The 72,089-nt window shown below is 40.1% G+C and overlaps 1 protein-coding gene across 1 annotated transcript; it reads right to left on the bottom strand.

The window, feature by feature from the left end:
* Positions 1-3,705: 3,705 nt before the first annotated feature.
* LOC137281591 (homeobox protein ARX-like) lies at positions 3,706-46,036 on the bottom strand. The gene is made up of 4 exons (XM_067812923.1): positions 45,928-46,036; positions 18,656-19,295; positions 12,626-12,671; positions 3,706-4,251 (listed from the first exon to the last, which is right to left on the bottom strand). Exons 1-4 carry the CDS (start codon positions 46,034-46,036, stop codon positions 3,706-3,708), a joined length of 1,341 nt encoding a protein of 446 aa, XP_067669024.1.
* Between the last annotated feature and the right edge of the window lie 26,053 nt (positions 46,037-72,089).

Consider the following 72,089-nt stretch of genomic DNA (forward strand, 5'->3'; position numbering starts at 1 on the left):
ACTGTGGACCATTCTTGCCCAACGTTCTGATTGTATCAACAACCATCACTGTGGATCATTCTTGCCCAACGTCCTGATTGTATCATTTACCATCACTGTGGATCATTCTTGCCCAACATTCTGATTGTATCAATTACCATCACTGTGGATCATTCTTGCCCAACATCCTGATTGTATCAACAACCATCACTGTGGATCATTCTTGCCCAACGTCCTGATTGTATCAATTACCACCACTGTGGATCATTCTTGCCCAACGTCCTGATTGCATCAATAACCATCACTGTGGATCATTCTTGTCCAACGTCCTGATTGTATCAACTACCATCACTGTGGACCATTCTTGCCCAACGTTTTGATTGTATCAACAACCATCACTGTGGATCATTCTTGCCCAACGTCCTGATTGTATCAATTACCATCACTGTGGATCATTCTTGCCCAACGTCCTGATTGTATCAATAACCATCACTGTGGACCGTTCTTACCCAACGTCCTGATTGTATCAATTACCATCACTGTGGATCATTCTTGCCCAACGTCCTGATTGCATCAATAACCATTACTGTGGATCATTCTTGCCCAACATCCTGATTGCATCAATAACCATTACTGTGGACCGTTCTTACCCAACGTCCTGATTGTATCAATAACCATCAGTGTGGACCGTTCTTACCCAACGTCCTGATTGTATGAATAACCATCACATTGGACCGTTCTTACCCAACGTCCTGATTGTATCAATAACCATCACTGTGGACCGTTCTTACCCAACGTCCTGATTGTATCAATAACCATCACTGTGGACCGTTCTTACCCAACGTCCTGATTGTATCAATTACCATCACTGTGGATCATTCTTGCCCAACATCCTGATTGTATCAATTACCATCACTGTGGACCGTTCTTACTCAACGTCCTGATTGTGTCAATTACCATCACTGTGGATCATTCTTGCCCAACGTCCTATTTGCATCAATAACCATCACTGTGGATCATTCTTGTCCAACGTCCTAATTGCATCAATAACCATCACTGTGGACCGTTCTTACCCAACGTCCTGATTGTATCAATTACCATCACTGTGGATCATTCTTGCCCAACATCCTGATTGTATCAATTACCATCACTGTGGACCGTTCTTACTCAACGTCCTGATTGTGTCAATTACCATCACTGTGGATCATTCTTGCCCAACGTCCTATTTGCATCAATAACCATTACTGTGGATCATTCTTGCCCAACATCCTGATTGCATCAATAACCATTACTGTGGACCGTTCTTACCCAACGTCCTGATTGTATCATTTACCATCACTGTGGATCATTCTTGCCCAACATTCTGATTGTATCAAATAACCATCACTGTGGATCATTCTTGCCCAACGTCCTGATTGTATCAATTACCATCACTGTGGACCATTCTTGCCCAACGTCCTGATTGTATCAATTACCATCACTGTGGATCATTCTTGCCCAACATCCTGATTGTATCAATAACCATCACTGTGGATCATTCTTGCCCAACGTCCTGATTGTATCAATAACCATCACTGTGGATCATTCTTGTCCAACGTCCTAATTGCATCAATAACCATCACTGTGGACCGTTCTTACCCAACGTCCTGATTGTATCAATAACCATTACTGTGGATCATTCTTGCCCAACGTCCTGATTGTATCAAATAACCATCACTGTGGACCGTTCTCACCCAACGTCCTGATTGTATCAATAACCATCACTGTGGACCGTTCTTACCCAACGTCCTGATTGCATCAATAACCATCACTGTGGACCGTTCTTTCCCAACGTCCTGATTGTATCAATTACCATCACTGTGGATCATTCTTGCCCAACATCCTGATTGTATCAATAACCATCACTGTGGATCATTCTTGCCCAACATTCTGATTGTATCAAATAACCATCACTGTGGATCATTCTTGTCCAACGTCCTGATTGTATCAATAACCATCACTGTGGACCGTTCTTACCCAACGTCCTGATTGTATCAATAACCATCACTGTGGACCGTTCTTACCCAACGTCCTGATTGTATCAATAACCATCACTGTGGACCGTTCTTACCCAACGTCCTGATTGTATCAATAACCATCACTGTGGATCATTCTTGGCCAACGTCCTGATTGTATCAATAACCATCACTGTGGATCATTCTTGTCCTACGTCCTGATTGTATCAATAACCATTACTCTGGACCATTTTTTTTCAGCAAAATCGAAACATTGAGATATGTTTCAAAATTACATGGCTACTACCAGTCAATGGGGACTGACCCATGAACAATGAACGTTTCCTTGTCCTCATCATAATTTAACTGTCTCGCCCTCGCAGACCATCGTGAATTTTAAATGCTGCTTCAGGACACAAACAACAGAGCATGATGTACATGTAACAAATATTTATTTCATCTTGGCACAATAACCCACAAACATAACACCAACGGGCACTTCGTTGGTGAGAAATCGTCAGCACTTTAATTGAATTCATAAATAAAGGTCCACATTGACAAAACCAAACAATAACGGGATCCTTAATGTAAAATACAGCGTGATAGAAACCACTTTAAAAGATAATCCAACAATATAAGGTCACCAGTGTACGATAATCAGTGGATATTGCACTCTGCCTTCCTAACCATACAGTCTCTTGGGAAACAATTTGTTTCTCATATTTTTCTTTTTATTTTCAAACCAGATTGCTTTTTTGCAAAATCAAAAAATGAACAATCATAAACAAATAAACAACCATCAGTGTTATTCGGAACTTCCAGTGTAGTCAAAGGTTATACGGTAGACATGCAAACGTTCACAAAGATCGTGGGCCGGTGGGGTAGCTTAGGGGTTAAAGAGTTGGAATGTCACGCCGAAGACCTGGGTTCGATTCCCCAATATTGCTAAAGCGGCGTAAAACCGAATTCACTCACAATGATCGTAACAGGTTGAAGGTTCGTTTGAATTTCTTTGAATAGTTCTTTCTAAAGTTTGGTTTGGTTTAACCACGAGTCTTTTTGACACTATAAATGCTACATAAACCTTTCATAAGACACATTGTAAACAAATTTTTACTTAAAATTTGCATTTTGATTGTGACACGTTAAGAACAATCCATAACAGGAGGTTAAAAAAGTCCTGGCATGTGATGTTGTTTCAAGTTACTTAATTTTAATTACTGTCAGTCTATAGCTTTAAAGGACGTGTTGTTTTAAACACATGTTCTTATTATAGAGGTGAATATTTACATCTGAGGTCAGACATTTTCTACACGTAGTACGCATGCGCAGAGTCAATATACATATTCATTCATTCAAAAAACAGTCACAACTATACATAAACTGTGTAGAGACCAGCTTTTCGCGAATCTTTCATGGCGTCCGATAAATTTGTCATGGCATTTCTCAACATATTTTGTTGTCATGGAGACAAGTTACCGTCATGTTCAAATAAAGTCCCACTTCCAACATGGCGGACTGACTCAGCAGTCTGGTTGTATGTCTAAGTATACACACTGTTTGACCTTGTGACCTGTCCTTGACCTTGATCATACCAACTTAGGTGAAGGACGCAACCCCCATGGCGGTTATTCCTGAGCAACTGTAGATTGTCACTGTTTCAACAGTCAGATACGTCAACACAACGTCGACACTTGGATAGGTCAACACGACGTTGACTACCTCAGCCTAGTCAGTAGACGATGTTACTGCACCCACTGATGCCGAGGCGCATCTCATGCTCACGGGCTTTCATCCTGAGAGCAGCGATACTTGAGGAACGGCGTTCTGAGTCTACAGCTCCGGATGTGGGAGAGGAAAGCCCGGGAGCCGGAGGAGTTACGTCAAAGTTCTCCCGCGCTTTTGCTGCCGATGACGTCATACTAGCAAGCAAATGTTGAAATGTTCCAGGAGGAGGCACCGGGACTGAGAGGGGTGTGAGCGTGCGCAGTCCCAGACCGGAAGTAGCTGAGGCGGAAGAGAGTCCGAACGTAACTGGACTGTACAATGCTGACGTCACCGTCGGAAGTGACGTAGCAAGGCTGTATCTACTGAGCAGCTGGTTCTCGTAGGTTTTGAGCAGGAGGTCGGAATACGTCTGAGGGGGGTGAGCTTGTTGGGGCGGTAGAACTCCCCTGGATGCCATGTTCAGGGTTCCTGTGTACGGGGAGTAGGGGTGTGCTTGTGTTCCAACCTTTTCCTTCTTTCGCCATTTTGCTCGTCGGTTCTGGAACCACACCTAGAACAATAAAATACACCAGCTTAAATTTTGAGTAGAGTTTTCGTGACAGTAGAATAGTCCTTACAACAAAGTGTGAGTGAGGGTTGGTACGTGAGCGAGTGAGTGAGGGAGTGAGGTAGTGCGTGCTTGAATGAGTGACCAAGTGAGCGAATGAGTGGTCCAGTGAGTGGAACATAAAAACCTCTGACATGGTACATGACGACACATCGACTTTTCAAAGAGAAAGATCAAGGACATGCTGAATGTCGATTTAATTTTGACATAAACAAGGACCATCCGCGTCTTCCAGCATCCTGAACATAAGGATAGTCTTAAAAAGCTACTCCCCAGACGGTCAGCTGCAGGAGCCCAAGTCCCCAAATCGTAAGATTTATAACGCTTTTGATACGCTGATACCAAAACATTCTATTAGACAAATGTGGAAACTTAGTGGTCAAAACGTTCACTCATCACGCCTAAGTTCCATGTTCGATTCTCCACGTGTGAAGTCCATTTCTAGTGTCTCCAGAAAAAAAGAGATGTCAAACCATACTCACTCACTGAGCGGTCAGACTGATGACAGCTATCTGTCTGGATATCTGGATATCATGCCTTAACTTATGTCATAAACCTCAAGTGCTCACTCACTCACTCATTCACTGTTAGATCAATCTAATGATGATGATGATGATGATGATGATGATGATGATGATGATGATGATGATGACGATGACGGCACAAGGTAGAGGTAGAGTGGGTGGGGACGGACACGTGTCTATCACTAGGTGACGTGTATAACAAGGGATGGGCGTGTCTGGTGACTTCGCTTCACAGCGGCGTGGAAGGATGAGCATTTAGCCGTGTTTTGAGTCAACGACGCTATTGTGTAGGTGTGTGACGGAGTTAAACACGGCAAATGTCTGAGCTTACCTCGACACGTTCACTGTTTACTTTCCAATTATTTCTGAGAGGTGACACTTGAAAAGGAGGGGGACCTGAGACTGCGTTCACAACACGCACCCTGGACAGGGTTAAGGAGAGAATATAGGGGTCGGATGTAAGGTCGCAGTGTAAGCGGGAGTTACGGGGGGAGTTTGGTGGTGCTGAGACTTTAAAAACCTACATCGTGGAAAAGCGAGTCGTAGATTCAATGTGATGGTGGGGCAAAGTGTGAGTGGTGGGGTATGTGGGTGTTGGATAGATGGGGTATATGGAGTGTGACACATCCGTGGAAAAGAATAGTGAGGTAGCTTGAATAGTGAATAGTGAGGGTCGTCGGGGACAGCTATCTAAAGGGGGAGCTAAAATCATCACACATTTACATATCTTATCTTTATCATATGGCAGCGGAGCCGGAAAAAGGACGTGAAACGGAATCGAACGAGGACACTACGGCGTGAGAAATGAACACACAATCCCCAACTCTACCTCACTGTCAGTGGGTATGTTGATAGACTGAAACATAGTCTCTGAATATATATAATTGCATTTGTAACAAATTAACCCATTTAAATGTGAAAATAGCCCCAGGAAGACCTGAGATTCAGAACCTGAAGAAATCTGGACTTGTTCATTCAAGTCTCTAGCACTGCAGGGATACCTAGGCTGTAGGGGATATGAACATGGTTCAGGGACAGTGAGACAGACTAGTTGGTTGATGGAGGTGGCACTAAGCGGAGGCAAGCAGGTGGGTGGAGATGGAGGATGGGGATAAAGAGGGTGGGTGAGGAGGGTGAGGGTGAGGATGAGGAACAACCATCGCGACAGTCCCCCAACCGGGGCCGACCCAGCAGCGGGTAACCTCTGCGGTCAGTTGTGTTTGTTAGGTCAGCGGGTTAATTGTTGAAGACGCTTCTACTAAATGTCGTAAAGGCCACAGGGTTTACAGTGGCGGCCCACGACAATATGATTAGGCGTACCATGTATCGGCGTTAAAAGGCCATTCCCCCGTTTTCCCTCGATGGCAAATAGAACGGATGACACTGAAACCCGAGCAGTGGCCTTGTGTGTCGTGAACCGTACACTGCTACCAGAGAAGGTGTAAGCCAGGGCGAATGTGTATTTCCAGCCAAATTAACAATGAGGTAACTGACTGCGAGTAATTGAGGGAGTGATCATGGTTTTATGCCGTTTTAGCAATACTCCAGCAATATCACGGTGACGGACACCAGAAATGGGCTTCACACATTGTACTAATGTTGGGAATCGAAACCGGACCTTCGGCGTGACGAGCGAACGCTGTAACCACTAGGCTAACCCACAGCTCCTAACAGACTGTGTGAGTATTCACTTCTAATTAAGGTGGGTAGGGACCGCATGATGACGATCGAGTATATCTCTAGCGTAGCTCACAAGCGGGAGCTGACAAACCAAACATCATAACCAGTGCGAACCGCAGATTCCAACGCGCGGCCACACTATCCGATTCATACAAGGGGCACAACTCTGGACACAGATATTAACGCCTCAGTATTCTCTGTCTGAGTGTATTCATGTAAAATGCAGTATGGCATCTCACTGGGCAGGGCGGCGGGGTAGCCTAGTGGTTACAGCATTCGCTCATCACCCCAAAGACCTGAGTTCAATGCCCCGCATGGGCACAAAGTGTGAAGTCAATTTCTGTTGTAACTCGTTGTGATATTGCTGGAATATTGCTAAATGCAACACAAAAGTAAACTCACTTACTGATTCATTCTCAGTGAGCTAGCACTATAAAACGGGTCTATGCTGGGACAAATACAAATGGCCATACTCACAAAAACATCCCTAAGGAAGTCGTTATGTAAGTGCAACTTTAAAACCCATCTCACCTCGCCTAATCCTTCAGTCTAACATGTCTTTAACTGATAGAGAGGATTTTGCCTGCCGAGTTACCAAGAAATGAAACATGCATGCGTAACATAAGACCAAAAAAAACCCCTGTAAACCGAGACGAAAGTACTCTACAAGCGTTAAATGGCCCCTTTAACATAATCAAATAATGAACGCCACACATTATAGTATCATACAATTTAACTGAAAGGGACAATCTCGAACGCATTTCCCACAAACAAACGTTATTGACAGATATAAAAACGACCTGCGATCACGAGAAGATAACTCCAGTCACTTCGTTCATACATCAGGCAAGAGGGATCGCGACAGTACAGAAAGGTAATTCACAAAGTCACCAAGATCTAGTGATTAGGGGACACAACACGAACGCTGTTTGGACGTCGGAATCCACTCTACGTTACCGTCAACCTCTTGTCGTCATGTGCCAATACTACGACTGCTAATTATTGTAAACCTAGCGTTTTTTCTGTATGGCGAGCCATGCTGTCAAGCTACTCGGATGTCGTTCTGTCCGTGTTGAGAGAAGGGAAGCCAGTGTCAACAACGCTAGTGGGATGTCAAGAGCTTCGCGGAGAAAGAAGAGCCTGTATACGATACCTAGTTAGTAGAACTAACACGGACCTACCTTTCTTTGCTATTTATCAGCTAGACCGTATCATGAATAGGGCAATTTTGACACGTCTATTAGTATAAAGGCCTATAAAACGCATAATTTAAACTTGGATTGGTTTTGTAAAGATTATTATTAAACACTCTACTGTACAGCCAATTTGCAAGGAACTCTCCCTTGACAGCTCGCACTTTTAGCAACCTGAGACGTTTGGAATAATGAGCTCTCCCAAGACAAGCAGCCATGAGCACCATCGTCTTTGCGAACACAGCCGATCGGTTCCATAAGCACGCCTTATTATTTTGTTATGGGTTCGACAAATCGTTCCTAAAAAGCCTTCAATTCCAATTGAAAGTTTGTGTGCAGATGACAGTTTTAAGTCAATATTTGTGATCGATAACGATCATCTGTGTCGCATAACACCAGAGACGATCGCCCATTACAGTTTGAAATGATTAATGAAACAAATCGTAAGAGTAGTTTCGGTAGTATAGGTGATAATGCTGCCCCTTGTCAGGTGTCGCACGCGCAAACTAAAGACTACACCAGTTTGGCAAATTAAGGATATTTTCATCATTATTTCAAAACCTTTCGTTCAAAGCACTAATAAACGTTTTCAATTTAAGATTGTTTCGTCTTACCGAATCGAACATGTTTTATGCCCATTTTGGTGATATTTTTTGTGATTTTGATGAAGATAACAATACGAACAAGGAGAAAGAGCAATTTTCATAAAAAATTGAAATGCCAAACAAAATAATGACATTCGCTTTAGAATAAAAGACAAATTTGTAAAGCATACCCTGCCAAAGATAGAAGCCTGATAAGCACATGCTAAAACGAACGTGAAATTATGAACGATATCTCAGTCAATAATTAAACAGGTAGAGTATTTAATTTCAAATTTAACGTATTTATTAACAAACACTAAAAGCCGAAGATCTAGAATAAAATGTAAGTGGTTAACTTGGGTATACTTTGTTCATTTATTTGAATTAATTATTAATTTGGAAATAAAATTTAAAATGGTATCTGCCAAAACTTGCAGCAGTTATCCCGAAAGGTAACATCAGAACGAAGTCGGGTTTTAAAGTGATGATTTGTTTTAAATGCCGATCGTATCTCCACCAACATCGCCATTTCGTTAAATGAGCCTGAACAAAAAGCTTAAACTTAAACAAGGAATTCGAGATATGATCAAGGCAAAATGTTTGTTAAAAGATTCTCACGGTCAAAAAAGTTTGATTTTTCATATTTTTGAAACGCAAACGTATTTAATGTCTTCTGGTGAAAAATATTGTAATAAAAAGACATCCACGATTTCAAGGAACACGTCAATATATGTATATATCAGCGGAGTGATTTTTCTTTAGATCTGAAGAAGAAAATTCTTCGTGGGAACGCATTGACTCAAAACACTATACACTATATTATTCTTTTGCAAAATAAAATCTATTTATTATACCGCCTGTTCAAAAGCGAAGTCAAAGAGGCTGCAAAAATAAAATTGGGTTAAACAGATGACATTGATGAATGGAGTGCAATAAGTCTATATACGTATATCATATACATTCATAACATGGCAAATACAGGAACTTTGCATAACATCAGTTCATTATTGTAGCATATAATTATAATATCTTCTGTTTTAATTACAATAGAATATTTGTTTACTGGGTGACAGTGACTTAATTCGCAAGAACGCAACTGATTTGTACTGAACGACATTTACCTTTCTACTTTCAATACAGATATGAACATAAGATTTACCAAAAAAAAAGAAAAGAAAAGGAAAAGAAAAGAAGAAAAGGAAAAAAGGAAACAACAAAGCTCGGCGATACTGAAACATGTAAGTCTTTTTCGAAGAACAAACCCGGCGTGCCCCTAAATCTAAATAATTAATGTGGAAAGGTACTTTAAAATCCCATACAAGACAAAAAATCGTATTCGAAAAAAGCCGTGTTGGGTGTCGTATTTACTTACAGTTAACATTGAAATAAAACAAGAAAATTTCTAAACATTTAATTTATCGGACTTAACCTTTGGGCGACTTTGAACTTTTTGACAGTCCATGCGAGGAGTTTGGTTAAGGTTGATGAGCCGAGTGCATGCTTAACTGAGTCTTGTGTACGCGACCAACAACAGAAGATTAGCGGTATTGTAACATGTTGGAAAGTAAATGTAGCGCACGGAAGCAGAAAACCAGCTGGACATTAACCTGTGTAAGACCTGTCTCCGTCCTTCGACCTCCCCCGACCACCATGTTTGTTTGACAGTTTGCTTTACGGATGTCGTTAGAGTGACCGTAGTTTGCTTTCCGACTGTCGTTACACTTCTCTTCCAGATTACAAACAGATTATCTGAGCTGAGGTCAAACTCAACGTGTTGACTATTGGTAGAAGGGAAAACTCTGGGAACAGGTTCCATCAGCGGTAATAAAGGAACAATGACTTAACAGCATCACACGACAACTCGCTCGCTTTTCGTTATTGAAATTTCCCTTGAAACATCCCGCCCAGAGCAAATTCCAAATACCTTGTATGCGAGCCTCGTTATAGGAGTAATGCAATGCGCGTGCGCGGTACAGCTTAGGTAAAGGCCAAAACAAAACACCCTTGATTCCACCCGTAACATCAAATTCAACTTCAAAATTGTCCTCCTCAAATAGCAAACATTTAGGTTGCTTCCTGGTAATTACGCGAGGAAAGGTCGCAGCAATGGCTTCAATTGGCAGGTAGTCTTGTTGGCAGTAATCAAGTAGAGCTCACTAATTAGATGACAAACAGGATGCGGAGATATTTGAAGATGCTGAGCAAGTCCTCCTGAATTCTAAACTGTTCAAGGTGCTCTTTTGCGGAAACTATGCCATCAGTTAAAATAAACGGCCACATCCTGAATGTGCCAGATGTTGAGAGGGATTATTGGGCAAATATGTTAGAATGGCGTATGCTGCAACAGAAGGATTTAGGTATAACCTCTGAACTTTAGGTCTGATTTTACTCGCCGTCTCGTGTGATTATGGGTATCAGTGGCTGTGACTTTCAGGAAATTTGGTAGGGAGATGAAGCCTCGATGTTCCTCATCAACATCTAACATTTAGCTTATTTGTCTATTGAAGGTGTAGGAAATACCTGGTGAAGATGACAAAAGTGGTCCTTAAACGTGATAACGTGTTAAGCAATAAAGAGTATGAGGTAATGTTGAACGTCGTGACAAACATTCTCCGCTGAAGCCGCAGGAAGGTAACATAAACGTCGTGACGAACTAAGATGCAAAAACTTAAATTAAAAACATTGACTAATCAGCTGATCAAGATGCAGCAAGTTAACTTTGACATAGTGGCGAATATTCCTCTGACCAGGATGCAAAGAGTTACGTTATATAAATGACAAATATCTCCCCGATCAAGACGCAAAGAGTTACATTATGTACAGTGGCGAATATTTCTCCAATCGAGATGTAAAGAGTTACGTTACGTGTGGCCTGGGCGTGGCGTACTCTAAATGGATCCCAGTCAATACAGTCAAGACGAACATGTTTCTGCAGGGTCGATATTTTTTTGATATTATATTCTTCACAACCTAAGAAGAAGAAGGATTTCAATGTAACCTTTTGAAGTAACTAGATAAACATGACATACTTGAATGACATATTTTACCCTTTTCGAAGTTACCTTTCTGTTACAAACTCCACACTACACGCAAAGCAACCTAGCAGCGCTAAAGCACGGATTAAATCCTCTCTTCATCTATCAAGGGAAGGTAAGTCAATTAACGCTGCTTGAATACATGTATTTCTACATACCCTATGTAATTTCAATCGCACTAAAAGTCAAATGACGCCAAGGTCGGTTTGATGTTTGTGCTGCGGGCGATTTACCACGCCCTATTTTCCCGCCATTTCTCGCTATGTTTACCCATCACACCTGCTTGCCCCTTGCGCGAAAGATCGAGAGTGTCCATTTTTCTCCGTGCCGTTGTAATTGACTTGTGTTCCGTGTTTGGATTTTAAACCAACCTTTTAAGGTTTTAATTGAAAGATTTTACCCCTGTATGAGACAGTCCGACTCAGAAATCGTGGCACAACAGGTGGAGGGGAGACACCTTTGAATTAGAATTAGAATTCAAGAATGACACTAAATATCTTGAAGCTGACGTTTAGCTTTAAAAAAAAGGGCCCCAGCCCATCAGGCCCCTGATCAACATGGTATTAAGATAATTGTGTTTGTTCGCTTCTCAGCTTCAAACACACAGACACACACACACACACCGATGCACCATTTGTGTTATTTCAGGGTGTGTTGATCCTGCTCTGAAGTCGCGCTGTCTTCAAAATAGGTTTGGAAGTATAAACAACATCAGCTAAAATGTATACGAGGCACATCTCACACTAAAGAGACACTACAGCTACTATGTCATATACATAAGGACAAGTAATCATTACCATTTATTAGTATGCAGTGAAGCTGTGAAGTACGTTGATGTCGTTATGCTATGGAGTAAGATTATATAGCGAAGCTGTGGAGTAAAAAGATGTAGTGACGCTGTGGAGTAAGTATGGGACGCTGTGGAGTAAGTTGATGTATTGAAGCTGCGGTGTAAGTTTATACAGTGAAGCTGTGGAGTAAGTTTATGCAGTGAAGCTGTGGAGCAGGTGTACTAAAGCGGTAACAAGAATATTGTGTTGGACCAGTGCTGTGGGTTGGTGTACCAGCATTTGTGTATGACATTTACTGGTACATGCTTAATACTAAAGGACACATGTTAGGAATACATTAATAGTAACAGACATTTAAGCATTGGAAGTTCCTGTCTGCGATATGACGGGTATCAGTTGGGTATCGGATGGCTGTTGACAGGTCTGTGTCTACTGACGGCTGAAAACCGTGTATTGACGGGCACTGTGTGAGTATCGACATCACATATATATTTAAGATTGTACACTCACCTGGACTCTGGCTTCTGTCAGGTCTATTCTCATCGCCAGTTCCTCTCTGCAATACAGCATAAATCAATTACGAGGGGCAAGGCTGAGGTTTGTTCAAAGTTGACCCTTTGTACCCACGAAAGCTATTGATAAAAGTTTATTTTTTTCTAAACAGTTCCATCTAAACATGACCAAAATACAACATACGGTAATACTGAAATCGAAGGGACCACCGATTCCAGTTCGCAATAACCGTAGTTCGTTATATGAATGTAGAGTAAAATACTGCTATTTTCTCTATAAAAGTAGTTCGTTATACGAATATAGAGTAAAATAAGCAACTAGTGGCAACTGAGTCTGTCTGAGGCGCAGATTCCTATATGTATGTAATCATGATATATCCACTCAGTGAGATGGAGACATATTTGTTCTCTGATTTATTTAAAACAGTCGTAACCATCCGTACATGTCTACTCATGTCAGAGCCTCCATATTAATCAGTAATAGGAGCGGGGGGTTAGGCTATGTGCTCAAGCGTTCGCTCGTCACGCTCAACACCCTGGTTCGGTTCCGTATATGGTTACAATGTCTGAACCCTATTTCTGGTGTTTCCCGCCGCGATAGTGCTGAAATGTTGCAAAAAGCGGCGTAAAACTATATTCCCTCACTCACACAGGTGTTTATATGATTAACGCATGGCTCAGCATCTTAGTTTTAGGTCGCGGTTGATATTTTTCAAAGATTTGATTTGTTTTTAATAATCATCGAGTGAATGTGTCCGAAATATTTCGGTCATACAAGTCCTATCCAAAAGAATAACTTCTTGTGTTCCCAGTTTATACGTGTTACGTGCAGTTGTACAGTTATAACTACTACACCCTAAACTCATTCCCCTTAATTTAATTACATTTTATGATATTAACCTTTCTGCCTAACAAAGAATCATACGAGATCATAAACATGGCCATACTGAAGGTAGGTAGGTGGTGTACCTGTGATCAAGTACAACATGGCATCTCACTGAGCTAGATGTGTGAGTGAGTGAATGATTGATTGAGTGAGTGAGTTTGGTTTGCTTCGCCTTTTGCAAAATTCGAGCAAAATTCGAGCAAAATACACTTCATACATTGTCATCATCAAGTTTATGCCGTATTTCAGGCCACATGGCCCATAGTACACCTGTATTATAAGGCATACAGTCATAGTCACATGACAAGATGTTATGCGTAATGCATTTACATCAGATGTGTTGAATATTTGTTGCAATGTTAATCTAGCTTTGCAATAGTTTTGTATGGACAAGAAGTATTCATTAAGGAGCAGAACATATCTATCACAGATAAGAAAACGCGGCACTTGTTTCCCCCAAGATTCATATGACAGTACAAACAAAGAGATTCTTAGTGGGATTTATCACTCACTTTCTTTTAGCGTTAGTGGGGCGTAAAACTAAATCAGAAGAAAACTCATTTTGCGTTGTTGGTTAACCCTGAAATTGCGAACAGATATACGAAATTTACACATCGACCTAAGTTTCTTCATACATACGGAAACGAACCCGGGTCTTCGGCTTGACGAACGAACGCTTTAACCACTAGGCTACCCTACCGTCCCCGCAAGCAATATGAAACAGGCATACATCCGCAATAGTCGGTGGTGCAGTCTAGTGGTTGAAACGTTCGCTCGTCAGGCCGAAGACAGGGGTTCGAATTCCCATGTTGGAGCAATGTGTGAAACCCATTTCTGGTGTCCCAGTAATATTGGCGGGAATCTTGTTAAAGCGGCGTAAAACTATACTCATTCCTTACTGTCACTAAATCACCAAATATCTCGTTTAGTAGTGAACGAAGATAGCTGAATGTTTGGTTACACACTACTACACAGCGTTATAACCTTAAACCTAAAAGTTATCGTCATCTCGCCTTCATGTCTTGCTCCAGGTTCAAAATTAGGTCTGGTGGGGTTGCCGACTGGTTAAACCGTTCGCTCGTCACTGGAAAGACTCGGGTTCGATTTACCTCGCATGGGTACATTATGTCAAACCCATTTCTGGAGTTCCCCGCGTGATACTGCAGTAATATTGCTAAAAGCGGCGTAAAATAAACTCACTCACTCACTCATTCACTATACATTATAGGATAATAGCGATAATTGTATTAATGGCGATAATTCCAACGACGGAAACAGTGACGTTATAGACATTAAGATTATTGTCATGACGTTTAACCAGCTCATCTCTAATCATCCCCTCCAAGCGTTCTGATCTCTGATCACCAAGTATTACCGATCTGTCTGGCCGAGTTCGATCACAGCCCTTGGCATTGTTCAAATTAGCTTTTACCCGTCCCGTCCATAGATCGCTCATTAACCCGTGTGTAGCCCTTCAGTCCTAATACAACATCGGAAACCCATAGACATATAAACATACACAACGGTCGATATATGAAGACTCGCGCAGAAAATGGTGAAACTTAGTTCACGTGGACGCCGCTGTCGCGCGCCCCCCTTCCGGGAATTGAGTTTGCCTCATTTACTTCAACCATCAAAACGGCCGAGAGTCGAACGCTTGACGTGACAAAATAAAACTAAAATCGGGTCTTATTTCCAAAGGAACAGATGTTAATTTTCTCTACTTTTTTTCAGCGAATACAATTATCAGCGGACAATGGTCGCTGTCTCTCTCCCAGTCATTATCTGAAGAGGATGTGTGGAGCTAACAATGGCCGAAGCCTTTCCTAGGGTGATTATGTGAAGGAGCTGTGTGGAGCTTCTGTGACTCGCCTCAATGGAGGCACAGCTTGCTTGGTGACATTAGATCGTTAGCCCATTGCTCATGCTCCTCTAATTGTCCTTCACAATGATATTTGGATTTAATACAGGAAAAAAACGGCTGTCTTTGAATAGAAAACACATCTCCTAATTGCGGTTGCCGTATTGTTACGTGTTCGCCTCAAATCCCGAGGTTCCGGAGTCCGGATACGGAATAGAAACTCTTGTACTTCAACAGGATGCGCAGTCATTCCTAGGGGGCAATTTGGAAATAGACACATTTAGATGAAAAAGACGTTCAATGTGAATTGCAAAGGATATTGAATTCTACCAGAGATCGCCTTCCACGCTTAATAGTTCTTTTCCAATGTTTTGATCACGGTTTATTAAATCGAATTTTTTGGGGTCTGTTAAACCGACAAAAGCCGCGAGTAAATAAGCTTTGTGATGCATTTAGACTTTGTATGCTGCTGTGTTGTAGTGTTTGTGTTGAATTATGACAGTCAATCTTATAATTCTTTTTGAAATTATATTTACGTGTGCTATAAATTAATTATGTTTTATATGATGTATTTGAATTGCAACCTGAAAACAATTTACACGCTAATGCGTTTTAGGCAATATCAGTCGATAACATAAGAAAAATGTAACATATGATAAAATAACCATTTAAATGATATTCATGGAGATGAATTATGACAATGAAGATAATAGTTTAGAGATCGAAGTCCGATTAGTGATTGGTAATCATGATCACAGAAAACGCCCGAACACCATTATTATTATTATCATTACTTTTGATATATTTTTTTCATTAGTATTTTGAAAAAGATGTGGTAGAACGGGAATACTTTCTGTACACGCAGTATAGGATTACATATAACAGATGATGGTCTCTGTGAAATATTTCACTCGGGCTCTGTGAATTGTTGCGTTGGGTCTCTGTGAAATATTGCACTGGTTATCCAGACAGCCGTGTCCTTTAACTTTGGCCAGTGAGTCATTTCAGTGGTCAACAACGAAATAATAGGAAGCGGTCAGATGACGCGTTTCATATTAACGCTAACCCCAAAATTTGATTTTCCCCCGTTCGGATATAACCTAGTGTTGTTGTCTGAACTCTCAGGTGTGAAATTCAGCGGCGAGGATGAAAGCTCTCTGATCAAGTAAGAACAGGTGAAAAACTCACCTTGCTATCTTCAGTCATAATCCACAAATAATATTTAAAGTCGCTAGACGTAGTTCGGCATCTCACGGGCGTCCAAAGGAAGCAAATTTGAATTTCTCGTCTATTTGTCGAATAACTACAACTTGCATCTCTCGCCATCAAATACGAATTTCTTTTATCCGCGCATGTATAATTTGATTTGAGTGACACGGTCAGATTTTTCACACAAGTTAGCAAGTATTGTTTACTGGCTAAGTTTGAGAAGATTCGGCGTAGGGCTATATCCTGTTGATTGAGGGCAATGAAGTATTTGAAGATAAACGCTTCTAGCAAGATCACCCTCGGCTTAAAACCAGGAGCAAACATCTCGCGAGAGTGAAAATTTGTTAGAGTCGGCAAAAGGTCGCGTTGAGGCATCCAACAAGCAAGAGAGCCATGTTGAAACCGAGCTGATACAATATTTGGTGCTTTCTTGCCGATTTGACGAAGGGTTCGAAGACGCTAGGGCGAAGGTCTTCCATTACAGAAGGTTTACATTACTGACTCATGCAGTATGCCGTAGTCTTAACCTTTGTGTTCCAATTTTGTCAATTAAGAACATTTTGAAAAAAGACGAGACAAAAAGCACAGGTGTGTTAAACAAGGGCGAATAACGCGATTTACATTCATTAAAACTATTGGTGGAATTTTTGGTTCGATGCCATATATTTTCACCAATGATTTTTGTGCAAGCAAAGTCAACCTTGGCCATTTGGGCGAAGCACATACGCATTCTTCGGAACGTTTCATTCTGAAACTCGTGAAAACATGGACATTGGAGAACATTTTGAATACGGGTCATACAAAGTGTCCGTTTCCAACTTTAAGAACGAAGTTTTAATTATGGTTTTAAAAATAAATTTTAATGTAGAAATTTGCAAATTTTTATCTTTAGTTTCCTTTTTCTAAACTTACAGATTTTTAGCATTTAACTTAGGTTTTGTGTATTGCGGAATAACGATGCTGAAATAAAAGCGTGACGGATTTTTGCATACAAGAAAAATATTTAAAACATAATCTGGACATATATTTTATCAACTTATTATTATTATTATTATTATTATTATTATTATTATTATGTTTTACAGATTGAGATAGAAATACAACAGAGAAAGGTTCGGGTTCGGGTGGCAGTCAGGCTGGTAAAGCTCATCATCAGCTCAGGGCCCGCGCCCCCTCTACACGCAGCCGAGACAGCGAATGGGACTTCTCCAAGGAAACATTGCCTAGTTGAACCCACCAAGAACTTTCCGGAGAATATGAAGGCTCCCCAACACTGCAACATTCTGCATTACCCAGATTGTCAGTAGGGTTGTGGTCCCGGTGGAGAACCCGGGCACTCTCCTGATATTATTATTATTTTTATTATTACGTTTTGTATGTAACTCTACATCCACAACATACATAACTCAACACATTAAAAAATTAGTTTCGTTTAGTTTGACAAAATTAGCTCTGCGTGTTTGGAGAGTCAGATGTAATAGATCTTCACAGCAATAAGTGTTGGACAAAATCCAAATATACATCAATGTTTCATAGTGACTAAACACAAAACTGAAAGAAATGGCGATTCTGTTGATAGAAGTATGTTCGCTGCATTTCAGAGTGCGTGATGTTTCTACCACTGTTTGTCCGTTTTGTCAGTTGTGGCTTATAAACGGTTTCTTCTTTTGTCCAGTTTATGTACTTTCATAGTTTTTACTTTGTATCAATATCTTGACTAAAAATTTGAAGAAGAAAACGTAAATGAATTTTCTTTGATATATATTCCGTTTTCATTATGATACCCGAGTGATGATGACACACAAATATTTATAAAAACCTAATAGGAATATCAATTCAGATTTAATAATAAAGGGCGATGTATCACAAATGTTTCTCAAAGAAAATGTCATTGCACTATTGGATAATGATGTCTGTTAATTTTCCTTCGTCAAATTTAAAACATAACACAATTATTAACGTTATGTAGTGTTATACATGTTGCTCTGAAGCCGCAGCGTTGGAACAACTTGCAGTGTAGAATCGCTGACAGGCCAGGAAGTGACGTAAAGCGCATAAAGTGCGAGACTAACCTTGTGAATACATCCGGGTAGTGGGTTTTCTGAAAGGCTCGTTCCAGTTCTTCCAGCTGGTAACTTGTGAAAGTTGTGCGGTATCGGCGCTGTTTCCTCTTCCCAAATTCCTCTAACTCCTTCTCTCTATCACCCTCAGGGTCCCCACAGTCACTGCCGAGCTTGTCACACCCGTCCTTACTGTCGTCATCAGTCACGTGACCTTTGACGTCATCTTTGAGTGTGTCGTCATCATCTGCGTCATCCACTGACGTCACAGAGCAGTTGAGAGATTGTTCATCCTCTTTTTCCGTCGCTCGATCACAAATCTCTTTTTTACTTTCTTCTTCCGTTCCGTCTTTTTCATCGACCGTAGTTATCCCGGGCGTCTGTGCCCCCGGGTTTTTTTCAGGCGAATTGATCTCATTTATTTGCTCGGCTTCGTCCCCAACAACAGAGCCACTCCCACGTGCAAGCCTCATGTCAACTGTACCTACCCCTGGACGCACGAACCATGGGACGTCCATGTGTCGAGTTTGGCATAGGCTGTCGTTGTACCAAGGGGCTGGGGAGGCGGGACCTGATGGGGGTAATTTCTGTGCTTCTTCCACTCCTTGGGGTGTACCTGCCTCTGACCCAGGCCAGCTCAGTGGGCGGGCACCTGCAATATATAATAGATACATGCTTATCGTCATTCAACATCACATGACCGAAAACATAATCTGGAATATACAAAAGAAAATATCGCAAAAACAATTTGAATACAGACAAATTCTTGATGTTGTTAGTTTAACGTTAACTTTAATGTTTTATGGTGTCATGTGTTGTTGAGTGTTTGTGCTTGTTTAAAGGGATTTTACTACACGTGAGGATGTGAACTAACATATCGATAACAGATCCCCTGCCTATTTACTGTACTTCTCAGGTGGAACATACATGAACTTTAAATCCTAATTTGTCCTGAGCAAAGGTCGCCGTGGATTCGATTCGTAAACACTCAATACATTTAATTGAAAAGTTGTGTTGTAACACTGGGCACTGCTGTCTTTGTCAGCTGACGATATAAAAACGAAATGTATGATAGATTTGTACTAAGCACAGCGGATCGTCGGTCAATCAAGTATGTGTTGATCACAGCTAATCTTTTGAATTTGAGTTCATTATACGAGGAAATCAGTTCCGTTATGACTTTTTAATGACGCAAGATAACGGGACTTATTATGCCATAACGACCAGAGATACGACACGTTAATGACAACACGACCCAGTACGAGTCTTTGAAGAGCTGGCGGTCACGCCTAATTGCCACATCTCAAAGTCAGGCAACAAGCTCCGTTGTGTGTTGTTGATATCGCTGTTGACTTGCTGGTTCGGGTTCAGAAACAAAGATAACCTGCCCTACGGATACCAGCCAGGTTGTAATCTCGTCAAATCTCGTCACCGCGAGATCTCGATGATGAGATTACGCACCTCGCGCGTGCCGCTTGGCCGTTTTACGCGCAGAGGAATTATTGGATTGGGTTTAGGGTAACTTTAACGGGGAGATAGGGTCAGGGAATTCAACATATGTTGGGGTTCGGACCTACCAGATCACACACTAAACTCGACGCCGAGCGCATCAGCAATAACTTGAAAGAATTGATTGTCGCGCGCTTGATCCGTTTAAGGTCTTTGGTATCTGATGGATTTAATGTTTATAACACTCTGCAAAAACTATTCTGGCTAAGGCGATGTTTGAACGTAAACTGGTATTGGGCGAATTCAATTAGGCATTACACTAAATCTTGGATGCGCCTAATCCAGAATTGTTTTGTCTTTAATTTCAAATAAGGCGTGGAAGTGGTTTAGTTTCATGAGTCCAAACTAATTCAGACGACGGCGTGCCATGAAGAACGGCTTTTGTAAACAATGTCGTATTTTTAAAAGTACCCTTAAACGTTAAGGAGACGTGTTTTAAGAACTTACCAGTGATAGGAACAATTATTGAAATTAAGTACATAGTGCACTTTTTGTAACATGGGCTCTCTGTATTCAATCAATATTACGTCCACAGAAAGCGACTTCAGCTGAAATACAATCTATACGAATATCTATGGTAAGATGTTTACTCTCAGACAACGATAGGATTTATATTAAGCATGGGATAAAATCGTTACTGTTCATTTAATTTCCCTTGGTGATTTTTTGTGTGTGTTAACGCAATAATCCTTTTCTCGGCGAATCAATTAGGCTTGTCGGTATGTAGTACAGTATGTACTTGAGCGTGCTTTTGACGTCACTTCCTGTCTGCGGGACTACATTAGAAGCACTTCCGTGGGAACGTGTTCCTGCTATACGTATCTGCTTTAAACCCACTCTTGTGTTATAAAAGATTATCATCCGAACAATATTCCTTTGTTTAGACCAAAAAGTCTTAAAATCTATTATCAGTAGAAGACAAAACCACACGATTGCTTTCTCATGAACTTGTGAATTGAAAATCAAACCGTCCATTGAGTTGCACGTCGAGCAAACAAGCACTTGCCGCAAATTAAGTTTTAATTACCACTTAGGGTAGAAAGAGCTCTCTTCTAAACGCTAGTGGTCCCTTTCACTGAATACAGGCTACTCGTGTGTTGAAACTGCACAATTATACGCCAACAATACTTCATAGTTGTCTTACATTCAAGTATCGATTATCAAGAGTCGATACATTCTAATTTTTGCTTCGTTGCGCGGGGCTATTTAATCCGGTCTTCCTCGCTCGAGGCGGACTTCATTGTACGCTTCCGTCCTTGCGCACGCCGATCAATGCACGTGCATCTCGTGTTGTTATTTGCTTGTGGCTTGTGGACAACGTGTTTGCAAAGGTCTTGTAGGAATGGTGCAGGATATGGAGAGTGGTTCCTTGTTTTTGTCATTATTTTGTTAACATTCAGAATCATTTCCTCAAGCCGTGCGTTGTTTCAACACAGTAATGGGACAAATTGAAATATATTCACATGACACCGATCGAGTTTTTATACCAATCGTGTGTCGCAAAATCGAACGGTTTTTCGTGTTATTCATAACTTTAAACACTGTGGATCAAAAAGAGCAAAATCTCTTTTCAACGCCACATAATGGAGGCCTAAATAAAAACATTCCGAAAATGTTAATCATGCGAGAACATATTTTTAACATAAATATGTCACTTGTGATATCTCATTTAAAAGAAAGCTATTTATTGTGCTCCACCTGTAAACTTATCAAAACTTTTTTTATTATTGGTTTTTGGTATATTGGTTTTTGAAAATGTCGAAAGAAGATATCCAATCAAACAGCCATATTTCCGTAACTGCGTTCCTTTTATCTCGCAGAGGCTAAACCGCTTGGAATGTGCGTCTCGTTATCAATTTATAAACCACTCAATCAGCAGAATATTCGGGTCCATTTTAACACATTCATATCTGAAGCAAACTCTACAACATTATCTGAACACTTTACACAACGGCAGGCTCTTTTGCGAGAACCAAAGATGACGATCACGCTAAAACGGGCGTAACGCTAGTGGCTACAGAATTAATCATGTTATAGGCCTTTAGAGTCAATATATTGCTTGTAACAATATTGTAAGCGCTTAATTTAAGAGCTTATCGTGTGTATGACGATTAGTATTGAGCCGAATCTCACTGTAATCGGAGCTAAGTTGAGTCGCAAACGCCCGCATTGATCCGGGTAAGGGTTGACACTGCACGTTCGCGACGTGGTCCTTCGCGCCGACACCGCGGCACAAGCCCGACGCCATTTATGACCAGATTAATTGCACTTGGTCTTTTATCGATATGTTTTATCAAACACAGCGCGATGTTCTTTAAGTATAGTGGCACTTCACCAGATTATGCTGCGACAAGCTTTAGTAATCGCTTAATTTTCCCCCTGTCTTTTGCTATTGGGTTTATTTCGCACAGCTTGAGCCGTTCAGGGGACTTAGCAATAAACAGAATCCACTTCACACAAAATATCATTTTCGATTTTTTTTTTCTAGATCCCTTTGGAGTTGGGCGGCCGAGGCCCCTCGCCAAGGGCTAAGTATTGGGGGACGGATGAGGGGAGGGATTGACTAGCTTCAGTCGGAGCCCCCATATCGACGGACTCTGCATCTCGGGTGTAAAACCTTTCCCATTGAAGCGTTTATCTTGTTTCAATGCAACGCTGCAGCTCCATTAGCAGGCTTTTAAACCCTTATTCTCGTCCAAACCGATCATTTGAATTTCATTAGGCATTGATTAAGGAGCTTTGGTAACGCAAACGGCAGTTATAAACTCGATATTTCCTGAGAACATCCTTAATTGAGTAAACCTTTATCCTGGTGTAATGCTTAACGGTCGTCTTTTTCTTAAAGTTGTGTTATATTTAATCGACGAATAACAGACTGATAATTGGGGCATGGGAAATGTGCTTCTGGGAATAATTTAAGATGTTTTACTTATAATTAATTATGTTTTGATATTTGTGTATCTTCGCTGCCCGTAGTTGGAATTGTTTGGCAATTAATCTGACGCCTTTGTTGCAGGGCCCGTGCCGTTTGGTGATTGCCATTCCCTGATGTGTTTGTTGTATAGATGATGGATTTCTAGGGAGATCTGATACATGTTTAACAACGGCTGCTACTTCCACACTATTTCTCTGGTCTATCGATGACTGACACTAAAAAAACGTCAAAATACATTTGGTTGAGTTTAAAAAAAATAGTTTAGAAAATAAATCATGTGAGGGTTATTGTGTGTATTTTTTGAGAATTTTTCAGATAATTGTTTCAAAACGTTTAAGGTAAAAACCATTCCCTTACTGTTTCTGTTCTAACTGTGACAATAAAATTTAATGAGTTGCAGTCTGAATTTTGAAAGTGTAAATAAAATAAAATAAAATAAAATAAAATAAAATAAAATAAAATAAAATAAAATAAAATAAATAAAGATGTATGTTTCGGTGGCAGGTATCGTCTATTTTATCAAACTTTCAACCTCAAACACAACGATATCTCCAAGCACTATCTTTATACAGGGCAGTGTTCATATTTCGATGAAGCGCCAGTCTCCTCCAGCCGTAGAATTCTAATTTATTGGCTCTTTATTCCCGCCCCTTCTCATACTGTCCAGTGACAGACCTATACGTATTTTTACTGATATCCAACACCAGATATGTATTCAATAGTATCCACGAGTGCCATATTGCTAACGTGCTTGAAAAGCCTCAATATTTAATTATCTACAACTAAAGCTTTTAGTATCGTCTTGCACTTCGTTTTAAGCAAATTAAGGGAAAAAACTCATTTATGCTATCTCTCGAAATGCGAATGCTTTCATTTTATTTATGCTTGACTCAAAGATTCTTAGTAGTTCTCATGGAATCCTAGCAAGATCCATATCAAGCTAAACGAAAATAAACGGATTTATCTTCTGAAACCAATTAACAAACCGGATAGTTGTCTTATCTGCACATGTTCAACTTTTAGGTATAGATTTCAGAATATGAATCCTGCAGTAACGGTTTGTAGTTTATGAACTCCCCAAGCTTTCTATAAGCTGGCGTAATGAAGATTTGTATATATTACATTTTCTTTACTTTAATCTACCATTTAAGCGAGATAGATAATGAAACTCAGTATATATTACCAAATTGTATTATTATATACCACTTATTTTATAAATATATATATTAAATAATTAAATATTAATAAACTATAGGACTATTTTAATTCAACCTGAAATAAAATGCTTGAACAATACAGTGAAATGATAGTAATACTGCTAATATATTGTTAACTAATAGGTTGCACTGTTTGTTATCATGTGAGAGTGAGTACAGTTTTCACAAATTTTAGAAATAATCCATCAAATATTATGCCAGACACGAGAAACGGGCTTCACACATAGCACCCATATGGGGAATCGAACCCGGGTCTTAGGCGTGACGAACGAACGCTTTAACCACTAGGCTACCTCACCGCCCTTTGTTATGTAGACACACACTCGACATGTAAGAGAAAGAAAACAATAAGAGAGATATACATAGGTTAAAAGACTCGGGCACGCACTGGACATCTTAAAGGAGGTCTGTGAGCATACTATTTGGCAGTCCTGATAAATATTATTACATGTATTTAAAGTCCATTGTGTTTTTTAGCTTGTGTTGACTTCCTCCCACCTCAAATGCACATTTGAAGACGATATGGAATGATACATCAAAATTTGATTGGAAATGGGTCCTATGGGAACATACGCACCCATCCCCAAATTAAGCTCACCCACCTCCCAGCTAACCTACCCCAAACAATCACAACCCGCACCACTCACTCGTCACACACACGCGCTCTCACATAGACGTCAAGAAATGTAATGTAATCAGCCATACAATATATATAGCTGGACAAGTGAGGTGACTTACTAAAGTAATTCAAACATTGTTTCTAATGTCAAATCTCCGATGACAAACACACGGCGCAAGTTAAACCGCGTTCCATTGAACCAGGCCCAGTCGAGGGTCAGCATGTTTTGATTGACAGCTACTAATCACTGTTATAAGCTACCCGCAGTCAGTCATCGTGTTGACAGGGTCATGTGACATTAACGGCATACTTGAACTAATTGGGTTATCTCTCGTGTATGTCCTAACACCGAGTTGTTTGTGGTCGCACCGTGTACCTGTTTGCTCGGCCGGCCCGTTTCAGAGGGTACCAAGTGTGGGGGTAAATTAAATGCCTTGATCCAAATTAGTAAATCCAGTTTAGGTATGTTGAATGTACTCGCAGCGTTTGACGCGAAAGGAGCGGAGGGAGATAGGGTAGCGAAAATATCAGTAGACCGCACTCGGTGCCCATTTGCCTCCGTAAGAGGTTAATGGTACTTTCCGTCGAGGCTTCGAACTAGTTGCTGTTCTCTGATCAGTTGGTTGAAACATGCTTAACTCGAGGTCATCTAAAATGCATATTTTTGTTACTTGTTTAACGCCTCACAATATTCCAGGTATATATATATATATATATATATCATGAACATCTATGGGGATACGATATTTAGCCTCAGAAAATATTCAGTGGGCACCCCATATATCAAAGTGATCTGAATAGACTCGAATGTGGACCAACGGAACAGGGAGGTTTATATAATGAGCAATTAACCAAAACATTGAATCTCTCAAACCAAACTGTTTAATCAACCCTTGTGATAAAGACAGCTTTGAGGTCTTTTCATACGCGGCTGTACAAGGTGTAAATCCCATCACAGACGTTTAGCACATTGCTAAACGGATATCAATGAGTGAATTCGGTTTGAGGAATATTCCGGCAATATCACGGCTGTTGGACACAATAAATTGGCGTCACACATTGTACTCAAGTTTAAAATCGAACCCGGGTCTTTGGCGTGACGAGCGAACGCTTTAACCACTAGGCTACCCCACATACCTTTCAAATCAAGGACCATGATTGGGTTCAACTGGAGTAATATAATTGTTAGGCAAGTCCATTGATAGAATCGCTATCCGAAAATGTGATTTGAAAATTGTCATGTCTTTTGTACAGAAATATATCACTCCCAAGAGTACTAAACACTGGGTTCCTTCTGTGACATGCAGTATACATACAGGCAAACTGCGTGCAAGTTACAGTGCACACCAATAACCCCACGTGTTGATTCGCACTGCAGTGAACGTTTATATCGTTTTGATGCATCTGACGATGAAAATCTACAACACGATGTAATATGCTTATATCTCGAATACTCATATACCGTACACCAAAAATACAATATTCTCAAACAAAATCATCAGTTTTAGTTTTCAGTATTTCCGCTGTCCAGTTCTTCTGAAGATGAACCAATTTTCTTATAACACGATGTCATATACTTATGTCTCGAATACTCATATACCGTACACCAAAAATACAATATTCTCAAAATCATCAGTTTTAATTTTCAGTATTTCCCCTGTCCAGTTCTTCTGAAGATGAACCAATTTTCTTATAACACGATGTCATATACTTATGTCTCGAATACTCATATACCGTACACCAAAAATACAATATTCTCAAACAAAATCAGTTTTAATTTTCAGGATTTCCCATGTCCAGTTCTTCTGAAGATGAACCAATTTTCTTAAATAGTTTTATAAATATATTTTCTAAGAGCATAAAGACCTTGCAAGTCTAACTTGTGCCTAAACCATATTATTTCCAAATCCGATCTGCCCTGCCTTTAATGCAAAATACTTAAATTAACCAAATCAACATTTTCCTCAGATTCAGATCTTGAATCTCCAATTTCATTGGGCGCCTATTTAAATTAAATGGAGTAATTTGTGTGTGTTTTTTTCAAAACGATATATTTTGTTTGGTTAAGCGTTAGTCAAGTGACCGTGCACTAAGTCACCTCCACGTCCCCACCTCTCACTGTGACAACCTTGACGACACAAGACATGCATATGTTCACCGGTTCCCGCAGGTACTTAGTCACCCCTCCACGGTGCTGTAGGAGACAGATTCAGACTACATCTCAGCGGCAATAGAGAAGCTTCACACAGGGGTGATGTGTTGCAGAGGGAATGCTCACTAGAGGGCGTGCAAGTCTCGCGGTGTGCGCGTGCTGGTGTGTCCCATGATGCACCGGGCTGACCCGGGGGTCTACCTGGTACCATGGCGGCAGCTGGAGCGAGTCCCGCGCGGTGTGTACGCGCGGATTGCGCCCGAGATCTCGCGACAAATAGCACGGGTCTGTAAGTTTACGGGCCACCTGTGAAGGACGGCTTGCACTGTGCTCCTTTGGCTTCAGTTGTCTATCGCGCTGTTTGCGCAGGCCGACCCAAAGTTTAGAGAAATCATTAGGTAATGTAATTACCCTTGCACACGCCGTATCGCGGTAGCAACACCACACGGAGAGCAGCTCCGCTAACCCCAGGCTCATACCCCTAAAGCCTGGCAGAGATTCGCTGGGATTAGTAGCCAATTAGTTGAAAATTTACCTAATTCGATTTTATTTGTCCTTATTAATTAGTGTGCGTGTCTGTAGCACCAGGGCCTGCGCGAGTCATCTCCCAGTGTTTGAGGAGGGCGGTGAACGTCGCCGGCAGAGGGGTCCCCTGTACGTCCGCTGTGGTTTCGTCAATGATAAGGAATCTACATACACCCGTGGACCAGAGCCGATACACAACACTAACGCACAAATAGCATCCTTAATTCAGCCTCATCACACCCCACTCAGGGGCACCCAAGGAACCTGCTTAACCCATCCTCGACTAATTAGCAATGCAATTCGACATTCTCAACTTGATTCACGTCGATCATAGTAGCGACACGACATCCTCGACGTCATCGTCGGCTGTTGTTGCGGGTCCAACTACCCGGAGTTCACACGTACACTTGTGTATTAATTATGGTTATTAAATCAAAGACACCATTCCGAGTTTCGTGAAATATGACAGCCAGATTAGATCCATATTTTATATTAAACCGTATCCACATGGCTTATATAATGACATCCCTTTCAGAAAAAAATGTTGTTTGAGGGTTATAATGTATTCAATTTGGCCAAGATTGGCTCCATTTGGAATCAGGGAAATCTACAACTAATATAACTTTAACAAATGTTTTGGACTCGCCAGCACACAGTCAGCCGTCTAACCCGCTCAGCCACTGCGGCTTTCACAATTCTGGGTGCGAGTAATCCCAACAGAAATACTAGAATCTGTACTTATTTGTTAAATTTGACCACTCTTTAAATAGCGTTGTGTTTTCATGTTATAACAGTGGTGGAATTAAGAAGCAAGGTATTGTGCTATAAACGTGGAAACATTTTGTGAACAAATATGTGTCACGATCACAGATTTCGGACATTATAAGAGACAAAACTCAGGTCGTTTTCTTCTCCTATGACGACCGGTCCACACCTGACCTCAAAGTCAATTTATAGCAATTGTGATAAGAAAAACGGTTTACTCTCATTCTGCCTACATCTTATCATGCCTACAGACATAATAAAAGTGTAGGCAGGATGAAAAAAGACAAGGCCACCCCTAATTTAGAAATGGACTTGCCCATGATAACAACATAACACAATCTTGATTGTTTTTGGATGACGCCGTTGTGCCAAACCGTATCGTAAGCATTACGAGAGTCAATCAATATGACCATGGTGATTTGTCTCCCTGCTTGCCCCACTGTAAAACGTCTTGTTCAAATGTAAAATGGTCTAAAGTTTGTCGAGTTGGCGTAAAGCCACCCTGGTCCTCCTTAGCCTTTTAGTGAGGATTTGGTGTTTAAGCTGACTGTATATTATTATTTCCAGGGTTTTACATAGGTGGGATGTGAGTGATGTTGGTCGAAAAGTGTTGGGCTGTTGGGCTTCCCTGGTGTGAGGACTGGCACCGCCCTAGCTGTTTTCCAGATTGCGGGTATGTTACCTGAGGTCCAGATTTGCTTGAAGACATAAGTGCAGGTATGCATGTCAGATGGGAGCTTGTTTACTTCTGTGTATGTGATGTTGTCTGGACCAGGGGCTGAGGCTGTGTTTTCCGTTATTATTTTATTTATTTATCATACTTTTTATATCTACACTCGCTTTATGTATCATTTCAACGCTGTAGGCAATTTTGATGCACAAAAGGATTTAGAAAGAAACCAGTCTGTTCACCGTTTTAATTGATAGGTAAGAATTACGAACCAACAAGTAACGACAACGTAACAATGTTCATATAGCTAGGATGAATCAAGCAGTCTACTTATCAGAATAGACGCGGTCATAAAGCATCACCTGTTCACAACCCTATGATACGTACCATTATCGGTACCCCACCCGTATCCTAATGATTAAAGCGTTCGCTCGTCACGCCGAAACCTCGGATTCGATTCCCAATATGGGTACAATGTGTGGAGCCCATTTCTGGTATCCCCCGCCTTGATGTTGCTGGAACACTGCTGGAATATTGCTGAAATATTGCTGGAAGCTGCGGAAACCTACACTTAGTCACCTATCTCTGAATTGTATACCGTCTTGCGTTTCGTCCAGGTAATTGCGTGTTAATCTTTGATATTACGAGTTACCTTTTCGGAAATTGGAAGAATGACAAGAGAAAACTTTTCTTTGAAAATATTTACATCCCAGTTGCTTCCCGGGAATCAGCGTGTATTTAGCTTTGCATTATTGATTGTGTGCACTTCGAGACAGAACAGCAGTGCACTACGTTGCTGACAAAAGCAGATTGTGATGTCACGGGTTCTCCACCTGTTCACACATTTATACTCTCTTATGGTGATGATGATGATGGTGATGATGATGATGATGATGATGATGATGAGTCATCTTTGATAACTATGGTAATTACACTGATATGTGTTAGTGACGCATCGGTTTGTGAACCAGCTAACTAACGCCAACAAACTTTGAATTTCAAGTTTCTTTTCAACTCGGATCAAGGAATGGTTAATTTCCATGTAATTCAGTTACTTAATATTAATCGAATGAAAACACTCCAAGGAAATGTGAAAGTCATGACTAAATATGACGAACGCTGCCACAAACAACCAGAAATAGACAAGCACTGTATGCAAATGCAGAGGTCACAGAGGTCAAGTTGAACGATGTGCCGAACAAGGCGACAGACAGCGATCTCCTTAAACGGTGTTTATCTTCTTAATTGGTCGACTTTCTGGAAATGAGTGCAATATTGGGGCGTTAATTGAGTGAAGTAGAGGTCGCAAGGACTCTGTTGTTGGTGTTGAGGCCGTCACGGTTGGCCACACATTCCAAGGAGACACAGATGAAGAAGGCGGGAAACCACGCGAACTCATGACGTCATACGCGTGCGTATTGAACACTGGCGCGTGCAGACGTGACGCGATGAATGGCTGCGAACGGTGGCAAATTAAATTTCGAAAACACAACTGTGTTAATTGGATGATGAGCGGGAAATGTGCCAGTGTCGGAAACTGTGCCTGTGTCATTCTGTGTTTGTCCTGGTGTGAATGGCGCGTGTTCTATTCCTCATCTCTTGTCAACGAAATAAACTAATAATTGGCGACATCTTCTCCGTCAAGATCGGGGGCGCTCGCAAGACTTCGGCTCTACTCGGAAAACACGCTCTTGTAACCGAGTCACGTTCGACAGCTTGTAATTTATCTCAGGAAGTTTGGAGTCGAAAATAGAAAGCCCGGCTGCTCGTATCTTCCGTCCTCTCGTTTGGCCAAAGATTAGAACTTATGTGTGGAAAAAGCTAATATACAAATTGAATTATCGCAAAGTAAAAGTTTCAAGGGTAGTGAGTTGAATGATCACTTGTTCCAGGACTAATCGCGGCTTAATTAAGCCTTACCCGATTGTTTTTGTGAAGAAACAGAAACAGATTAAAAGCCAATTATTTTACTAGTACCAGTGACTGTCACAAGAGATAATAAATGACTGTAATTGCATGTAAAATATGCTTTCGTTCAACCACGGTTCGCCATAACAGTGTCCACGGCCAACGACATGGGCGAGTAGTGAATAAGTTCGTATGGTTTAGGCACCTTTTAGCAATATTCTTACAACATCATGGCGAGGGACACCAGAAATGAGCTTCACACATTGTGCCCATATGGGGAATCGACCACAAACCTTCGGCCTTATGAGCAACTCAATGGGGAAGTTTGGGCTACAAACTAAAGACCATCAAATCTTGATACCCAGCACCTAACACAGTCTATCCTGAAGATAGTAGTGTGTTACCATAGGCTCTTCAAAACTGAACAAAACATCAACATAATTCTGCCGTAAATGTAATTTATTTTAATGTTTTGAAGTAATTTATGTATATTCATACAGGATACATGGCATGCTGAAAGCAGCTAAATAGTTGTTCTTGATAAAGAGTATGGTCTTAATCTGTGTTCAGCAATATTCCAGCCAAATTACCTGACCTCACCAGACCTGTCATTCTTTTTCATTGCAGTTTATTTATGCGACATATCCATTCTCAGGGGTTAATATTCCGCTTTGTGAAATTAATAGACACGAACATCTGATAAAGCAATTAGTCATCAAATCGCTAATGGACTATATGAAATTCTGTTGTTACGATTATTGTTCGAGGTAGACGATCAACATAAAAACAAGCACTTGCTCCGCTTCGCTCGATGTCCACAGCGATCGCTTCCGGTGTCAGTGGTTAAAGCATAGCTCATTGACTCTCCCAACACCTCTTGGCGTACTGATTTTAATTATCAATATATGAATATTTTATTAATCTGATAATATCAATCGGAAATGATCCCACTCCAGTTTGGAGCCCCGCTAAGACTTCACATAAATTGCAATTAGTTTTCGTTTCAGTTGAGCGATCCGGGATTTGAAAACACCACATCATGTATATTTCACCGCTAAGGTTATAATCTAATCGACGTAATCTCGAAGCAATCAGGGGCCTACAGGGGACCCACAACCAAAATGCCTCGGGTTCAGTGAAAACTCGGAACTTAAAAAGAATCGGGATGGGTTGGGGGTCCCACGGGGACACTTAATAATCACAAGATTAAACGAAGTACTGGCGCGAATATAAGCACGGCCCGGGTAGAATGTCACCGCTAAGGAGCATCGAGGTTAATTCAATTAAATGCTTTTGTAGTATTACTGGAACCTTTCAGATGTCTATCGCACGGGAAGGTCACGAACTGTATTTATTACAAGATGTAATTTACGATAAATGAAAAAATATAAGCTTTTCTCTTGAGACGGCGGAGGGATAGCATCTTAACTCTGACATTTTGAATGCTGGGTGATGATAAACCTGGAAAGGATTGACAGGATCATCTCAAATCCGATTAGCATTAATGAATTAGTTTTAAACACTCGTTTTGTTAAAAGGGATTAGTTTTGTGGGCTAAACCGAATTAATCTCAAACATGGAGTGACATCATTTTGTGAAATGTACAATCTTGAAACTGTTATCTGGTTTCAGTGAAATGAGGTTTATTTTCTGGCTAAGACATTGCATGTCTGTTGTATTCATCCAAGAGTCTAAAATGTATTTTTTTCAATGGTGTTCTTTCAGATAAATACTCGTAGATCAATAATGAATATCATTACATATATATGCAAGAAGTGTTTTTGTTAAAAAGGAACATGCAGAATTGTGTGGGCGTATCCTTTGTGTATGCAGTTATATGGGAGTATTGTGTGGGCGTATTGGTTGTGTATGCAGTTATAGGAATGTTGTGCGGGCGTATTGGTTGTGTATGCAGTTATAGGAGTGTTGTGGGTGTATTGGTTGTGTATGCAGTTATAGGAGTATTGTGTGGGCGTATCCTTTGTGTATGAAGTTATAGGAGTACTGTGTGGGCGTATTGGTTGTGTATGCAGTTATATGGGAGTATTGTGTGGGCGTATCGGTTGTGTATGCAGTTATAGGAGTACGCAGCTTTATCTACATGATTGTACATGCAACATATGTCATATTTGGGATTTCACTTTCTTGGTAAAGTACAAATTCTAGTACTTTTTTTCGGTTGAGTCCCATCCGGGATTCGAACCCGCACCCTCAGAGGCAGGCACCTAATCGCCAGCACACAAAGTCAGCCGCCTAGCCCGCTCAGCCACCGCGACTTCCACAAAAATGAAAGTCGGACAACTGGTAGTCCAGACTGCGTACTTTGTGTACCCCTCTGATGAGTGTAAATTGGCACGGCTCCCACGGCCGAAAGCTATGATTACACGATGCCATTTAGAAAGAGGTCAAATGCAACATGTCATATTTGGGATTTCACTTTCTTGGTAAAGTACAAATTCTAGTACTTTTTTTCGGTTGAGTCCCATCCGGGATTCGAACCCGCACCCTCAGAGTCAGGCACCTAATCGCCAGCACACAAAGTCAGCCGCCTAGCCCGCTCAGCCACCGCGACTTCCACAAAAATGAAAGTCGGACAACTGGTAGTCTAGACTGCGTACTTTGTGTACCCCTCTGATGAGTGTAAATTGGCACGGCTCCCACGGCTCCCACGGCCGAAAGCTATGATTACACGATGCCATTTAGAAAGTGGTCAAATGCAACATATGTCATATTTGGGATTTCACTTTCTTGGTAAAGTACAAATTCTAGTACTTTTTTTCGGTTGAGTCCCATCCGGGATTCGAACCCGCACCCTCAGAGTCAGGCACCTAATCGCCAGCACACAAAGTCAGCCGCCTAGCCCGCTCAGTCACCGCGACTTCCACAAAAATGAAAGTCGGACAACTGGTAGTCTAGACTGCGTACTTTTACCAAGAAAGTACCTTTTACCACGGCCGTGGGAGCCGTGCCAATTTACACTCATCAGAGGGGTACACAAAGTACGCAGTCTAGACTACCAGTTGTCCGACTTTCATTTTTGTGGAAGTCGCGGTGGCTGAGCGGGCTAGGCGGCTGACTTTGTGTGCTGGCGATTAGGTGCCTGACTCTGAGGGTGCGGGTTCGAATCCCGGATGGGACTCAACCGAAAAAAAAGTACTAGAATTTGTACTTTACCAAGAAAGTGAAATCCCAAATATGACATATGTTGCATTTGACCACTTTCTAAATGGCATCGTGTAATCATAGCTTTCGGCCGTGGGAGCCGTGCCAATTTACACTCATCAGAGGGGTACACAAAGTACGCAGTCTAGACTACCATTTGTCCGACTTTCATTTTTGTGGAAGTCGCGGTGGCTGAGCGGGCTAGGCGGCTGACTTTGTGTGCTGGCGATTAGGTGCCTGACTCTGAGGGTGCGGGTTCGAATCCCGGATGGGACTCAACCGAAAAAAAGTACTAGAATTTGTACTTTACCAAGAAAGTGAAATCCCAAATATGACATATGTTGCATTTGACCACTTTCTAAATGGCATCGTGTAATCATAGCTTTCGGCCGTGGGAGCCGTGCCAATTTACACTCATCAGAGGGGTACACAAAGTACGCAGTCTAGACTACCAGTTGTCCGACTTTCATTTTTGTGGAAGTCGCGGTGGCTGAGCGGGCTAGGCGGCTGACTTTGTGTGCTGGCGATTAGGTGCCTGACTCTGAGGGTGCGGGTTCGAATCCCGGATGGGACTCAACCGAAAAAAAGTACTAGAATTTGTACTTTACCAAGAAAGTGAAATCCCAAATATGACATATGTTGCATTTGACCACTTTCTAAATGGCATCGTGTAATCATGATTGTACATGGTTCAACGCCACAGAAACAGCCTTCCTCTTCTTCTTCATCCTCCTCCTCTTCCTCTGCTTCTTCATGTTTTCCTTGACCCCTGAAGACCCGGGTTAGAATTGGTCTTCAGTAGCCATGCTTGTCGTAAGACGGGATCACAAGATCAGGCTCGCTGACGCATGTTTTCGTATCCATTTGTGTAGATCGATGCTCATGCTGTTAATCATTAGGTTATGTGGTCCAGACTCGGTTTTGTACAGATAGAGCTGAAATATTGCTGCGTCAAACAGCCTTGTAATCAAACCAAACCAATCGTTTTGACTCAAATGTTTTAATTTTGGCGCAACTTCTCCATCCTTGTGAAGGTGAATGAGTATGGTTTTATGCCGCTTTTAGCAATGTTCCCGCAATATCACGACAGGGGACACCAGAAATGGACTCCACATATTGTACCCATGTGGGGAATCGAACCCAGATCTTCGACGGGACGGGCGAACGTTTTAACCACTAGACTACCCCGACGTCCCCCGGGGGAGGTAACTCTGACACGTGCATTAACACTAGTGGTTTTACTGTTCTTCGTCAACAGGGTTTTAGTTTCGAAATCTATTTATCTACAATATAATTATTAAATTGTTCGCTTCACGATATGCCTGAAATGTTGCCAGTGTGACGATAAATATTAACTCGCTCACTTGAGCTCACCCACTATACTAATCTGTCATACAAATATACCAAATACAGCCCATGTTTGTCTAAATGGCAAGTCTAGATTATCCCAGTTTCAGTTCTGAAGCAGGTCTTAACAAGTGCCCCTTCATCTATATTAATTATATTTCATGAAAATAATTTAGGAACTTTTAACATATATATATGTATATTTAGTTCTGTAACATAATGATATACATGTATATGCACATATATAACTAACCTTACCCCTTAAGCCTTGGAAGCCCTGGTCAGTCGTATCCTTGAATCCACTTCCCATTATTATTTAATTAAATGTTTTCACAAGTGCAAACGTATTTAAGAAGTTTGGTTATAGTTACATCTTTAGACATGGATATGACTTCAAGTTTGACAAAACAGCATAAATATGTAAGAATGAAAGTCGATTTTGTTCTTTGATCTTCGGATAGATTCCATGACGTCATGATGAAAAGGAACGACATGTATACGATTACACGCTGTAAATACAAGGTTGTGGTCATCTCGTGCCAAGTCTCGTGTGTTCGGGATTAACGTTCCAGCTGATGACCACTGCTGATGCTAAGGATTAGCGTGGATTAACTATACATGACCGTCGATCAGAGATCAACGGTATAAAGCGGTGTTTCTCATCCGGGGAGTAACCCGTTGGTATATATCAATATGGCCGCGATGCGGATCTACATTTCTAACTTTGACGGTCAAACAATGACGAAATGCTGCGTCACATTTTTAAAGCGCGCGATGGCGTCTTCAGTTTGGTCAAAGGTTTCAGCTAATCGATGGAAACGAAACATAGGAAATTTCGTTAAGAAGATGCACACATTTCGTTGAGAATGTATTGAATTTGGGATCCTTAGCGGGTTGAACTTGTTGAATCGGGGATCTACGATCCCAAACACACTTTCCAAAAACGCACACTTTAACATCGCGTAGTGATTTGTACCAGTGCGTTATTTGTCCCTGTCCGTGCCACGAGACACACTGGTTGATACAGACACCGACTTGGCACGGGAAACGAACTCGGAACGGAGGATCTGGGATTAATCGAGCCGTACTTCTAAGTGTTTCTGGTGCAACAACACGGCTTGCTGTTTAGACAGATTGGCCTCCATTGATTTGTCCATGATGTAATAACGCCGATACAACATGGACGGCCTTTGAGACAGCCGCCCCCACGCCCAGCTTCGTCCACTACGATGACAACATCGCGTTCGTTTCCTTGTACTACCGAAAAAAAACCCCAACATTGCTTTATTTTAGTCTTGTAGATTGAATATAATTGCCACATCTTTGTATATTGATATCGATAATATTTGAATATATTTGCATATCTTTTTAACTGGTACATCCAGTGATTACACATTGCCATTTGGAAAGTGGTCAAATGCAACATATGTCATATTTGGGATTTCACCTTCTCAGTAAAGTACAAATTCTAGTACTTTTTTGGTTGAGTCCCATACGGGATTCGAACCCGCACCCTCAGAGTCAGGCACCTAATCGCCTGGAAGTCGTGGAAGTCGCGGTGGCTAAGCGGGCTAGGCGGCTGACTTTGTGTCCTGGCGATTAGGTGCCTGACCCTGAGGGTGCCGGTTCGAGTCCCGTATGGGACTCAACCAAAAAGGTACTAGAATTTGTACTTTACTGATAAAGTGAAATCCCAAATATGACATATGTTGGTACATACAGTGATACATTTAAACAAGGTCTCTTCATAAAAAATCATATATCTGCTAAAACAAATAAGCACATTGCAGAATTCTACGAACATGGGAGGGAGAACATTAAATTTTAATTAATTCAAAGACTAATGTTGACAGAAGCAGCACTGGACATTAGAGTTCGCCATACACCAACAACAACTACCATACACCAACAACAACTACCATACACCAACAACAACTACCATACACCAACAACAACTACCATCTACAATCACGTATAAGCATAATATAACGCATCAAAGAATGCGGGTCAAAATATATTACATCTGTTATAATAAATGTATCAGTTTCACCTAATCAATTTGCCTTCCAAAATGAAAAAAGCACGTTGAGCTTTATTTGACGACTTTTGATAATATCTGTCTCAGACTTGAAGCGGAATACATATTTCACAAAATCGTTTGATCAGTCTTTTATAGGAAAATAGAGCTTGTATGATGTAGAATATCATGTCAAGGAAATCAATTTCTTGACGGGAGTGACTTGTGATACAATGTGTCGTAATACTTCAATCATCTTTACAAATTTATTTCACTAAATAAAAATAAATTCCTCCTCAAAGCGACATCATGTTTATCGTAAAATATTAAATAATCTTTTCCGTATATACACTTCAGTCAATGATGAGGTTCACCAAATGAGATAACTTTTCAACTTTTAAAGTTTTAAATATTCAGACAATACCTTTATTGTTTATAACTCTTGTCCATTAAGACAGTACGTTAAACTTAATCTCCTGTTGTAAACTGATTTATATATCGTTTGACTTCACGCGTTGATGTTTTTGATTATCAAATACCACGGTACGATTCACAGACTTATCGTACGTATGTGTGATATCAATTATCAGGAACCACTCCGGCACTTAGTATACTCATTTCCATAAATAACGCGGTGGGAGGAATATCAAGGAGATTACTACCCACGGTAATCCAATATTTAAAGCGTTGTCTTTACCGTCAGCTGTATCCACTTATCTCAGACGATAGTGTTATCACTTACGGGACTACTTCATACATAATTCAGGCTATACCCTGACCAAATATTGACACAAACTGAAAATTAAAAATAGAATTACATGAAATCACTATGACATGCCCTTGTTTTGTACTATAATAAAAATATCTATGTTGTTATGATTTAACATGAATGTATTACGCTCTCCTTACTAGTTATTTTATTAAACTAGAAATTAAGGAAAATATTACTGTTGTGGCTTCAGTCGTGGTGATATTCAAATGTGTTAGTATTTTCTTATGAATATTTACATTTTAACTAGTACAATATAATGGTATTGATAACAGTTTGATACGAAGTGGTTGGAATTAAAGTTTGAGTTAAAGTGTTTATCTATTTCAGAACCTGAAACAATGAATTAACATATTTACAGAGCTGAAATCATTAGGTCCACAAACACAGTTGTTTAATAAAAAAAACCCCAGACTTATTTACCCCATCTAGCGTTGTAAAGAAAACAATATTTCGTTAGAAATCAGTTTGTTACTGCTGATATTTAAAAGAACAGAAGTAAATGGAATGAAACACGTACTTCAATTTACATATGTTTTGGGTTTTTTTTTATTTTTGAATATTTTCTGTATTTTTTAATCAGAACAGAAATAATTGTCTTGTCACGTTTCTCGTTAGAACCTTTTAAGGCCTCTGAATTTCAGTTTAATTTTTCAACCAACCTTGAAAAGTAATAATGGAAAATTGGCAACAACTCATTCAGAAATAGATGTGATTATCATTTGACAGGATGTTTATAAAATTGATCAAAATACGACCGCAAACAAACAAAAAACCCCCACTTCTTTGAATGATTTATGTCAGTTTGAACACACTTCTACGATAACCTCAACATGAAATACTGCTAAACCAACATCAGTTTCAAATATGTTCTTGAATAATTCATTAAGAATAAAATGTAATTTGCGTTTTATGAAAAATGGATCGGCTTCAAAAGAATCATTTAAGTGGATTTCAACATCAGCGAGAACCCATGACAGTGATGTATACGCCAACTGCTGACGCCTATTAAAGACCTCGGCGTTATCTACCAAGGAAATACAATACAACAATATGAAACGACTTTAGAGTCGCTGGATAACTGTTATCATAGGTAGTTATCACGCTCTTCCAGCTAATGCGGCAAATGTATTGCTTTTAGGAAGGCAATATGTTCCTGGCTTCCTGATGTCAATTTCACATCTACCCTGTCAGCGGTTCAGCCTGTGTGGCGTGTTACAGAGCGATTAATATATACTTAGGTCTAATAGAAACTCATCATATCTAATGTTCATGAAATACATGATTATATGTTTCAGGTAAAGACAGTAATCGCAAGCTTCACATCGACTAATTCTTCCCCTGTTTGAATTATTTACAACAAACCTGTATTTATCTGCCCCCTAGCTTGATAAAAGAGGTTGATTGTTCAATGCATATTCACCAATAGTTTCACACAGCCATCGATCAGAAAAGCGTTTGTTCGACTGAAGCTCGCACCCGGTAAATTACCTCTGGAGACAAATATCTTAATTGGCCGCTGATAATTGTTGGAAGGATGGTTTGTCAATATATTGAAGAGATGCGAGGACAAAACATGCTTTTCTATCTCTCTCCCGGCTCGCGTTGTTAAAGCTGCTAATATCAAGGATAGAACTTTATTAATTTTCTATAATTCAATTATTTCGAGTACGTTGTTTGTATTTAACCTTGCACAAAGTATTCCCACTAACGTCCATAGAACTAAGCTTTGCATAAGATCAGTATAGTCGCACTCTCGATATGATAATGAACAGTGAAGACGATTACGGAATTTCGCTGTCGCGGAGGCAGTAATTAAATATAACATCAGTAATGATTTTCGTTTATTCTCCTAATCAGGTATAAAAGAAAAAGATTTGACGAACACAAATGGACTGACAAGAAAATTGATTTTTTCACCAAGCTCACAATTAGCAATACATCATTGAGCACAGATCGAGAGATGTGAGAGAGGACGACCTGTTTTATTGATAAAACAGGTTTATGTCTTACGGCTCTGACTCATTGCAAAACAGTTATATGGATGAATAATTTCGATTTATAAGCTTAATCGTATACATATTTCATTAACATTACAAACGAAATTATTAACAATGCGAAATTAGAGGTACACGTATTCTACGAAATGTACTTTCGAACTGTTTTAAGACCATTTGTGTACAGAAAGTTTTACTATCTTGTAAATAAAACGCCCCCTTATGTTTTGCCGTAACGCGAGGTGCTTACTGAAATTCTGAATCTATTGTGTTTAAACATTCCATTCTGTCTTAAGTATTTTAGTACATGGTATGCAAGGATTCAATTTATTTATCGATTACATGGGCTATTTTAAGACTCTTCATTCACAAGATGAATACCAGGTATACGCGATGATGGCTCTTGACAGTTATCTTGTATATTTTAATAAATATTTGTGAAAATCTCATTTCGTTAAAGAGCTGGACAAAGAGACCGGGCGAGAAACGGTTATGTGAAAATATGATATTAGCATATCGAGTCGTGTCTCTATGCCTGGAACAGTGTATTACGTATATGCAATTCCGCCAAGCCGGATTATCGTTTCCTCTCGATGGGACTCAACTCAATAGTTCCATGTCTCCCAGTCAGCGTCGCTATCGTCTCCCTGCAGTACATATGTCGCATATATAAAAGTTAAACTGGCGTCAAGATGCGAAACGAAGTGTCTGTCACCCCCTCCCCCAACCTTCACCGGTTCCGGCGTCTCGGCTAGGGGAGAGGAAGATATTAGGCAACTCGACCGCGTAACCGCTTGTGTTGTTATGACTCTATTGAGAGCGCATGGTGTACACACAGAAACTAGCGAGACCTAGAAATGTTCACGTTGGGGACAACCTAACACAAACAGGACATTTGTCAGCCTGTCGCGAGATCGTCGCGCGCAGTCTCGGGTGCTGGGCTTACGTCGCGAGGCACGAACAGCTCCGAGAAAACGGTTCTGCGCAACTTCCGCTTCTTGTAAATTGCGTAACGGAACGTGACGGAACGGAGCAAGCCAATTAAGGGTTAATTTGGTGTTTGAATTTGTTTGAAAACGCGCAAGGGGTTAAGTTGTGCTACTTCTCACGAGGGGGCGGAGGAAGGGGTTTTAATATATGAATGCAGGTATGGTATGATGACACAGAGAACGGATACTTGTCAATATTAGTCCTTGTAAGTAACCAGGGCTTGAAAAGACAGTCAACATCGCCTTCACATATTACCTTACCTTTTCAGGTGTCAGCGAACTTGATTAAATGCGCGAGTTCACAAGTATTCCTTCCACTTGAAAACACTCTAGCTTTCTCCACGGGTACATTCAACGTTAATTACGAGCCCTCTCTACACAAATGCTGTGTTTAACAAATAAACTCCAGCTTTTTGATATACCCAGAACCATAGCATTGCGGTATTGATGGAGCGCTGGTGGCCGTCGTCGACGACTCAGAAACAGGCATTTAGTTCTGTGTAATCTTGTTAATGGCAGGTATATATGGCGTCTGTCGTGTGTGCTCGCTCTTCACGTGCACAAATAACCCACAAATAATGAATAAGCTGGGCCTGTCAAAATTCATATCTGTGACAAGGGACAATTTGGCGTGAATCTCACCCTTAACCCTACCACCCAACGACCGAAATGCGGGCGACTGTGAAAAGTGAATGAGAACATGGCGCATAAAGCTTTACAGTGATATAACTAGCGGTGGCAGCAACTTCAGACACAAGTATATGTGTTATGCATGTCTTTTCCTTGATGTTTTACACGTTGTACTGCTGGCCTTATGGTCATCTATGCAAGGATGAGGCATATACGCTGTAATTCAATACTACATACGCTATATATTATAAATACGTCTTCATGATTAAGCTACCTATAAACATTCGTGAAGGTGAAACCAAATAATTAATTCGCGAGGAGACGTGATATGTTATTGTGTACTGTTTAATAACAAGCGGTATATATTCTTGAAGATGCCAGTATGACTAAGCTATCTGTAAACATTCATGGAGGGGAAAAAACATGTAATCAAAGTTTACATGTTTTTATGTACTATTCGATATGACAAACGTTATAAATTGTCATAGATGTCGTTATGATTAGGTTGACTACAAACATTCACGAATGTGAAAACCGTACAATGAAAGCAAGAGGAGAGTTTATATGTTATAATGCACAATTCAATTCCATATAAGTTCCATATTCCATATTCACGATTAATAAAAATGCGTGAATCTGAAAAACACGAGAGGAAAGTTTATGTGTAATACCGCACTCTACAACACCAAATAAGATTTATATTCTAAAAGATGCAATCACAATGAAACTGTCTATAACATTTAATGAAGATGAACATTACAAAGTTAAATCGAGAGGAGTTTTTGTATGTTTCCATGTACTGTTCAATATCACACAGGTTACACAACCTAAATGAAGCGTCCATTAGCAAGCTAACTACAAACATCCATAAAGGTGAGCACCCCATCATCAAATCGAGTGGAGGGTTATATATGTTCTAATGTACTATTCAATAGCACATAAGTTATATGAAAGATTATTCATGGCTAAACTAACTACAACATTCAGATATCAACTACGACACTACCCAATCAATAGTTGATATGTCATGACGTGCTATTCAATACAGAATAAGTTATATACTGTATTCTTAAAGATGTCCTCATAATGAAACTCTTAATGAAAATTTACTAAGATGAACACCATCATTAAATTGAGAGAAGAGTTCACATGCGATAATGTACTATTCAGCACTACATAACTTATATATTCTAAAGAATCCTGTATGCAGTAATTATACACTAACTGTTAAATATTATGAAGCTGAAAGCCACATCATTAAACCGAGAGGAGCGTTTATATGTTACAGTGTACTATTCAATACCACATCAGTTATATATTCTAAAAGATGCATTCATGATGTCTACAACAACGGACGTCCCAGGCAACGACGACATCAGACACAACATCCCATGAGTAGTCCATCGAAAGATAACAATGTAACCATAGTACCATCTTCGTAGCGGTGTAAGTACCGCTAATCGATCAACTAGCAATCATTCAATACACGACACAGGGATTATGGTTATGATTATGTTGACAGCCGTTTTAAAGATTTTACTTAAAAACATTATGAACTTTTCCGTAAATAATGATTCATTCTATCTTGATTCATTTCAGTACAGGTGAATGCACTACTATCTCAAAACCGCATACGTATATGACTGAGAATTGTTTTCTTTTAAAACATGTGGTACTCTTACTAACAATCTGGCGTCTAATGTGGCATCTAGGGACAGAACACAGATCCTATTCAACCTATCCTGTTGTTTGTATGTGCAATGGCCGGTAATGAACACATGTCAAAATCATATACATACTAGCTGCGATATTTTTCCATTTTTAATCCTTTCTTCTAAAACGCTATATGACTACCATCCACAATCTGTACCTAAAATATGATTTAATATACCCCGCATTCTATTATCTTAGGTATTAATAGCATATTACTACAAGTTATTTGTACAAGTGAGTACAACGTTGTTCAGCTACAACCGGGAAGTTAGACACGACGCATTGTGGTCATATGAAGATGCTGATTTCTTGAGTGATGAGAAACTCATATCGATGGATTGTCATGCGAAAGCACTTCAATCTATACACACAGTATGACAACGGGTGTGTGCGTGGATAATATTCTTACCAGTGCATGTACACAATATGTAGAAAATAAAGTACACGAACGTCATATATATATATATATATATGTGTGTGTAAATAGTTTTCATTTCTTAATCCGACATGGATTATTTCAATGCAAAATTCAAAACCCTGTATCAGACTGCATATCAACCTAACCTTGTTAAAAAGATAACGATATTAAATACGTTTCATCATCTATCCCAGTCGTTTGAAAAAAGTTAATCAATTTCTTACACAAATCGTCGACGCAATGTACAAGTACTGAGGTTGAGTTTTCATATACAGAAAATGTAAAACAAACTATGAGTCTAAAATAAATGCATTCTTCATCATCATGTGTGTATAGACTGTCAGTGTTATCTTGACTTGCATACTAAAAGACGTTGCTGTATTTCAAAGTAATAATATGAAAGAGCATAATGAAAAATAGAAATGGTGATCATGTTAATCGTATTGCGTCGTTCGAGCTCACAACATATGGCCAATGAAGCACATAAGGTTAACAGGAGCTATCCTCTCCCACAGGTTAATACTGTGTATGGTGTACAAGTGCACACTGTTTTCGTTTCTCTTGGTAACGTACCCTATTTAATTTGATGCATGCATTGCCTTAAAGTAAAACCGAACATTAGTCCTTGACATATATAAACGAGACAAATCATTTTTTAACAGATCGAACTCAAGTAGATTATGCATTTTCATAACTTTATATCGTGATTATGTTTATTTGATAAGAAAACTAAATTTCATAAGATGAGAACGTTTGCCTGTGCGTATTTTCTGATATACAGAATAAAATGATTGTACTCTCGCCGCTAATGACACATTGCAGTATAGAACGCATCTCATGTAGTGTCCTTAACTGATGCTATACAGAATTCTTCCAGACTTTCCTTGTTGTAAACGTGCAAACATCGCTACGTCCTTTAACACAATATAAAGTGTATATGTTTGAAACAAGCACACTTTCATAAAGTATCGATATCAAGTATATCTTTCCATTTCTGTAGATAAGCATTGTACAGTTCAGGAAAACGTGAGGAAAATCATAGGTTATCAGAAAATACGATCTGCCAATGTTGTTGTTGAATAATAACACACAACATACCCAGGCAGGGTGCGAGATGTGTTTTAAGCTATAAACATGCGAATATTCACTGTAATAGGTTATAAATATTTGTGAAGTATATTTTACACAAATGACGAAAATGTGTTTTTTAAAATTGTTGCTGTTCATATTTGCGATTGTTTAGTTTTAGGACATGTTCTGTTTATGAACAAACACATTCATTAAAGAATTATGTCATTAAGTCCTCTCTTATCAGTTTCTGTAAATGAACAACAATTGTAGAATACATCTTTTTAAAAGGAGACCGTACTTTCCGTGTCATAAGCTTAAATGCTCCATAACTGCGCTTAAAATCCATTGTAGAAAAATGGAAAAATACACAAGTGCTTCAATCACGATTTCAAGAAATTTTAGCGTGTTAGCAATGATTCACATCGTTCAAATTGCACGTATTCAGTGCTTTGTGTGTGCATTTATTGAAACGTAATGAATATTGAATTTAAAAATCTGCTGAATTTGAAATCAGCTTGTCATCTAATAAATATATGATTTCATGTTGCGTATGGTACATATAAAAACAAATATACACATTTTACATTTAGTTTCTATTTTGTATAAATTTTTTTATCATTACTTTGAGAATATTGAAAACATACTAAAATATTCCCGAATGAAATATTGTCATTTTTAATCTTCACTGCATCTCCAAGTAAGACAGTGTGCCACTCGTTACTCGACAGTATTTAGAAACTGTTGTATTTCTCGGAATATACACCAACAATCTCAACTGAAATCGCCATATCAATATGGTATAACCATTCTATAATACGTCAGCTTATAATATCATTATGATAACAATCATGGATTAATAACAATCACATACCTGTGTCGATTGTTGGAGATTGTCTTTGATCTGATTGTTTCGCAGCTTCCCCTCCACCAAGCAAACTGTCAATATCATACGCTGATTTCTTCTTGAGTGACAGATCCATTGCAGAATATCTGCTGTTTTCACATAAAATTCCCTTGAGAATTGTACGCCAGAAGCCCCTGCTAACGCAAGGTCCGTTCGCAATGGGCCTCGTACCGTGTATCTGTAGGCCGAATCTCACCGTCTCTCCACACACAGTCGTACAGCGCTGGCTACATTCAGCTGAGATTTCCTACAGCCGAGTCACAACACACTAACACTCAAACTTAGTACAATACGCCTGCTAAAAGATTCTATTTATTCGAAACTTCTGTCACCGACCCGTCAAAGTATCAGACTGCGGGTTCAGCGGCAGCGCCGACCAATCAAATACCGATACACCGCCGCTGGTTGGAAGCCACGCCCCCTCAATTACAAGAGTCGATCTGGGATTGCTTGTGGTGTTGGGAGCCAAACGGTATCTTGTCGGGAGTACTCTGTCCAAGCTGTGATTTTCCTTTTAATTTGATGTTATAGATTTCAGCCGAAAATGCGGACAAATTTAAAATAATTAGTTTATTTGCAATGTCGTAATGCATTCCATTTTATGAGGTTAAAATTTCTAAAGAATGATTTAATCTGAAAACAAAGAACAAACAAATCTTATTTCATATCTAGTTCTTTATTGTAATTCTTGACCAGTGCATGTGCTATATGAAAGTGTTATCATCAAATAGTTTCTATAAAGGAAAATCGAGAATATTATGTCTCTGTTTTTAACATGAAGAAAAACGTTTCTATCAATCGATCTTCGCAAGTCCGTCAGCCGAGATCATCGTTTATCTAAAACTGCATAATACATGAGAAAAAATAATATTCAATAGCTTTCACGTAAGCATAGAGTACTTTTTGTGATAATCCATGAATTATTGATAATAATACATACGTAAATCAGGTTTATTGCATTCCACCTGTACTGTCATAAATGACAAAACGAAAATATACGACTGATCACTTATAAACTCAATTGTCCTTGTATATTCCACTCTTGACGATTTTTGTTTAGTCTCACACATGCTCTTATTTAAATCAATGTTTTGATAACGATAACTTATCAATATCTTACAGCAGTTCATTCAATTCGTCACTGGTTTATACATCTCCATACGGAACATCGCCGATATTAAATGGATACATCACGATACAATTGAAATGACAAAGCGAATGTAAACTTCTCAAACAGGCACGGTATTATCTGCTAATATTTATCTCCTATACTTTATGAATACACAAGTGCATTATATTAAGAACAGTTTCGAATAAATACAACTGCTCAGTCCTTTTATGACAAATCGTTTCAATGAACGCACATCTTCATGCATTAAATGCATAAGATAAAATGACTACACGCAAAATGAGTACAACTCTCTGTGTTGACTATTGTTTCTAAGACTGCATGGTATTTATATGTCACCCAACACTAAGCTTCGCAGGCGCCCTTGCCTGAGCAGAGATGTAACTTTCTTTAGTTATTTCTTAAATTGATAATTTCAAAATGTTTGAGTATATTTTAGAAATGTACACGTGAGTGTGATTTTTACTTCTGTTGCCTTAAAAGAGGAGATACCATTTTATTTCTTTGTATTTGAACGTCGTATTCTGTAATGATGCAAATGTAGGAGGGAGCTCTCTAAACAATCAAGTCTGGACCAGACAATCCAGTGATTGACACGAACGTCAGTCTACGCTCATAGGACACGTCTTGGTTCCCAGAATTCCGACCTCTGGATGGGTGTTAAAAACAAACTGGTCAGGTATATCCCAGCTATGTGACAACAACCTGTAAATGATTGAGTCTGGACCAGATAATTGAGATAATTCAGTAATCAACCGCAATAGGATCACTGTACACAATCGGGATACGATGACAGGTATCAACCAAGTCAACCAGCGAGCGTGACCACCCGATCCCGTTAGTTGATCGGTTCTTACGATAAAGTTGGTTTTTGACAACACGTCCTGAATCGGATTTTCCGTGGTCTGATGTTTGACTGTTTGAGAAATAAAAGGTTTGGTTTAAGTTCTTTCAGATATTAATACATTTAAAATCACCCACTTTTCATGTTAAAAATTCTAAATTCAGACCCTATGTTTCAAATGTTACACTGAAACATTTTCTCAGTTCAATCACAATGGATAATTATTGATACAACTTATTTTAGATCACAGACATGATCCGTGATCTTTTGACGAAACTGTTTACATCTATTGTGCCACATTTCCGTTCACTGACGAGATAGTGTAAAGGCCAGTAGTTAGAGCGTTCTCTCTCTCCTGCAGGTCTGGGTTCCAGTAATATCACCATTGGTAAACATCATCTACACTCTCGCAATGCTGATCGGAGCGTCTCTTTATGAAACTACTTATTTTTGTATTGATATCGTAAAGGCACAGTGTCACACATTTTACACAATACTTTGACCTATATCATATATATTGGGGCATATGCACTCGCATTATTTTCCTATTGATGCAATAGAAGACCTGTTATCCGTTACAACTTGCCTGAAATCGATAACTGAAACTTCCAGGAGAACAGCTTCGGAGAACAGTGAGAGAGTGAGTTTAGTTTTACGCAATATTTCAGTAATATCACAACGGAGGACACCAAACATTGGCATCGTATGTACCAATGTGGGGAATCGAACCCGGATCTTCGGCGTGACGAGAGAGCGCTTTAAACACTAGGCTACCCCACTGTCCGATTCCTAATACTTGCTATATATGGAAAGTAAACAACTACCCCATACTTCGAAAACTGTCGCACGCTGTGTTGTCAGTAGTTTTAATCACAAGTTGTGCGTAGACTTATCGTCAAGGGCGCTCCAAGGGACATAATTTTAAAATAATGTTCAGCCGATAGAGGGCGCGAGAGTCAATTTAATGCAACGTTACATTAATATATTCGAACTTTTACATTTAATTTTGTAATCTAAATGCGTGGTTTAACACATAATTTATATGGTAGATTTTCTTCGGGATGACAGTGTTATTGAGAGAAATACATTAGATATTGTTTTAGAAGAGTGGTGTGGTATAGTGTCTTTAAGAACATGACGCTTCTCCAGTGGTTAAAACCCTTGGGTGAGTGAGTGAGTTTAGTTTTACGCCGCAGTCAGCTGCGTTCCAGCTATATAGCCGCAGTTTGTAAATAATCGGCCCTGGACCAGACAATCCAGTGACCAACAGCATGAGCATCGATCTGCGCAAATGGGAACCGATGACATGTGTCAGCCAAGTCAGTGGACCACCCGATCCCGTTAGTCGCCTCTAACGACAAGCATAGTCGCCTTTTATAGCAAGTATGCGTTGCTGAAGGTTTACTCCACCCCGGATCTTCACGGGTATAAATATTTTGGCATGCTGTCTATGAGACGGTAAAATCTTTAAATGGTTGGTTTCATAGTGTGACACTTCACTCGATATACAAAACTATTCCAATGTTAAGAGTACCATGCCATCTGTAGTGTATAAGTGTTCGGTTATTACCTGTCGAAGTAGTTTGCTTCTTCATGTCAGTGTGTGGTGCCTGAAGCGGCTGTAAAGCTTGTCCTGCCACATGTAAGGAACACAACTCTGTCATCCCGTAACACCTCGTGCGTGTATTGTATGGTTTCTTAGTATTTCCATTATTTCCTCCAAAACTAACTTTCACGAGTTTAAATGTTTGATCTGTATTTTGGTAGCTGGTGAGTCCATGATGAGGCATTTGACTTTGATCATGATAATATATGATGGTAATAAGAGGCCTTTTATCATGCGCATTTCTGCATGCGCACTGCATGCTCGAAGCTCATGGACAATCTGATCATTCTTACCCTGGATAACCTCGGCTTCCCGTTTTTGCTGTTAGACGCAAGAATGTTACAGATACATGACTTTATACCACCGGGTACCCGTTTTCTGCTGGTAAATTTGAATTAGCAGGCAAATTTGAACAAACTCGCTTGCCTAAAGTGAGATGACCAATGCGTCGTTGTAGGGCAGGACTATACAAAGTCCCCAAAACGCTCAAAAGTCAAGCTGCTAATCACAGTCACCCATCCAAGGACTCTCCGCGTCTTTGCTTAGCTTCACCTAAGCTCTTTCAACACTACCACCTTCTCTTTTACTGGCCAGAGCGACGTTTCGGGGTAGAACTTTACACCGTTATCAAGCTGAAGGTAATACCAGGGTTTTCCACGGCATTACACAACACCAACAGACCAAGATCCATCGACCTGGTATTCACTACACCACAATCTTCGTTTGCTTGACCCGGGACTTGCTCCGTGAGAACAATACCGCCTTAACCGTCATATCATCCCCTGTAGTCCGCCGTCTGCTAATAAACAACCATATGTCATGGGAGACAGTTAATTAATAACTCTCTTCTGTGAAACGCGGTCAATAACAATCTCGGATGAGAAAAAAGTAATGCGAAAAACAATAAAACAATTAGTGAAAATAAAGGAAAAACAAGGCGGATGATATAGCGATAAAACTATCTTTGATATTAGACCATTAATGGGCGATCTTCTCCTTCAGCAGCCGACGCTGCGAGCTTTAATTGAGCAATTGATAATGTATTGAACATCTCTTATTATCTCGTCCAAGTCTCGTTCAAGTGGGGGCTTCAACGACCCAAACAAATAGCAGGGAATTATTGCCGAGTAAATAATTAATTGCAATAGGATTGAGTTTTAATAGGCCCAGTTTGTTCCCTCGGCAAACTGCGCGCGCATCAATACCGTCGAGATCTCGAGGGGCGAGAACGTCACAGCGCGTGCGTGTGTGCACCAGTACCAGACCACGGATTCACACGCTCGTTGCTCGTTTAGCCGAAGTTTGTTCGGTCGATCGCTGGCTAATTACAACAATCAACTCTCTCATTTACTCGCTCATATCTGGGCCCAATGTTCTCATTTCAAAATTGCTGTGTTTGGACGCTGGAAGATTAAGGAGGGGGCCCCTGTAACGCTGGGAGGATGGGGGTTATAGATAAGGCGTATGCTCTTCACGTGAACTTTCCCCATTAATTCCGGGAGCGTGCAGCGCTCCGAGCAAATCAAAGTCGTCAATTTAGAGAATACGAATAATCTCGAAAACTTGGAGGAGATACCCCGTCAAGAATTTCTTTCGGAAAGAACATGAAATGTATTAATTGTTTTATCAAAGCCCATTACGGTAAGAGGGCACAGTGTGACCCAATGGCGGTGAATGGGACGTTATTGACAGACGTCCTACTTGCCCGAATTGGTCTCCATTCAAGAGGACGGACACATATTTCTCGTTAATGGGCCAAATCATTTTTTGGTGAGAAATCCAAATTGGGCCGTAATTTAATATTTTTTAGATATTACAGCAATAAAAAATATGTTTGTACAGTAATTTTTTTATCGACCTCTCCGGTGCCATTGATGTACATGTTGTTTACGTCGGCGAGAAGCCATTTGACGCTGGTTCTGCAACATAGCGTCATTGATGGATGTGGGGCGATATAAGAGCACAGATTGCCTTCTGAAAAGTGGACGATTCTTTTGGCATGCTAATATATCATTCATCGAAATGCACAAAGAAATTTGTCCATATCATTTCATTTAGTAATGAGTATTTAGAAATGATTTCAAACCTAAAGGTGTTTGGGGTATTATGCTGAGTAATGTTTGACATTTTTGGTGAAAGGGTAATTTGTTTTTGGTTTGTAGAAAATATTTAAAAAACACTGCAAATAAGTTGCCGTGATTAGTTTCATCAGCTCACGGGGATTCATATGGTCCAACGCCTCTTCTTCTTCTTCTTCTTCTTCTTCTTCTTCTTCTAACACGTCTTCTTCCTCTACTACTACTACAACTACTACGTCTTCTACTACTACGTCTTCTACTACTACGTCTTCTTCTACTACTACTACGACTACCACTACTACCACGTCTACTACTACTACGAATACTACTACTACGAATACTACTACTACTACTACTACTGCTGCTGCTTATTTCTTCATAAGAGTAAAACTACTGGATGCTTTTTTCTAGCATATATTTTGTAAGTCTTCATTAATTTGGCAATTAAAGAATTCATTTTCAATTTCCGGAAATGAGGAGAATCTAAGCGCGTTCTGGTTTAAAAGATAAACGCTGAAATCCGGAAAGATCGAAAGGTTTCCATTCCAAACACTAAATGGAAGATTAGTGGCTGATATCCTGATTCCTATATATGAAACGTTAGAAACAAGCGGTCTAACTTCATTCATTTGAACAATGAGGACGGTTGGGTAGCCTAGTGGCTAAAGGGTTCGATCATCACGTCGAAGACTCGGGTTCGAATCCCCACATGGGTACAATGTGTGAAACCCACCTCTGGTGTCCCTCCTCGGAAATTGAATGAATTTTGCTAAAACGGAGTAACACCATTCTCACTTACTCGATGGAGTGTCAAGCTTCACCGGTCTTTCACGTGATGTAGAACCAATTCTAGAATAACGCTACCACTATTGCCTATCTCCCTGCACTGCCTGAAACCCCTACACTCACATGTGATGGGTTTTCTTGCTCAACCAACACACTGAAAACTAGTCTGTATAACAGTCCCTGAACAGTATTATTTATCGTTCCATCCGCCCAGCAAACGCCTTCAGTGAAGCTAGTCTAGATTCTGAATCTCCTCCCTCCATGTGGCTCATTATCAATATGAATGGGTACGTTTTTGTTCCTCTCCAAACTGCACATTTTCTGGAATTATGCGTTAGTTCATCTGAAACCGAATTCGGAAGCGATGTGTTTTTGGTTTCAGGTTTGTAGCTTTCTGGTGATTTTCCGCCAACCATCGTTTGTAAACATTTTGAATTTTGGGTCAAATCAAGTTTTCAAGTGTTTACTCTATTTTCCCTGTAGGAATACCTATCATGTACTTTTAGTGTGCATTCATGATAACAGGTATATTAAATATTATATTAAATCCTAAATACAAGTTTTCGTTTCGTAAGACGGAACGTTAGTGTACATGTACGCCACGTCTCTTTAGTGTGTCTCCGAAAGAACAATCAAGTACACATCACAGTGTATTAACGGTAATAATGTGAAAAGGACCTAAATGACACATGTAAAGGTATAGGTCAATTGATATCATTTAGTTTTACAGATATCTTTTAGTTTTACATATATCATATAGTTTTACAAATGCGGGTTGGGATAAGTGGTATTGTTTTACAGATATCACTTAGTTTTACATATATGTTATTGATCAACTGATATCATTTAGGTTTATAGATATCATTTAGTTTACAGATGTCATTTAGGAGATAAACATCATGTGTTGGCCAATTTCTGGGTGTTATTGAGTATTTGAAGCACGGGAATGCATTTGGAACCGACGGCGTCAGACGGAGGTTTCACACGAAATATTCCCGTGCTTCAAATACTCAATAACACACGGAAATTGGCCAACACATGATGTTTATCGACATTGTAAACACAAAAGTAAACCAAAGGGGTTTTAGTGTCTGCACTCGTTTACATCGAATACGGACACAGCAGTGAAGTGTCATCAGCTGGCCGTCTCAGCTGGTTCTCATGGTAGCATCTGGAGTTGCTCATTTGTGACGTCATTCTAACTTTACGTCACAATATGATTTGAATGATGTCACCAATGTTGATGTCACAACAAAACAATTGTTTACGTGTCAATACGCGGTGAATAGTTTTTCAGTTTCCGGGAATCTAATACCGTTTTTCAACCAATCAGATTACAGAACACAGTAACTTTTGGTTTACAATTAGTTTTACATATACGGTATAGGTCTACTGATATCATTTGATATGCCTGTAATGGTTGAACAATGTTAAATAGCTCTGATAGTTGGAAGTTTAAGATGTATGCACGTGTAGTGAAACTGATAAAGGTGCAAAATGTATGAATGTCAACTTTTGTAATATAAGGAACATGACATTTCAGAAATGAAAGCTGGGAGGTAGACTGACGCCTATTCGCTGAACGAATAACGGAACACGGAAAGTACTGCGCCTAGATTTTCGAAACTCTCTTAGTGCTAAGGCAGTCGTAAGTAAATGTTAATGTATGGCACTTAGCGCTAAGAGAGCTTGGAAAATCTAGGCCCTGGTACCTGTGGGGAAAATCTGGGAATAAACATAGGGACATGAAAGTACAAATGTCCCCATATTTCTTTCACTGGTGCCATATATAGAGGAACATGAAAAAACACGTGTTCCTGTGCTCATTTCACAGTGGATGGGAATCTGGGAATACATAGAGGAACATGAAAATACAAGTGTTCCTACTTACCCTTCAAGGTGGATGGTAATCTGGGAATATATAGACGAACATGAAAGTACAAGTGTTCAAAAATTCATTTCAAAGTGGATGGAAATCTAAGAAAATATAGAGCAACACGAAAGTACAAGTGTTTCTATGTTCCTTACACTGTGGTAAAAATCTGCGAATTTATAGAGGACATAAAAGTACAAGAATTCTAGGAATATACAGAGAAGCATGAAAGTACATGTGTTCTGTATTGCTTTCACTGTGGTGCAAATGTGAGAATATATAGAGTAACATGGTAGGGCAAGTGTTCCTATATTCCTTTCAAAGTGGATGGAAATCTGGGAATATATAGACGAACATGAAAGTACAAGTGTTCCTATATTCCTTTCAAAGTGGGTGGAAATCTGGGAATATATAGACGAACATGAAAGTACAAGTGTTCCTATATTCCTTTCAAAGTGGATGGAAATCTGGGAATATATAGACGAACATGAAAGTACAAGTGTTCCTATATTCCTTTCAAAGTGGGTGGAAATCTGGGAATATATAGACGAACATGAAAGTACAAGTGTTCCTATATTCCTTTCAAAGTGGATTGAAATCTGGGAAGATATAGACGAACATGAAAGTACAAGTGTTCCTATATTCCTTTCAAAGTGGATGGAAATCTGGGAATATATAGACGAACATGAAAGTACAAGTGTTCCTATATTCCTTTCAAAGTGGATGGAAATCTGGGAATATATAGACGAACATGAAAGTACAAGTGTTCCTATATTGCTTTCAAAGTGGGTGGAAATCTGGGAATATATAGACGAACATGAAAGTGCAAGTGTTCCTATATTCCTTTCAAAGTGGATGGGAATATATAGACGAACATGAAAGTGCAAGTGTTCCTATATTCCTTTCAAAGTGGATGGAAATCTGGGAATATATAGACGAACATGAAAGTGCAAGTGTTCCTATATTCCTTTCAAAGTGGATGGAAATCTGGGAATATATAGACGAACATGAAAGTACAAGTGTTCCTATATTCCTTTCAAAGTGGGTGGAAATCTGGGAATATATAGACGAACATGAAAGTACAAGTGTTCCTATATTCCTTTCAAAGTGGATGGAAATCTGGGAATATATAGACGAACATGAAAGTACAAGTGTTCCTATATTCCTTTCAAAGTGGATGGAAATCTGGGAATATATAGACGAACATGAAAGTACAAGTGTTCCTATATTCCTTTCAAAGTGGGTGGAAATCTGGGAATATATAGACGAACATGAAAGTGCAAGTGTTCCTATATTCCTTTCAAAGTGGATTGAAATCTGGGAATATATAGACGAATATGAAAGTACAAGTGTTCCTATATTCCTTTCAAAGTGGGTGGAAATCTGGGAATATATAGACGCACATGAAAGTACAAGTGTTCCTATATTCCTTTCAAAGTGGATGGAAATCTGGGAATATATAGAGGAACATGAAAGTACAAGTGTTCCTATATTCCTTTCAAAGTGGATTGAAATCTGGGAATATATAGGGAACATGAAAGTACAAGTGTTCCTATGCTCCTTCACTGTGGTGACAATCGGAGAATATATAAATATATACTACTTTCACCTGTCCCTACATTCGCTTCCATAAGTACATTTTCAGAGTTTGGGCATTTGTCTCTGAACCTATAAGTGTAAATCTGGGAATGTTTAGACAACATGTAAATGTTCCTCTATTCCTTACACAGTGGTGAAGATAGAGAATCACGTGTTCCTATGTTCACTGCCAGTACAGTGTATTTTCAGAGAATAGGCGTTAGCACTGTTCCATTCTTTTCTGCCGATGGCAAGAACACAGAAACAGATGCCAATGGTTCCAAGTAATCGGAAGCGCCTAGAATCTAAAATGATACGACAATTGTATACTGAGCGTTAAACATTTCACATAGGAATTATCAGGTTTTGTGTGAACCCTGTCCTACAGATTGCTCGAGTTGTGTTACGCAATAGTGTCATGCAAGTGCTTTAGGTGTTTTGTTACAGCTGTGTACTGTCTTACACATGTTTCGTAAACATCTTAGCAGAATGCCACATTATCGTCAAGATGCTGTTAGATTGATCTCACAACTTGACTCATTATTAGATTAAAATCAGGTTTCTGACTAATACAACCAAGAACATGATCACGTGACCCCCGGGCTGTAAACCGACACCATCTATTGTCCTTCTCATTGAGATGTTTGCCTCCAGGAACATTCTGTTCCATGTCTTTGGCCCTAATTTCAATCCGATCGTTCTAATTTCTCAAGATGGCGGCCGTGCTTGGCCACAAAGGCCAGTCTTCCCTCGATGAGGATCTATTGTTCCTTGCAGCTTGTATCAACATGCAGACCAAGTAGATCACCACCAGATTAATTTTGTAGGGTTAATCGAATTATTTCCTAATTGCTGGTATCGGCTTTCACGATGTGGCGTCGGCTGGGAATAGTGTTTCATCATCAAGCCACCTGGATAAACGGCATCGACCGCGCTCCCGTCCGCCGCCAGGTAGCGCTATCGATCGCTGGACACTGAGCGCGAGGTCAGGGGGTGCCGGACACGGACCCCGTGCACAAAAGTAGCATGGTGTTGTTGATCTGTGGCCTCTGCTGGCGTATGACCTCACTTCCGGTCTGTACAGTAGAAGGTCATTTCGATCTTGTGGACAGCAGTTGGATTCTGGCTCTTAGGTCGATCCAAACACCGTTTACACTGATTTGTTTGCATGTTGTATTTACGTGAATGAAATGGCATCTGAACTTCGAAATCATCTGCTTTATGGCGGAATCATACTGAACCCTAATCTCACCACCATGCCATCTGAATAGTGGTCTCTATCATGGCAGCTGCAAGTTGATCTCTCTATCCTGGCACCTGAATGTTGATTTCTCTACCAGAGCATCTTAATGTTGATCTCTCTACCATGACAGCCGACTGTTGATCTCTTTTCTTTGACAGCTGAATGTTGATCTCTTTACCATAGTATCTGAATGGTAATCTCTGTACCATGGCAACTGAATTTTGATCTCTCTACCATGCCAGCTGAATGTTGATCTCTCTACCATGGCATTTCAGCGTTGATCTCTCTACTATGATAGCTGAATGTTGATCTCTTTACCACGGCAGCAGAATGTTGGTGTCTCTACCACTGCACCTGAATGTTGACCTCTCTACCAGAGCATCTCAGTGTTGACCTCTTTTCCATGACAAAAAGCTTAATGTTGATCTCTTTACCATGACAGCCGAATGTTGATCTCTGTACAATGGCATCTGAATTTCGATCTCTCAACCAAGGCAGCTGCAAGTTGATCTCTCTACTATAGCAGGTGCAAGTTGATCTCTCTTCCATGACAGCTGAATATATTTTGCTCTGCCATGGGATCTGAATGTATCTAGCCAGCATATGTTTATGGGGTATTTACAGAGACACATAGAGCGGAGTGGTCAAGTATCTAGCGAGCATGTGTTTGTGTGGTTTCTACAGACGCAGAAAGCAGGGAGCTCACGTATCGTTTTATTATTTGTTAGTGTTTACAGCATAAAGTTCGCCTCAAAATGGCTGAATGAGCCAGCCATTGAGTAGTAATTCTTACACTGCAAAATGTGTCATCCTAATGCGGGAGAACACTCCAAAACGATAAAAGTCATAGAAATTTGTTCGATGTCAAACACTCTGGGCGAATCGCTCGTCCCTTATACTACATTAAAAGTTATGAACTTTTAAAACGCCTTTTGGGCTCTCTTGAGCGCCCTCTAGTGCTAGTTTCCGCGTTGCTGAGAGCGCCCCCTACCGGCTACAGATTGATCGTTGCTGTGTAACTTTCCGTGGAAGAAGGGTGTGGGAACAGAAATCCTTTATACAATGGACTCTCGTCAGATCGTAAGATGGCCGGCTTCAAAACAAACATGGATGGAGCACTGCAAGATCTGTCGATATCTTCTTTTCAACAGAGCCGAGGAGAAAATTGCTCTAATACCAATTCATCAATTGATTGGGGTGTTTCTTTCTTGTAACCTGAGATGATGGTGTCTGGACCAATAATCTCTAATCTGCGAGGATCTTTGCTACAAGGGAATAGCGGAGGGATTATTAATTATTAACAACGTCAGCAAACTGATGACACCAGTCCCGGCTACGCCATACTCAGCAGCACGAGCAGCACAAGGCACGTGCATCCCGTGAGAGACACTTTTCAACCAATCACGTTCACAGCTTCCCTACCGGATGTTGCTTTTGATTCTGCGAAGCTACAAGGAATTGCATGATGGGAACGGAAGTGAGCACTTAGCAAAAGAAACACGGCACAATGGATGACGTTAGGGTAACACGTACGATTCAATAGTTCATCGATAGAAGCCGTTACTTTTGCCCCTGAGACGATAGGAATCTGGCCTTCTATATATGATGGCGACCTAATTCTGTTTGATCCGCTGTTTATGAAATATTTGATCAGAGATTCTTTCGTTTGCCGAAAGTTTTAAAGGTTGAGGAGACTACGTGGATGGCGGAGTTGAGAGTAATTTAATATTGCCACAGTTTGTCTGGCAAATTGTCTTTATATCTTGCATATTTTGCTAAAGGAGATAACGGTTGTCCACTGGCACGTAGAAATATCCGCGTTTGTGGATCAAGCTCAGAACTCGATGATGTATCCTATCTTTTCTTATAAGTAATGTACGCTCACCAATGTTGGATAAAGAATAACGAAGAACCGTTAGAACAGATGTTGTTCTTTGACGTTACAGGTGGGGCGATGATAACATGGGGTTGGTGGTCCTGCAGAATCATGCACTTTCAGTACGGTCCGTTTGTGAGCGAGTGAGTTTAGCTCTACACCGCGACGTCAGTGTTTCAGCCATACTGTGACTTGACCAACTCATAAATTTACAAGATAATCTAAAAAAATAAATCTGTCATCGATGACGATAATAGTGAGTGTGTTTTACGCCGCTTTTAACAATGTTAAAGCACTATCACGGCCGGGAAAACCAGAAGTGGGTTACATACATTGTACCCATATGTGGGATCGAACCCAGGTCTTCGGCGTGACAAGCTAACGCATTAACCATGAGGCCACCTAACCGCACCTCGCCAAATGAGAACCGCGAATAATGGATAATCGGGAATGGTATATTCTATGTCAATGTGATACTTTGCAGTACATTCCCAAACCAATAATGTCACTTGTTATAATTAGTAATTTATATACTGGACAAAATATATTAGGGATATTGGTATTTATAGATTGATATTTTATCAATATGTCAGTGAAATGATAGATTATTATTCATAATTGAAAACATTTCATACATCTCTAACTATTTTTGTCCAGTATATGTACACCACTGTGTCCAAATTGACGTCTTTAACGGAGGGGCACCAAGGTAGAGGGAACAGCCCAAACGCGCGCGTGATACACAACGGTACATGGGGTGATGTCAAACATAATAGGGGTCGTCTCATGATAATTTTAGCAGTGTGACTCGTGTCGTCAGAATCTCAACTCTATCTCTTTGAAGACTTTGGTAACGCAATACATGTCATCGTATCCCAGTTACGTAGATCGATGCTCATGCTGTTGGTCACTGGTTTGTCTGGTCCAGACTCGATTATTTACAGACCCCCTTGCCTCGTAGGACCAGGTCATAAGTGCGGGGGAAAACCTTGACTATGAGCATACAGAAAAATAAGTGCAACTTCCTCCCAGATATGATTACACAATGCCATTTAGAAAGTGGTCAAATGTAACTGTTTATGTCATATCTGGGGTTACACCTTCTTAGTGAAGTACAGATTCCAGTACCTTTTAGGTTGAGTCCCCTCAGTTATTCGAACCCGTACCCCCAGAGTCAGGCATCTGTGCGACAGCAAACAAAGCCTAGCCCACCGCGACTTCCACAAAAAATGAAAGTCGGACAACTGGTACTCTAGACTGCGTACTTTGTGTACCCCTCTGATACGTGTGAATTGGCACGGCTCCCACGGCAGAAGGCTGTGATTACACAATGCCATTTAGAGAGTTGTCAAATGTAACATATGCCATATTTGGGATTGCACTTCCTTAGTGAAGAACAAATTCTCATACTTTTGGGGTTGAGTCCCTTCCGGGATTCGAACCCGCACCGCCATAGTCATCATACAAAAGCGGCATTGACAATTCCCGCCTGCTCCAGCGTCCGGAAAGGTCTATTTTGATATCGTACGGTCAAAAGCGTCCTGTCCAATGGTTAGGTAGATATTTTTACTTCTAACAGTAAAAACTTCATGGTATCATACAGGTTCTTTTGTCGTCAGTTCGTGATCATTCTGGATATCTCCAAGTTGAACGTTCCGATAAATTTCCACCACACCCTGGATGCATCTACTGCTCGGCCCGATGATTTTATTACCTCCCTTTCCTGGTTCCGCATTCTCACAGTAGCCAATCAGCTAAGCCGCTATTACAACCGAACTTGCCAGTGTGAATAAAGATAGCGGTCGCAGCTGCGAAGGTTTATTCACAGTGCGACTCAGATTTGGGGAAATCATACAGACAAACTGACAGGTCCGAAAGAACTAATTCTACCTCTTTAAAAGTACCTGTGCACCATATGTGCCGCCACGTTTAATCGGTCAGATAATTTAAAACGCGAAAGTGAGTTGTGATTGGTAGGCTCAACTACCCAGACGCCTGATTGGATAAAAAGCCAGCCAAGGGAGGTAATAAATTCATTGGGCCTAGCTAAATTTTAAACGTAGATGCATCCAGGGGGTTGTGGAGATTTATTCGAAGGTATACCCTGTAGATATCGAGGATGGTTTGTGATGTTTAAGGTATTATCATAACTATGTTAAACCAATTACGATTGGACAGTTCACCTTACGATAACCAATCATAACACGTGTACATTCAGTTTACCTAAACTCAGCGCATTGCTACATGTAGTTTATTGCGATGCCTACAGACAGAAAAGCATTCAGAAACCTTATTTGTTTCTGTATGTGTATTATTTTTCTTTTTGTTCTTTTCTTTATTGTTGAAAACTCGACAGGTAATTTTTTGAATGTTGCGGTCCGTTTGTCTGGCTTGGAAGTTTGGGAGTTTTAAACACTGCCGCATGTATGTAGTTGTTTCATCATCCTGGTGAGAAATCATTCACATGAAGCGTGAACAAACTGCTGCTAGAACTGGAAACATGTCATGATTTTTCATCCATTAACATCGTACTAAAGACTCATCTTTTTCGTCTCGCCTGCCCTTCAAGCCAAGAACTTTGCCTTTCTCCTATCTTATAGGACAAGAATAGTTAGGGATATTTGTACATTTTGAAATTATGAATAATGATGTCTTTATTCATTGACATGATTGACATCATATACTGATGAAATATCAGTCACGAAAATAACAATATCCCTAACTTTCTTGTCCAGTATATTTGGAAAATGAGTTGTTATTATTATAATTTTCATTTTCGAACAATGATATCAAGTTCAGTCTCCAGTGTACTTCTTCATGTGTCTTAGTGACATCCATATATATTTTCTGGGCGCGGTTCAACAACTGCATGTCAGGTTCATTTTTTCTGAATATTGTCTAATTTAGCAAACCTAGATGGTTTCTGTATGTTCCACGCCTCGTCTGTCTGTGACAGCCTCGTCGTCGTCTGGCGGAAATAGGGTACAAGCCCATTTCTGGTGGACACCCTATTCAGTGTTCCATATAGCTCAAGAGTTTCGTGATACATATTATCGCTTGTCACACGAAGATCGCTGTATACAAAATGTTAACAGCTTTGCGCAAAAGAGGTAAGGAACCATTGAAATACCAATGTAAAAGCACCGCCATACTAATTTCAATCTGACAGGAATCGAGAAGAATCAGACAGAAAAAAATGTTTCCAGACTTCGAACCGCATTCGGGAGAGAACGTGAAAAGAAACAATATTTTTCAAACTTTGTAAGAATGTGACTCCCAAATGACATCTGATGTTTCAGTGACAGGTGGCCACGTTATTATGCGATTCGGCGGTGTTCTGTTGACGTCATGGCTCATTTGAAGAGCATTTCGCACGTTCTGGCTGTATTCAGGATGTATTTGAGGACCATTCGAGCTGTATTCCAACTTCAATCGAAATATTCTGATATATTTGAAGAATATTACACTTGATGTCCAGCATCAATCGAGATACATTTCGACTCTTTAGAGACACATTCGAGACACATTCGAGACATCCTAACAGGGTTTTAAGTGGCTCTTCTTTTCCACCCTCCCTCGAATCGGTTACTTAGAATGCAATTAGAATGCAGTAAATATATTTAGAATGCGGTAAGAATACTTAAAATGCATTTAAAATGTAACTCAAATACAGTTCGACATTTTCCCTCTTCGTATGTACCTCGAAAGTTTTGAATATGTTCACAACATTAGGCATGTTACAAGAATTAACCCGAATAACTGGCATGCATTCGGAATGCAGTAAGTTTTAACTTCAGTTCGAATTTCCAGGAATCTCCAGAAAATTTCATTCTGACAGTATTCCGGCTCATTCTGCCTCACGTGTGAAGGAGTATAACATTTAACACCTTCAAATACCAAACATCACGCCGATTCCGACCGATTAGAATTTTTATATATAGATATTTTGCAGGGCTAGTAAAGTATTATGTACCGCAAACTTTTAACTTAACTAGCCCTACTCGACAGTGACTTTTCAAAATTTATTCATATACTGGCCACATTGCATAGATATTGCTACAATTGCCCTCAAACCATAAACGCTCAGACTTACTCAGGGGGAATTATGCTAAAAGCGTCCCCATCCTCTCCCCAACACTATCCACTACCCTTTGTCTGTCTCACAGTCCCTGATCCACATTATTTTCCTTTCAGTCCAGGCCTGCATGCAATGCTACAGGCTAGTCTGTCTCACAGTCCCTGAACCACATTATTTTCCCCACGGCCTAGCTCACTCTGCAATGCTAAAGCCCTAAATGAAGCAAGTCTAATTCTTTTTCAGGTGCTGAAACTCTGATCTCCCTGGAGCTCCTTTTTTAATTTAAATGGGTTTGTTTCTAGTCTACCCTCTATTCTACCTCCAAAGTGCCGCTTGAATAAATTAACACATGGCTGTCGAAAACAGAAATTCTATATATTCGGTGTTTCGGATACTACGTAAGGATTTAGTAAGGTGTCAACACCGTGGCGTTCGACACTCCGGGCAAGGAAACCTGAAATACATAGTCATCCAAAGTGAGCAAGGTAGTCTGTCTGATCAGCATAGTTCATTATGGAAATATCCTCAGTCCGAAGCTGGTCCCTGAGAAGCTGAAGTCTTCTGTCAAGTTCGCCAAAGGCGTTTCCCCCGATACTGTTCAAACGACGATACCAAACTTCTAGTTCATTATGGCACATTTGCCATATTGTCATCGTTCATGTTACTTAGCAACTTACACATGTACTCATGTTTTCTCCCGCGTTATTTGGAGTTGAGCTGATTAGTTCAGTCTTTCTTTTATTCGCACGTTCACTTTCTCCAAGGCAGCCAATTCTCTGGGTGTTATTAGAGCAGTGTTGAGCATTGCCACACATTGCTTTTCGACAGATAGTGTGTTTGACCTACAAAGCCAGACATGGTCTTGCTCCCCAGTACTTGTCTAACATGTTATCATCATACTCAAATTCACGCAATCTTCGTTCCAACAGCCAGGACCTGCTCATTGTGCCCAGCTTTAGACTGAAAACTTTTGGACAGCGTTCTTTCACCTATGCAGCCCCTGCTCTCTGGAACTCTCTTCCTTATAACCTCAAAACTGTTGATAATTTTGACGTGTTCAAGTCAAAACTTAAAACACATTTCTTCCAGCAGTATTTCCCGTAATGTGCTCCAGTACCACTTCCATACATATGTACATACTTGACTCTGTAGCACCTTGAGCATGTGTGTCGAGGTGGATTGGGCGCACATATATAAATATGCATTATTATTATTATTCCATAAAATATTGAACAGAGCGGGTGTGAACCAAACGCTTAATATGGCGGTTAGGTTGTCCCGGGCTTAAAGGCAAATTGACACGCCTCTTCGAGAATATTTTGGTCTGTGATGTATTTCGGGACGTATGCACTCACTGTCGCTTCCTACTGATGCAATGAAAGACTTATTATCCCTTATGACTTGAAATCGACAATTGAAACTTCGAGGCGAACAGAGAACACTTGCCACATACGGACTGTAAACGATTGCACGAAACTGGTGCACGCCGTTGCGTCATAGGATATTCGTAAAAAGCGTTCCAAGGGGCATAACTCTATAGGGTTCGGTTGACATAATGTTCGGGCGGTAGAGATCGAGAGAGTCGATAAAATGCAACGTTGCATTAATTAATTCATTTTGTATTCTTAATACGTAATTCTTTTCGGAATGAATTATATAATAGCTTCGCTGCAGTGATAGAAATGAATGCAATGTCGATTTTAAGAAAAGTGTGAGGTGATAGTGTGTCTTTAAATTATTTTTAAGAAACGTTCACGTTCTGTTACCTACTGTGGTGTACATTGTAGTCGAAATGCGGCATAAAACAAACCCACTTAACCGAAATACAACACGTGCGATGTAGGTTTTGTGCTGTTTGAAAGAACAATTACTGGCTTTGAAGAAACCCAATACTGAAACCCGGATCTTCACGGGTGTGGCTTAAAACTGAGTAATTTAGTTTTTACGCCTCATTTAGCGATCGTCATTGGTGACACCAGTTATGGGCTTCACATACCGGCTTCACGATGAAATCTCTTTTTTATGTTACGTCACAACCTCTAGACATTTTGAAAATTTGAAAAAAAAACCCCAAAAAAACAGTTAGAGATTTCATAGTTATTGTCATATTTCATGCCAATATTTCATGCTTGGTTAAAGTGTCAGCAGAAAAGACCATAGAGGTCGACTGTGTAGCATCTTAGTTGCAGCCAACGAATTCACACTTTCAAATCAGCTTGCGAGTCAGTAAGTTGGACTTAACCGCGCTTTTAGCAATATTCTAGGAATGTCACGACGGCAGACTCTAGGGAATACAGTTCACACACTTTCCCCATAAGCGGAATCGAACCCGTGACTGCATCGTTATGAGCGCACCCGTTTAAAACAACCACTGCTCCTCCTCAGCATGAGACAAACATGAGATAGTGATGGCCTTGGGTGCACCCGTACCTAAGATGGAATGCCGCTGAAAGAAGCGTCGGACATGATAAACGTTGGTATTTTGAAACAAAACATAGTGCATGACATATTGCCTTTAGAATACCATTAGCATTGTGTTTATTAAAGATAAGAAAGAATCAGTTTGTTGACGTTGACTTCGCGGCAAACGGCGTGAACCGTAGACATTTTACTCAGCTTCGTTCGCCGTGAAAAGGGTAGATAACTCTAGCTGCCTAACGTGCACTGAATGATGAAATTCACTTAACAGTGGATCCCGCCGTTTTGGGTTTTTTTAAAAAATTATTTATTTATTTATTTTGCATGGCTACCAGAATCATTTACACTATGCATGCTTTTAGTTGTGATTTTAGTAGTGTTGTTAATGAGTATGTTAGGCGCAAATAGACCCTACTTCTGGTCAAGTCGCCATAAAGCTATATCACCACAATTCAGACGAACAACATGGCTGTTCATCACTGAAGATTTCTTTCACGTCACAAGTGCACGAAGTCTGCGTTCATTCCAATTTATTAAAGATTAGCAAACGTTTCAATGTTTTTATGTCGTGACTAACAATGACAAAATCTCTTCATTCAGAAGCATTCTCTGTCGTATGTTGTCGATCACATAAATAGAGGATACTAAACGACCTTCCGTGTATACCATAATACCATTTTTACAAAACGAGTGAATGATTTGGTATCAGACGAGCGAAAGCGAGTTTGATGCTAAATCTTTCACGAGTTTAATAAAAATGGTATTTCACGGGAGCGAGTTTAGTATTCTGTTTATTACTCGCCAACATAAATTGATAGAAACTGCGCCGAAATTGCCTACTGTCTGGTGACTCTCACCTTTCAGCGAGTCAAGCAAGGACTAGTACCATCGCGAGATCGGCATTCCATTCTGACGTCATAGCTGTGAACCATTATGACGTCATACGTCAAGCGATATTATACTAGTGTAATATTACTACCGTAAAAATATTACACTGGCGAGTAATAAGCCGAAGTACGTACTTGTTGACCTGGGCCCACTTACGCAGAACGATCTTAGCGCTACAATGATTGTAACGCCCATTCTCCTATAAAGGCTTAAGATTGTCGTAGCGCTAAGATGGCTTTGTGCAAGTGGGCCCTGTTTTTTTTTCTAAGATTCGTGATTTTAAAAATAGAGTACAAATGTATTTGTCTTTCATTGACCCCACAAGCTACAGAAATATGTTGCATTTGATGCATTTTTACACCATCTATGCTGATATAAGGATGATACCAGAGTCACGTGAATAAATATAGTTGAAGTTCACGTTAAATATATTAGGGAGTTCGTTGGCACGGGAAATCAACATTAAATTTGTTACCCCTGAGGCAGGAACTACGTGGAATGACTGAATGAGTGAGTGAGTGAGTGAGAGACTTAATGCATCCGCTCGTGCATCCATGAGTATGATGTCACAGGACCTATGGTTATAAACCATGTAATCGTTTATGTTTGACCTACAAGCGATAACGGGTTCCCGTGTGTCAGTGCCACCATGATATTGCTACTGCAGCGTAAAACAATACTCATTCGCATTAACCATTCTGAAAACTTACGACCGGTTACTGACCAAAATTATAAAGTGATGCATTTGTTCTTACACTGAGGTGAAAATGAATGACGATAGTTTTAAATATCTACGAGCAAGTAACTGAAGCAGCTTTGACGAACACGGCCATTTCGAATAAAATTATTAATCATTCACATGCGCTGGCTGAGTCGCCATCGTGTGGGTTGTTATCAGGGAGTCGCACGTAAAATACCGAAAACTCGCCTGTCACAAAGTGTTGACACTAAGATCCAACTTGCTAACAGCTATGTTAGTGTTTGTACAGAGGGAGTCACACGTTTAATATCGTAAACTCCACCTGACCCGTCCCATCCTATGGCCGCCTCCACCCAACGACATCTACATCCTTTGTAGAGTCCTCCACATTGTAGTAGAGGTAGTCGTGGCTTGCTTGTTTAACGCGGCATTAATAGTTTGGCTGAAAGGCATGTGGACCTGTTTTTTTTGTTAAATAACTCTTCATCCAAAGATCCAATCGATCTCAGAACTTTGCAAGTGGGTGTTTTCTTAGACATCCTAATCACATTGTAAATCGCCGATTTTATGCATTTGTATTAAAGAATCTGTCTATGTAACTGTCAACGAAATAAACAGCAGAACACTGACAGCTTGCAGAGGGAGGGAGCCGATGACCTGTAACAGCGGTAGTGTTGGATGAAGAGTTGTTTACAAATACCCGGGTCCATGTGCATTTCATGCCAAACTATAGTCGGTAGTCGTGGTTTGTTTGTTGTTAAACGCCGCACTATATTTTCGGCTATGTGACGTCGGTCTGTAAATAATCAAACCTCAACCAGCCATTCCAGAGACTAATGTCAAATGCAATTTATGCAACTGAATCATCCAATATCTCAACATCACACTATCGCAACGAACTAAAAAAAAAAAAATAATAATCGCTCAGGCTATATTACATGTTAAATGAAATACCATTTTTCATACAATATTAATTATATATTTTTTTATATCATAATGTCCTATGTAAGAATGAAGATTTTTATGGATATCAACTTCTTTATATGAGAACACAACGTTTCGGAGTTAATGCTTACTCCTTCATCACCTGATGAAAAAAAAATCTTATGTATTTCACTTCTAAATGCCCTTCAAAGACATGTCCTATGTTATTACATAAAAATCATAATTCTGCTGATATCATGATAGTTAACGTGTACACACAGCTTTAATGTTTTTTTTGTGTATTTTATCGCAGCGGAACTGGAACATCAGAAACTTGAGGCGAGTCTGTTTCAGTGATGAATGATGACTTCTTCACTGGCGAGAAGGAAGACAGCGTGTTTACCATGTTTTGCCCCTAATTGCATTCAACAGGTCGACAGAAGTGGTGAGTAAGTGTCATGGTGTGGGTTGAGATATCCCGCACACTAAAGTCGTATTTAATGATGGTTGACAACAATGCGGTACGTCAACGAAGTCCTTGCGCGTCAACTGCTTCCGACTATGGAGAGAAAGCACGTGTCACTGTCCGCAGTCTTGCCAATTCTTACATCAAGGTCTCGCTATGGCCTTCCCGATCACCAGATCTAAACCCGGTAGATCTCAACTCTGGAATGATCTCGATCGATGTGTACGGCAACGTCAAAACAGGCCCCAAACACTTCCACAACTGGTAATCGCATTGCAGGAAGAGTGGGGAAGAATTCCACAAGAGCGACTCCGTAGGTGGCGAGCGGTAATTGCTGCCAATGGTGGCCAAACAAAGTACTGACTTTTACGCTATCTTGTGAACTCAAGTAAACAGAAACAAGACAATGCTATTGTGTTGGCAAACTATTTGTTTATACACGTTTTTCGCCTTTTTACGATTGAAAGTACACGAAATAATTGCACTTCAACAATCGCAATTAATTCTTCTGGAAAGGGCTTATGCGTTTCTTTTTTGAAGTGTGTATGCATGTAAAGGTGATGATGATGATGAAGTTATTGTGTTATCATTATCAGATACAGCGATCTTGTCCAACTATGCTTGCAATGTTTGATACCAGTCAGCGGCTGTCACGTGACGCTTGTTATCTGTAACAGCTTGGTACAATATTAAGTACACAATCCAAACACTTTCAAAATATTTACGTTTGTCAAATTATAACACTCAAAGGAGTGTACTTTCGTGTGCACTCGCGGTGGCTGAGCGGGCTAGGCGGCTGACTTTGTGTGCTGGCGATTAGGTGCCTGACTCCTGGGTGCGGGTTCGAATCCCAGATGGGACTCAACCCAAAAAGTACTAGAATTTGTACTTTACTAAGAAAGTGAAATCTCAAATATGATATATGTTGCATTTGACCACTTTGTAAATGGCATTGTGTAATCACATCACTGTATTATTTGATACCCATGAAGGTCCCGGGGTAGGATAGGCCTTCAGCAACCCATGCTTGCCATAAAAGGCGACAATGCTTGTCGTAAGAGGCGACCAACGGGATCGGGTGGTCAGACTTGCTGACTTAGTTGGCACATGTCATCGGTTCCCAATTGCGCTGATCGATGCTCATGTTGTTGATCACTGGATTGTCTGGTCCAGACTCGATTATTTACAGACCGGCGCCATATAGCTGTAATATTGCTGAGTGCGGCGTAAAAGTAAACTCACTCACTCGCTTTGTTACAGCACCATCTCAAACGTCTTCGTCGTCATTCAAGCGTAAACGCCATGTCCTTGAACGACTGATACGCTCGGAGTGCATGTTTGCGGTTACATCTGGACTATGTCCCTCTGCTGATTGGATGACCAATACTGCCTGAGGTGGATGAGGTCAAAGATGGAAATGAGTTCCTCAGCTGAAGTAACCGGACATGACAACTTTCCCGCGGGGTGTCTTCTTGTCCCTGGCCTGTTTCTTGTTCGGATGGTGGGGTTAAAGCGTCCGCTCGTCACGCCGAAGAGCCGGATTCCAACATGGGTACAATGTGTGAAGTCCATCCCTGGGGCCCGTTTCACAAAGCCCTCTTACCGGTCCGACCTCGTAAAGCAGATCGTAGACCACCTCTTACTTTTTTACCCCGTTTCACAAAGACCTCGTACATTCACACTGTGTCGTAAACAGCCGAAAATTTAGGACCCCGACTGACCTGTCGTAAATGCTTAAGGAGGTCGTAAACACTACTTGTACAAAGATGGCGTCAACGACTGTGGTACAGCAAGTGATTAAAACACGCTAACTAATAAGGCCTGAGAAATTTTGAGATCATGATTCACAGCATTATTTGGTGTACAATATGATTTCAAATGCGAAAATGGGATAATTACTGTGATTATTTAATTTAAAAATATCATGCTAACGACCACACAGGGGCTTGTAACGCTGAAAACTGCCATCAAGGTATATATTGTCTACAATGGGGTATTACTACTTCATAAAAGGAATACCCCATTAGGGACAATACATACGTTGATTGCAGTTTTCAGCGTTACAAGCTCCTGTGAACGATCACTGATATCAGTTTTTCATGTTATTACCACTGATAAATCTGAAACGCAGCCGATGAACCTAGAACCGGATGCTTTCGAAACTGTACTCACACGAACGCCTAAGTGCGCTTTCCGCCATATTGGATTGTGTTTACGAAATATCGTTTCGCGAAGGCAGGTATTGGGACGCCCATTACATGACGAACATTCCATAGTCAGCTGTGATAAATGCATCAATAAATTGCCGATACACGTTAACATGATATTACACCTGGTCTTTGCCACCAGTACCAACAGTCTACCTAAAATAAAACGAAACATACTGGGAGTGAAAACAAAGACTGCGCTAGATCTAGTCTGAAACGTCAACAAACAAAAATTCCTATTTTACATTGTGTAGCACTTTATTCCGACAACCACAACCGGCTCTCCATTTCTTTTAATGGCTCAATACCTGTATGCATAGAAAGAGTATCATAGCAGGAAAGAGGAAATTAAAAACATACAATTCAAAGAGCTGATACTGCATAAGTAATTGTCAAAGTTTCCGTGCAGCTTGACACCATAACAGAAGCAAACTCACGCAGAACAACGGAAATTATCAGTGTGTCTGGCTTCTTCTCTTACTTACAACGAAAACATATAACAACACAGAGATAGTCAGAGTCATTCTGATTACTTACATATCATATATATGCTCAAACGATCCCTGAATCGAGGGAAGAGTCCTCGCAAAGTCCTTTGTATCCTTGTCAGCGAAGCTGCAACTTTGTAAGAAATCGGTTGTGATGTCATACGTCAACATTGTTGTACATATTAGGCCATTTCTTTGAGATGAAGGTCGGATGGACAAGAGTAACAAAAACGTGTCCGATAACATTTTCAGTACTGTGAAGTATATTTAGCGTATGGTGCAGATTTTCATGCAACCAATTTCAGTATCTACCTTTAGCCTTGTTCAAAGTCACATCAAATGTGGATATAGGGTATACGTTTTTATTCTTTGAAAGTTTTTGATTGATTGAATAAAAGTTAGGAAAGACGCTGACACATTGAGAATGTGAGAGTAGCGGACAATATTTAAACCTTTACACAAGTGTTAGTAGATCAAACGAAGTCATAACGGCAACATGTACTTTAGTTCCTCTGATGTACAATATTCAATACATTGGGACACATATATTGCAGTTTTATATGAACAGGTTAATGGACATCGATTAATTCAAACCTTATACGTAAGCTGATAATATTAATGGAAATTATTCATACATTTTATCTTGTACTTTTCAATGGAATTTAGTGAGAGAATCCAATTATTACGATAAGGTAACCTGTACCTTCAATTAAAAACATGACAATTGCATTGTTACTGAAACTGTGTTTCTAATTTGAAATACTTTGGGAATAACAAGACACGCAGGTGCTTGTTTGGTCTCGCTGTATGCGTTGCTATGCAACAAAGTACATCTTAAACGATATACGACATGGATTTAGGACCCCGTGGTACGACATGGATACGACGTCTTTGTGAAACGGTCGTAAAGGAGGTCGGAAGAGGGTCGTAAAGAAGGTCGTATGGGC

Source organism: Haliotis asinina, chromosome 4, assembly GCF_037392515.1.
Source record: "Haliotis asinina isolate JCU_RB_2024 chromosome 4, JCU_Hal_asi_v2, whole genome shotgun sequence".
In the NCBI taxonomy this organism is placed as follows: Eukaryota; Metazoa; Mollusca; class Gastropoda; order Lepetellida; family Haliotidae; genus Haliotis; species Haliotis asinina.

Excerpts from the sequence above, each read along its gene's own strand:
- LOC137281591 (XM_067812923.1), bottom strand. The coding sequence starts at position 46,036 with ATGGATCTGTCACTCAAGAAGAAATCAGCGTATGATATTGACAGTTTG. Across the intron at positions 19,296-45,927 it reads ATCTCCAACAATCGACACAG|GTGCCCGCCCACTGAGCTGG; the intron begins GTATGTGATTGT and ends TATATATTGCAG. Across the intron at positions 12,672-18,655 it reads TACCCGGATGTATTCACAAG|AGAGGAACTGGCGATGAGAA; the intron begins GTTAGTCTCGCA and ends GCTGTATTGCAG.